Source organism: Phalacrocorax carbo, unplaced genomic scaffold, assembly GCF_963921805.1.
Source record: "Phalacrocorax carbo unplaced genomic scaffold, bPhaCar2.1 SCAFFOLD_36, whole genome shotgun sequence".
Lineage (NCBI taxonomy): Eukaryota > Metazoa > Chordata > Aves > Suliformes > Phalacrocoracidae > Phalacrocorax > Phalacrocorax carbo.
The window spans coordinates 786,256-856,167 of NW_026990495.1; the positions used below are offsets into that span (position 1 = coordinate 786,256).

Below are 69,912 nucleotides of genomic sequence, written 5' to 3' on the forward strand. Positions count from 1 at the left end.
GCCCACCAGTAGCTCACCCCACCACCCCTCTTTGCTTCCCCCAACAGAGAGGTTCCCTCTGCAGCTGCCGACGGCATCGGAGGTGTCCGACATGCGCTTCACCACCACGGCCATGCCGCCACCGGTCAGTGCCTGTGTGCTGCCCTCTGCCCCAGGGCTGCCGGTGTCCGGTGAGCCTGCCCGGCTCCACACCGTCACCTACCAGCGGGGCCAGCCCACCGTCTGGCAGGTGGTGCCAGGGCCCCTGGGGGCGCCGGGGCAGGTGGTGCAGGTCCCCTGCGGGTTGTCGCTTTCCGCAGTGGTGCAGGTCCCCGCTGGGGTGCAACTCCCTACTGGGGTGCTGCTCCCCCCTGCAATGCAGCTCCCCGCCGGGGTGCAGCTCCGCACTGGTCCCCGAGGCCCCGCGCCCGCCGCCCCCACGCACCTTCTTTGGTCTGGGCGTTGGAGATCTGCAGGTCGCTCCTGGTCGCCTTCAGCTTCTCGCGGCCCATGATCTGGCGCTTGAGGTCGCGCAGGGTGATGTGGAGGCCGCTGAAGGTGACCGTATCATAGTTCAGCCTGGAGAAGAACTTGTAGTGGACACAGGACATGGTCGGGGCCAGGCGGTGCCTGCTCTGGGATGGCGCCTACTGCAGCACGCGGTGTCATGGTCCTCTTATATGCTCAGCACATTATGAAGAAAGACCTGCATCATGTGGGTGTGGCAGCCCCGCCCTCGTTGCCCTAATGCCGAGTGGCCCTTAGGGGAGGGGGTTCCAGCAGCCTGCTGTCCTGTCACCCCCCAGGTCTGTCGCTGCCCGGTGTCCTGTCACACCCCGAGGTCTGCGCTGTCCCTCCCGCCACCCCCTGGGCCTTCGCCACCCAGCGTCACCTCCCATCAGCCCCAGGGCCCGCGCTGGCTCTCCCAACAGCCCTGGGCCCATCACCGCCCCATGTCCTCTCACCCCCACGCCTCTCACCGCCCGCTCTCCCTCCTGCCACCCCCCCAGGCTGACACCACCCACTGCTCCCTCCTGTCGGCAGAGAGACAGGGCAAGACAGCCTGGGGGAGAGGCAGCGGTTTGAGTGTATCTTGTTGCATTTATGGAAGGTTCCGCCAAAGAAGGCAAGGACCATTTACGGTTATTGCCATAACCCAACGTAATTCCCCACAGTGGCACATCCGCACTTGCTTGAACTCTGGAGGGGAGGACAAGGAAGTAAGGAATGAACCCTTAGCCTTAGGAGGTGCCCCAGGACACTATTTCTTGCTTTCTCCACCACCACAGCTGCTGCTGCAACAGCCTCAGTCCATGAAATCAGGCCCTGAGTTACGAGGTCCAGTTCTCCTGAGGAACATGCTGCGCCTTGCTGACCTTTTGGGGCCAACCGGCTGTCCCTCCTGTTCAGGGAAATCTGATAGAAACTGATTGTTGTAGCCTGGCAGGGCTAACGCGGGAGCTTCCACGACTTCTTGCTCTAGATCTTTCAGTGCCTTCTGGGTTTCCAGAGCCAGGAAACCCTTCTGAGTTCAGGGCTGCCCTCTATATCCAAGGGATGGTTATTGTTGCTCTCGGTGTCTCTTTGCTTCTCCTGTTAATGGTGCGTGGGAAGCGTAGGTTTTAATACGGTAGCCTTGCTTATAAGCCTGTGGTGGAATAGGGATTATACATATTCAGCCCATAATTTGGCCATCGCCACGGGGCAAACTACAGCAGCAGGGGCAAACAAGCCCCACTGTTGGCTATGCACTCAAAGCCCACCCGCTACCTGAAACCAACTCTCCCGGGTGTCTGTCGTGTTGAATTCTCAGTGGTACAAGGACAGGCATCTACGTGATGAGTTTTCACTGAAGAAAGGAAGGATACCGCCCTTGCACCAAGAAGGGTTTGTCGCTAGTCTGAAGGGAGAGCCCTGCCTGTGCTTGGAGAGCAAAGCTGTTGACAAGCTTACTCACTCTGTAGGGGCCGGGAACTGGAAATGCCAATAGAGCCTTCAAATTAATAGGATGGGTGGACGTGGACCATTCAGCCCTTAGGACCGTACAGACAAAAAGGGGAGCCTTATGCCTGGAACGTTCCATGGCTCTGTGTGGAATAATTGCTGGAGGTGACTTAGAAATTAAACCAATGTTTTTAGAAATGGTGCAGCATTGAAGAAGCTGCCAGGGTGAAGTGCAGCTGCTATGTGAGGAATCCATTCCATGGCAGTTCCCTTGTAACCATAGATGTCGGCAATGCCAGGAGAACTTGGCGTACTGACTGTAAGAGGAGTTGTCCGGAGGGTGGAGCGGTGCGGGGCCATCGTGGCCAGGCTCAGTGATAAATGGGAACTGGAGGTACCCTGGAGCTGGCACGCTGCATATTTGCCACCCTGGGCCAACAGTCCATCAGACTTTTGACAAAATGCTGATGTCCTTTTGGTGAACTTTGGTCATTCGGTATAATACCAAAACACACCTCCATACCTGCTCGGAGTTGAGCCTCGGAGGCTCAACACAATCCTGCTGGAGTCTCTGTAGATCTCAAAGTAGTTGGCTGACGCTGCAGTAATTTGTGATCCTAAACGCATTGCCCATGTGCATCCCACGTTCGCCGTGCCGTTTTGCTGTTGGCTGCGCTTGGTGAAGGAGCGGAGGGATATTTCACCCTTGAGTCTCTGACAAGATGAGAGCAGGAGCTGGTAGGAGCTTACGCGGTTTCCCTGGAGGTATTTAAAAGACATGCAGACGTGGTACTTTGGGACGTGGTTTAATGGTGGACTTGGCAGTATTAGGTTCACAGTTGGGCTCGATGATCTTAAGGGTCTTTTCCAACCTAAATGATTCTATGAGTCTATGATCTGCCTGTCCATTTTGTCCTCTCTGTAGCTACTAGGTTCCTACACCTGCAAGGTCTCAAGGCAATAACTTTATCTTTCCTTGTCCGTATACACAGTTCAAACTCCTACGGTGTCTTTCATGATCTTGCAAGAATTAGATATGCATCTCTGGCTTTACAGATTCGGTTATGCTCTGACCATATCTTTGAGCCTGCGGCAGTGATAATTTTCATAGCCTTTTGTTTGGGTGCGTCATTCACCTTCCCTCTCTTCTTACTGGCCTTAACTTAGGTCTGGTGTTACAAAGAAGACACTTGCGTCACCTTTCTAGGCTCTTTCTGTTTATTAGCTTGACTTAGTCCTGAAGAGGCAACTTCCCCCTCTTTTGTGGTGCCATCCTCTATCAACAGCGTGTCAAAATCTAATAAGAGCACCTTTGGATTTTCTCCACTTGTGTCATGTTTCTGGAGAGCGTGCCTTCTAAAAACTTGTTAAAAACAAACAAACGATACCCTCCCCACCCCCCAAAGAATAACCACCCAAAACCAAATTCCAAAAACAACAGCAAAAAAGCCCCTTTCTGTCTCCTTTTCATGAAGTGCGAGGCATGGAGAAATACCTGTCATTTTTCTGATGGTTTCTAATTAGCCTTTATTCAGAAACTGTTCAAGTGCAAGGCACACGTGAGCTTCTGTTGGATGTGGACTGAGGTTAGCGATGAAGCCGGCTTCAGAATTATGACAAGAATTGATACCCTCAAAGGCAGCTTCAGTGGCTGACACAACCAAAAGGGCACAGACGTTCACAATGAAACATCCTAAAGCGTGGGAGGGTCCCTAAGCAGTAATGAAGAATTCAACAGAGAACAGAGAAACATTTTGCCAAATGAACTGTCTTCTTGTTCCTTCCTCTGTCAGGGTGAATGATGTGCCACGTACTTTGCTTACGTCTGGAGAAGGCATCCTCCTCAGAGAGACAGACCGTCCCCACTTCTTGAGAGAACTCGAGTATAACACTGCCAATGGTTTATGTTAACATCTTTATTCCGATTCCCCTGATGTAGACTCCTACATTCAAATTGGATGACCTGATGTCAGCTTCAGTTTTCTGGCAGCTGTTACAGTTCAGTAGCTGAATTTTGACTCTACCATTCAGAGGCTTGTTAGGCATTTGAGCAGGGTTTTCTTTTGAATGTTAGTAAGACAAATTTGAGAATTAGGGACAAGAAGCTTCATTTGGAGTTTGGTTTGCCGATGCTTTTAGCCTTGCAGTACAGCTTTTGTAGCTGCTGGGTGCTCCCACTCCATCAGCATCCTTCTGCGCTTGTAGTCCCGTGGATTCTAGCATTGCTGTAAGCAGAAAGCTTCGCTCCCGTGCAGGAGTGCCTTCAGTCTACAAAAATACCACCCTGATGGCTGAAGGCTGCTTGTGATTTACTCCCGTGATCCTTCCCTTCAGAAAGAGCACTTTGTTTTCCCTAACCAGCCTCCCCAGCTCCGTGCCACCACAAGCCATGCAGGGATGCCACCTGCAAACAGGTTTCTGTTTGCCTTTGACATCAGCCACTGTGCGCCCCAGGAATAAACACAACAGTGAAAACGCATTCCTTCCCATCTCGCTCGCCGTATCAACATGGAAATGCAAAGCCCTCTTTGAAGCCAAGTCACTCCTATTACAGACAGTTCTTGTTGCTTGGACAGGGGAAAAAATCACAGCATAGACTCATGGGATCAGAATGGTTTGGGTTGGAAGGGTCCTTGAGAGGGCATCTAGTGCACCCCCCCTGCAATGAGCAGGGACATCTTTAACTACTCATATCCTGGCTCTTTGCTTTCACTTTTCATTCTTAACCATAGGCTTACTCTAACAGAATAGGTTTCTTTTTGAAGTTAGTGTCCTCTCTGCCGCTCTCTCCCCCACTCCAGGAGCGGGGCTGGGCAGACCCGGGGAGGCGGCCGTGGGGCCTGCGGGGGGCGGCTGGCTGGGGCTGGGGGTACGTTGCCCGCGCAGGGTCAGGCAGCAGGAAGGCGCGGCCCGGGCCATGCTGGGAGCTGGAGCCCTGGGGCAGGGGCTGCCGGGCGGCCACGTCGGCTCCCAGGGCACGTTGGCGGGAGCTGCCATTCCCCACACTCCGCTTCCTGACAGCCACGCGGCGGTGAGGAGGCGCAGTCTCTGCTCCAGCTGCGGCCCCGCTGAGGTGAGGGCTGGGGCTGCCCGGGGGGGGTGGCCTTCTCTGGGGCCGGTGGAGGGCTCTTGGGCACAGTCCAACCGCGGGACTCCTCCCTTTGCCCTGCAGCTGTGTGAGGATTGCGCTAGCCCATTCAGGACCCCTCCTGAGGCCTTCCTTAAGACCCCAGACACCTCTGAGGACCTCTAGCACCCTAAGAAACCCCATGAGCCTGGGGCCTGGCCCCCGAGACTCTACAGTACCGCTTCAGTCCCCTCAGCACTCCTCCATAGGTGTTTGTTATGGCCAGGGCCTCCTATTGCTCGTCCAGCCTTCTTAGGAGCCCTCTGGTCCCCTGAGGACCCCTTTCTTTCTGAGGCCTTCATGGTGACCAAGGACCGCTCTTTCTCCTCTAGCCCCTCCAGGACCCCTGCAGTTGCCCTCTCGCCCCCTTAGCACCTCTGTGCTCTGCTTGGAAACCCTCCGGAGTCCATTGCGGTGCAGGGAAGTGGCGATGCAGCAACAGCAGATGCTGGGGCCTCGCTGGGATGGCTGGAGACCTGCAGGGAGGCTGGAGCTGACCACCCTTGAAAGGGGGAAGGGGCTTTTAGGATGCAAAACCAAAAGTTAACTGTTCTGTTGTTGAACGCTTATCTGGCTGCTGTGTAAAATGATTAGCAAGGAGGCCCGGAATCCCCCAGTGAAGGACAAGGTCTTGATAAGGACAGAAACTTGTCTCAAGAACCAGCTAAAACCGACTTTGCAGTTTGGACAAGAGACAAGAGTAACTGAGTCTGCATCAAAACAAGGGGTTACTAGCGGTGATGAGGAATCATCAGCCTTCATCCCCAAGACCCCTAGCGACCACCACTAGGAGGCACTGCGCAAGCACCGTTGGGAAAGATTTATGGAAATAACTCTTTCAGGCTAATTTTAATACAAAGCGGGGAAAGGTCATGCATATCTATAGGCGTGTTGGGAAATCTTATGTGTATGTAATGCTTTACTGTATCAATCCAAGACAAACTATCACGCGGGCGCGCACAGCTTTGGTGGGACTATCCCCCGTGCTGCCCAGCACTGAATAAACATACCTACTTGACAATCTTATAGACTGTGGAGTCTGTTTTCCGCACGTCACCCTTCCTGTGCCCTACCCTCGCTGCGTGTCAGTTACGCACGTGAAGGGCACCAGGGGTTTGGGGTTTGTTGCTCCAGCTTTAATGAAACAAAGCCATTTTCCTGAGGAAGGTTGCGTCTCTGCCTGGCTTAGCAGCACCAGCAGCAGAGCGCTAGCAGGGTGCATCCCGCTCTCGGCTGCGCCCTTGGAGCGCTCAGGATGAAGATGGTTTGAGTTGCCAGGGAACAGATGGAGAGTTTGCTGTCTTCCTTCAAGGACTGAAGGGCTGTGACAGAAACAGAGCCGAGATGAAGGGCTGTGTCTGCAGAGACTTTCAGGCATGCCCTCCAGACCATGGCAGCCCCACCCGCCGCTTTCCCTGGCCAGGAGAAAGTTGCCGCTGCTGCACAGGAATGGCCCAAAAGCCCCTGCCACGCTCCCCTGGCCCTGAAGTGTTTCCCTGGAGCGGGTCAAGGCATGGCAGCACCCTGCCCAGGCTCTGTCCCCTGCCCCTCCAGCCCCGGCCAACACAGCACTGCCCCTACTCACCGCTGCACATCTCGGCCAGCTTATTGCTTCGGTCCCTCAGGTGCCGCGCGGCAAGCCCTAGACACAGAGCTTTGTCAGTCCCCCCTGCTCCCCAGTACGATCCCAGCAGCACAGCCCCCCGCCCTGCCGGCTGGGCCGCACGCCCTCCTCCCCCTCATCAGGGCTGAGCCCAGGGAAGAGCAGCAGCTCAGCGGGGTTGGACTGAGCAAGGTGGCCACCAAGGCCACCTGTGTGGGCACGGGAGGGAGAGGGAGGCCAAGGCCCTGCGCGGGGCAGCTGGGGCTCGGGCAGCCGCAGGGCTGTTCCTTGGCACCAGTGCAGCAGCGGGGACTGGGGCCAGGCTGCCCGAAGAGGGACTGTGGGGGCTGTGGCTCACCGATGAATCTCACGGCTGCCTCGCGCAAGGGGGCCTGAGCATTCTTCAGGTATGGCAGGCTCTGATGACAGTATTCTTCGGCCTTGCTCCTGTCCTGCTCCAGCTGGAGAGAGCAGAAGGGTATGGGCATGCCACAGTCCCTCCCCAGTGGGCTGGAGCCGTCCCTCCTGCTAGCACCTCCCTGCTCCCCCTCCCCCCACCCCGGCAATTCCTGTCTCCCAGCCAGGAGCCCTGTGGGACGGAGGCTGAGAGAGAGCCACAGGCAGAGGGGTCCCAGCGGCGCTGAGACCCTTCCCTCCTGCAGGGCACGGGGAGGGGGAAGGGGCGTGGAGAAGAGCCCTTGGGCGCTCTGTTCTTGAGGACAGGGAAGAAGGCTGCGGCTCACAGCTGTGGGCTCTGGGCTGCAGCAGGGCAGGTGAGGCACATGTGCAGAGCCCACAGCCCAGACACGGCGGGCAGCCCTCATCCGGCCTGGGCCCTGGGGCTCAGGGCTTGTCCTCACCAAACACTCTCCAATCCTCCATGTCTGCTCTGTCTGCATCAGGTGTTTGAGCCATTTCCACTTGAGGAGTTCTGCTCCAGCAAGGAGGGCTTCCCTGGAGGCCTGCAGAAAAGCAGAAGCTGGGAGATGGCACTACGGCCTGGGGAAGGAGAGCTGGCATCCCCTTTCCTTGTGGCTTTGTTCCTGGGGTGATCCTGGCCTTGGGAAGCTGGGACATGCTCTGTCCCAAACTCTTGGCACAGTCTCTTGGTCTCTTGGGCACAGTGCTGTGGGAGAGGGACTGAGGCTCAAAGCCCTGGCCTTCCACACCTGCAGGGGCAGCAGGGAAGACCATAGGGACGCATGTATTCATGCCTTGGGCCATGGGCTGCTGCTGAGCCCTGCTGGAGCAAGCAAGGCTCCATGCCTTGGAAATGTTCGCGCCAGCTTCTCTGCCCCTGCTTGCACTGGGTGTGCAGGGACCCTCCCTATGGGCTGTGCTGGAGGAGGGCTGAGCGGTGGGAGCGTGGGTGGGAGGGGATCCCACCTCCCCTTCCAGATCTGCAGCAAGAGGCACTGGGGGACGAGGAAGATAGTGGTGGGACCAGTGCAGGGACAGATGGGAGCTCTGCCCTGCCTGCAGTGCCTCAGGCAGCTGGACCCCTAGGTGACACACGCTCCCCAGAGTCCAACTGCCAGCAACTCTTGCCCCTGCGCCCAAGGGCTCATCACACCCTTCCCTGTGTCATGGGCCAGCTTTGAAATCTCTACCCTGGCCACGGTGTCTGCCTCATCATGCGTGTGAAAGAAGAGCAGGAGCAGGCATCCTTGCACTTCCTTCTTCATCCTCCGCTTGCCATTCCCCACCACAGTCTGCACCACGTCTCTGAAGAGGCTGATGGAGAGCTCTCTCATCTGGCTGGACTCCTGTTAGGGAGTAGGAGAGGGGGACTTGAGAAAGAGCCACTCCCAGCTTCCTGTGAGCATTAGCCCAAGGGCATGAGCATGGCAGGTGTGATGGGAGATGCTCTGGGGTCAGGCTCTGCACACAAGAGCTATAGGAATCTCTGGTCCTGCCTGGCGGCGCAGCTGGGGAGCCCTCGGGGCTCTGAGAGCAGCTCTTGGCCTGCAGGTGCTTTGCACAGGGGCCGGGCTGGGCCCTAGCACAGGGCGCTCGGGCCGCCCGGCGGCACCAAGCTCTCAGGGGAAGCTGTGCTGGGCTGCAATGCCCAGAAGCCATCCCACGAGAGCCCAGGGGAGCGAGGAGGGCAGAAGGCTCTGCCCGCGGGGCTGCCCGCAGGTCTGGGCTGAAGGGCAGCTCTCATTGCCCAGTGCCCCTCTGCGGGGCTCAGTCTCCCACATCAGCCTTACATTGTCAAAGAGGGGTGGGAGCTTCTCCGCCAGCTCCAGAGCGAAGGTGCTGGCCTGCCTCCTCTTCAGGTGAGGCATCATGTTTCTGAAGACCAGCAGGGCCTTCATCTTGATTTCCGTGTTGCCATCACTGAGCATCTTCATGAGGTGTGGCATGAGGGCCTGCATTTTTCTTGCCTGTATGAAAGACAGAGTGCCCTTTTTGTGAAACGGTCAAAGAGCACCCTGGCAAAAACGCTCTGGTCACTGAGCAGCAGCCTCCTGCCCGGCTTGCAGGCAGGTGGTGGCACAGGCATCTCTGCGGCAGCCCCCTGGTACGCTGGCACGCTGACCCCCGGGGACGTGGGAGAGCAGGGGTAGGGCAGGAAAGCAAAGACTCCTTGTTCCCTGCTGAGCCCCCCCTTTTTGCACAGGCCCGCAGGGGCAGATGGCTCAGTAGCCCTGCGTGCCTGGAAAGCTCCCCAGGCAGCCACCAGGCCCCACTGTGGCAGGGAGGGCATTTGGAGCACTCACCCCACCGCCTGACTCCCAGGCAAGGCCAAGCCACCACCCTACCCAGCGCCCCAGCCCCCGGCTGCCAGCACGGCTCCCCTCGATGACGTCCTGCTCACCATGTCAGGTCCTTGTGACAGCATGATGAGGCCTCCGAGAAACAGGGAGACCGTCACCAGGCTTGGGTGCCTCTGATAGGTCTCGTCATGGGACTGGTCACCAAAATCCTCTGACTGAAACTCGCTGGAGGCCTTTGGCTGAAGGAAACACAGCAGTGAGATACTGGCAGAATCTGCAGGGCTCGCTGGAGGGGATCAAGGCCTTCTCTGGTAACTCACAAGCAGGGTGGAGCTGTAGGCATCCTCTGTGGCCGAGGTGGACAGGCTGTGTAATGTCATGCTCCGGAGATTGCTGAGGAGCTCCTTTAAGATGGTCTCCAAAGCCTGGGGGATGGAATGCATCACCTCCCACATGGCCATGCCCGTGCTGCAAGCGAGAGCGCTGGGTGAGCAGGGCTGCCGCAGCCTCAGCAGCGTGGCCTGGGAGGGGCCCGGCCCGCAGGAGGCAGAGCCTGCCCCTTGCTTGGGATGCCCCGGGCAGCAGGAGAGGGCTGAGGGGGTGCTCCCCGCGGGGCTGGGAGGAGCGTGGTGGCAGGGCTCGGGGCTGCCTGGGCCAGCTTTGGCTGCTGCAGGCCTGGCGGAGCCAGCAGGGCTGGAAAGCGTGCTGGGATGGAGGGCCCTGCTCCTCGGGGGTGTCCCTGCAGCATTCCTTGGGTCTGGCAGCCAGAGGGGCTCCGTGTCCCTCCCCGCTCAGGGAACCAGCCCTCATGGCTGTTGGGGCCGGTACCTGTGTCCTGGTGGAGAGAATGTCACCAGGCTGATGGCCACTTGTGCGGGGTAGCGGTTGGTCAGCAGGAGAAGCAGTGACTTCATGCTCTGCTGCTCTGACTCCCGGTTGATGCCTTCCAGGTTTTCCTGGAGGCACTTCATGATCTTTGGCACCTGGAGGGGACACAGGGGAGGATGGTGCTGCCACTGGAGCACAGCCAGTTCCTCAGCTGCCCTTCCCATCCCTCCCTGCTGGCTTAAGGTGGCTTCAGGTGCTGGAGACACCTACACCTGGGTTTGGGAGGGAGGGATGGAGGGAGGAGCAAGGCCTGACAGGGCTGAAGGGCAGGGCAATCTAGCCATGGGCCACCTACATCTGCCAGCCAGAAGTCAGGGTTTCTCATGATGACATTCAGTATGTTTCTTGCCTCCCCCTTGTCAAAGATGCTGGAGTCTCTCATCGCCTCGATGGCCACAAGGACAATATCTGTCCTTTCAGAAGGTAGGAGGTATTTTGCAAAGGTCTGTGGGAGGAAGGAAGGGAGGGAAGCCGTGTCACACCGAGTGCCCTGGGGGTGCTGCTTCGCGGGGCAGTGCGAGCAGCCCTGGCCAGAGATGCCCGGCAGTGGTGGCGGCAGCGCCTGCAGGAGAGCTGGCAGCAGGGGTTGCAGTCACTGCACGGGGGAGGATGAGAAGAGAGGGTCCTCAGGGTGAGGGAGGAGGGCTGGGCTCATGGGCAGAGTGTGCTGTCCCTACAGAGAAGCGGGGCTCGCTGGTGGCCAGGAGGGCTGGAGCTGCTGCTGGGACGCTGGAGAGCAGCCCTCGCATCGTCCCTGCATGGGGACAGCAGGAACCCTCTCACCAGGGAGGGTGAGGCCGCACCAGCCCCACTGATTCTGGATGCCTTTTGCTTACACAAGTCCCCTGCTGATGCCACGGGCAAGGGTCCCAGCAAGGGGGGAGCTCATTACCATGGTAAATTCTTCAGCCGATCGAGGTGAGAAAGGTATCTTAGTTCCCCTGAGGAGCTGTTCTGCTTCATCCTTGAGCATTGCCCTGCCTAAGCAGCGGGGGAAACACGAAAGGGTCAATAAGACACAATAGCTTTGCCAGCAAGCTTAACCAAACGGCCCTGAGATCTGCTTGTGAGATGGCAGGACACAAGCAGTCCGGGAGGTTTGTGGAGGGCATCAGGAATAGCTTCTTGCTGCAAGCACTGGAGGGACCATCCAGGGTGATGCACAGATGGATCTGCTCTTCACTAACTGGGAAGACATGGCAGTGGTAGCTTTGGCTGTGGGCTCCACAAAAGAGCGCGGTTCAAGGTTCTGAAAGGAGGGTGGAAGGAGAGCAGCAGAGAACAGATCCTGGACTTCAGGAGAGCATTCAGCTTCTGCAGCAAAATGACAGCATGGGTGCTATGGGAAGCAGCTGTGAGGGGCAAAGGAGGTCAGGGAGAGAAGTAGACCTATCAGGAGATGTGTGTTTGCGGAGCGATGAAGCCCACCACAACTTCTCTTACCTTCTTGCTTCTTGATGAACTGAAGGAGGCAATAAAGAACACCGAAAGCTGTCTCTTGCTTGGAATATTGGAAAAGCAAGACACGTCCCAGCAGCTGTCCCAGGATTGGGATCTGGATGTCTCCATAGTTGTCAGGGGCGTACATGCCTCTTCCAAAGCGGCTCCAGCCCTGGGCGAGGGAGGCAGACCAGCAGAAGGGTAGAGGGCAGGCAGCAGGCGCCAAAGCCCTGAACCCAAGAGTGCGTCCAGGGCTGGATCCCTGGTGCGTCAGGGCTTTGCAGGGCCGTGCCGGCCGTGGCTCCCAGAGCAGCTGTGTGGGCAGCAGCCCCGCGCGGGGAGAGCTGCAGGCTGCTCTGGTGCACAGGGAGGGGGACATGGCCTGGCTGGAGGGTGCCTGGCTCCTTACCTTCAGTGTGTGATGTTTGGCCAGCACACCGCTCAGCACCTTAATCCTCCCCAGGGCTCTCTCCCGCACAACTGCTCTCTCAGACGTGGTGTAGTTGAGCAGCACCTGGGAAGAGAGAAGCTGCTGGTGTGCCCTGGGAGCAGACACCTGCTCCAGCAGAAGCAGCACTGCTGACCTCCGGGGCAGGACTCTGCCCTCGTGCAGTCCATTGAGGCTTCCTGTGATGTCGAGCAAAGCCTGCAGTGGGGTTCCTGCCCTAGGAGTCTCGCAGGCTTGCAGGCTTGGGACAAACACCGCTGGCCAACCTTGTGGCCAGGCAGGAGGGCAAATGCCACCCTCTGCCGCCACTGTGCTCTGGAAGAGCCTGGTGGGCAGCCCCTGGTTACCTTGGGGAGGTGGGCAGCCTCCCTGCAGCGTGCTGTCTCTGCATGGCACTGGGGTGGGGGCCATGCACTCAAGAGTGGACAGTCCCTTCCCCCCAGCGGGAGGAACAGCCCCTGTGAAGCCCCCTCTTTGCACATGCCAGACCTGAAAGATGTTCTGCAGCTCCTCACTGACTCGGGAGGCAGCAAAGCTGAGCACCACCCTCTCTAGCATCTTGTCCATGGCTCTCAGGGTCTGCAATGAGGACAAAGAGTTGTGGCAGCGTTTCCTGCTGTCCCCCTCACCCCCAGGAGCTTGGTCTGAACTCCTGGAGTCAAGGGAGGACTCCCGTGCTGCCTCGTGGTTCCCAGGAGAGACCCCAGGGGCAGACAATGTGCTGCGGGCAGAGCAGCCTGCGCCACTGGATGTGGCCAGGCCCACGGGAAGGGCGCGAAGGGATAAAGGTGGGAGAGCAAAGCTGAGATGCTTCACTGCCTTGGAACTCTGGACATAGCGCAGCACAGGGTGGCCCGGGAGCAGCCCAGAGGGACTGGGGGCTCCTGTAGCTCACCCAGCACTTACCAGAAGATAGTAGTAAAGGTCGTGGAGGGTGCTCCTTTCCTCTTTTGGAGGAAGCAGGAAGACACTTGAAAAGCAGGCTTCTAGAAGGCTTTTCTCTTTGCCTTCCAGCACAGTCTGTACTGAGCTGCAGAGAGAGAGCGCAGGGCCCATCAGAGACTGGTGCTGGGAGCAGAGCCTTGCGGCCTCAGGCAGGTGGACATGGACCTCTGGGGCAGAGGTCCCCAGGAGGGATGGGCAGGTACCTCAACTCGGCGATGGCACGCATGGCTTGCAGCTGCACTTCTGTTTGCAGTTGGTCCCTGGGCTCCTCTTGCAGCAGGTCCTGCAGAGCAGAAGCAGGATGGGACCTGGCAGCTGCCAGCACCCAGTGCCACCAGACCCTCGCCCTGCCCAAGACCCTCTTCTCACAGGGAGCCCAGGGAGCCATTGCCGGGCAGACTTGCCCCCTTCCCCAGAGCTGCCAGGTGTCCCCTCACCTTGATATTCTCTACCAGCTCGTAGCTGTGGCAGAAGACATCCAGTCCCTCTGGCAAGCCACGGCATCTGGCAGTTCTGCACAGGATGCAGATGCTCTCAAGAAACTTCAGCTTCTGGCCCTTCTCCTGGTAGCCGGGGGAACAGAGAGACAGACAGGGAGCGTGAGAGGGGGACACAAAGCCAGCGGGACTGGACCACTGCGGGTGCAGTGCTGTGCGGGCAACCTGGGAGCAGCACCTCTGCTCAGCCAGCACGCCTCCGGCAGCCCGGCAGCAGAGCCCCTGTCAGCAGACGCCGGCACAGCCGCGTTCAAAATGGTGACAGGTACCTTTTTTGTGCTGCTGACAAACGCCTGGATGAAGTCCACGGTTTCCTTTTTGTCTTGGTACAGAGGTAACCGTGAGGCATCTAATAGAGGAGGAGAGCAGGGAAGGCTGTAGGGGGGGTCCGGTGGCAGGAGAGAGCAGAAGAAGGAGCTCTGTCCTCTGTCCAGCCCTGTGCCTGCTCCCCTGGCGCGTTCGTCCCATGCACGGCAGGGCTGGAGGGTGCCCGGCAGACGGGCTGCCATGCTGGAGCACAGCACAGTGGACAAAGCCCCCAGTGCGTGGGCTGAGGAACTTGCTTGCAGATGGGTGGGAAAGGTCCCCGTCCCACAGCATCGCTGCCTCCTGCCAGCCCAGCTGCCCCTCGCTGCCCGTGCCCCGGAGCAGGAGCTGGGTCCCCTCTGCTCTCTCCCTCCTTGGGGGAGGCTGTGCCGGGGCCAGCTCCCAGCCCTGAGCATGCCCTGCATTCAGGCAGCATCATGGCCACCACCCATGGGCACCCCGCTGCCAGCGTGCCGGGGAACGTGAGCCTGGCGTCGAGCAGGGTGCGCTGGCTGGCCCCAGCCGTACCCAGACCAACAGGACCCCCCACTCACCAATCTGCAGTGGCTGCACCGTGCACACCTCGTAGGGTTCCGGTGGAGAGCTCCTCTCCTGGGGAGCCCTGTCCTCCTGCCAGGCCACCCTGGGGCGGCTGGGGGGTCTCTCTGCCATCCTGCGGGACGGAGGAAAGGGGTAGGAGTGGGGAAGGGGGAGGCTTTGGCAAAATGCCTTGGTGCCACGGGGCTGCCGGGGGTGGCAGGGAAAGATGTGGGCTGCGCTCGGGGGCTCCTTGCCGTCTCCGTGCTCCTGCCCTGTCCCGTCACTGTCCTGCTGGACACTGCGGGCTGGGGGCCGCAGCCGCATTTATCACATGCAGCGCAGTGGGGTGTCACAAAGGGCCCCACTGTGACCCGCCACCTGGGCGGGCGGGGGGGGCAGGGCGTCCCCTGGGGAGGCACGGGACCGGCTCATCCCTGGGCACGGGGGTGCTCTCATGGTGCCTCCAGGCCCCACTTTGCCCTCATGTCTGCGTGGGACCTCGCTGTCACCCTCCGGTGTGTGCCCATGTTCAGACACCCCGGCACGCCCCCAGGACTTCCCTGTCCTTTTGGCACACTGCAGAGCGCTGCCCCTGCCCCTCCATGACATTAAATGTGTAAGATTCACCCAAGCTTTACAGAAAGTCACCTCAACTCTTGTCTACCTCCCAGCAAAGAGGAAGACCTCGTGCAGAAAAGAGGAAAAAGGAAATGAAACGTCTTCCACCCAGATTGCCCTGTTAGGATTTGGAAGCTCCCAGAAATGAAGATTCCGGTCTCCCTGGTTTTCTTCTTCGTCTATTTTGTGACCGTGATGGAGAAGACCTTCTTACACTTACAGCCTTTCCCCCACTCTGAAAATCTCTTCCAGCACTGGCCCACTCGGGACTCCCTGGGAGCCCTTCCTTGCACCACAGACCCCTCCGCGGGACCTTGAGCTGCCCCCAGGGGATGGCTGTGTGGTATCGCCGGGGCACAGGAGCCCTGGGCTGGTGTGGCAGGGCTGGTATAGTGCTCTGTATGGTGCTGTGCTTTGGACTTGGTATGAATATAATGCTGATAACACACCGATGTTTTGGTTGTTGCTGGGTAGTGCTTGTACTAGTCAAGGGCTTGTCTAGCTTCCCATGCTCTGCCGGGTGCACAAGCGGCCGGGAGGGGAGGGGGCACAGCCAAGAGAGCGGATTCAAACTGGCTAAAGGGATATTCCATATCATGTGACGTCATGCCGAGTATATTAACTGGGGGAGCTGGCCGGGGGAGGGAAGGGGCAATCGCGGCTCGGAGACCAATGGCACTGGTTGGCAGGTGGTGAGCGGTTGCATCACCTGTTGTTTGGCTTTTTGTTTTTTCCTCCTCCCGAGGGTTCATCTCTCTCTTTCTCTCTCTTTCTCTCTGTGTCGTTAGTTTCATTTTCATGCTATTACTACTATTATTATTATTGTTATTACTGTTTTATTGTAATTATTAAACTGTTCTTATCTCAACCCACAAGTTTTCTTACTTTGGCCCTTCTGATTCTCTCCCCCATCTCACAGGGGTGGGGGGAGTGAGCGAGTGGCTGTGTGGTATTTAGTGCTGACAGGGCTAAACCACAAGAGCACCTCTCAACAGTCCACTTGCTGCTTTCAGTACCAGGGAGATAAAAGCCTGACTATCTCTCCGTAGTCTGTCTAAATCTGTCTTTAGTCAAATCTTTAACTCTGTTTACTTTATCAGCTCCTTTCTGTTTAAAAGATTTCCTGCATGATTATGCCTTGTAGAAAGTGAACCTCATCGGTGGCAGCTTGTACTTGGCATACAGTGGAGGAGAGTGTTTTATTTTAATGGTGAACCTTATCGGTTTTATTTTGTTTGTTCAAAAAAAAAAAGAAAAATCCCTCTTTGTGTGTGTGCAGCCAGTTCTCAAGGGAAAGCAGGTGGGAGCTGGTACAAAGGAGCTGTAACATCCAGCTGCAGACTGCAGAGGAGAAGTCTCCTCTGATGTAAGGAAGAGGGATGCAAGGGATGAGAGACGTGATGGCTCTGGGGAGGTGCGGTGGGAGGTTGTCCATACTGTGTCAGACCTCAAGGGACACCTTCTCCGACCAGTCCAGATCACCTTAGGAGAGACCCTGGATCAATAGCTATTGGAGAATGCTGCCATCACCTCTTCTTTAAAATGAAAAACAATAAAATGCACCCTTGAAAATAAAACCTCATATTTATTAGGAGCTCTTTCAATCTTTTCTCCATAAGTGTAGTAGGAAACTTCTCTAATTAACTCTACACGACTAGAAGAAAATTAGAGGAAGAGACAGAGCTCATTAGGGCTTGCTTTATTTTCATGAGACCCATGGTGTATTTGGCACCGGTTCCTTGAACCTCACGTACTGAGAGGAGATTGAACAAACCTTTCCATAAATCAAAGTCAGAAGAAGAAAACTGACGTACCTTGAAGCATTAGTGTGTCCCACTGAGGAGGGCCGTTACTGAGAAAGGCTCCCCAGGGACTCGTTAGGGCAGATAATTGGAAGCTGTGATTGCAGGGAGGCCAAGGTAATGTGCCGGCAGCTCAGATGCTAAGAAAAGCCTGCGTTTGATTCATGAAGCAGAAGGGCCAAGCCCTGAGCCCCAGCCCGGGGAAGGCAGATCCTGTCCCTCACACAGCGCTCAGGGCCCTTCCTGGGGCAGGGGGCTGTGGGGTGTGTGATGGTGAGTGACAGTGCCCAGCCTTACTGGGGTGTGCAAGGGGACAGGAGGCCCCAGTGCCTCAGGACAGCACGTCTCCTCATAGGCAGAGACGATTGCCAGAGCCACGGGGATAAAGCTTGGGTTCTCTTGGCGACTTCCAGCCTTGCCAGAGCTCTTTGCCAACTCTGCCGTAGGTTGTCCTATGCTGTCCCACAGCTGCTTCTTTTTCCCTGCAAGCTGGAGACACCCACCTCGCTTCCCCACCTTGCTCTCACCTGCCATTGCCGTACGGTCACTGACGTCTGCCCATCCTCACGCTCCGTCCCTTGAAACAGAAAGAGACGGGCTGATCTCATCCTCCTTCGGGAGGACTTCATGTACCACAGCGCAAGCCTCTGAGGGACATTTCTTCCTCCTCGTGGCAACTCTCCACCTCCCAAGCTGCACTGCGTGGCAGTGCTTCTCTCTCCAGCTGTTTCCTCCCTCCAAGGAAAGCTCCACCACCTGGGGAATAACCCTTCAAGCAGGCGTCCCAGCGCGGCAGCCTTCCTGTGGCCTTTCACCTGAGCACACAGAAGCAACCTCACCGTCATCCCCCCAGGCTGCAGCCTTTCAGCTTCTCGCATAGACACGGCCAAGCTGCGTGCCTGCTGCTGCCCCATCAGGCCCCCGCGCAGCAGAGTCATGTCAACCGCAATAGAAGCCCCCCCCTTCCTGGCGTGAGCCCGGCTCCTTCGGCAGAGGGGATCTCACAGTCGCTGTGCCAGCCAGGTGCCTCCTGCCGGCCTCTCGGAGACGCTGGCAGGTGTCGGCTTAAAAGCCCGTATCCCAGCCATGAGTCAAGGGCTGGCCCATCAGCTCTTTCAGAAAGACGTGACCTCACCGTCCCGTTCCCAGCCACGGTCCTGCTCTTGGCATGTCACCTCCAGAGGCAGAAGTGACCTCGCAGGTGAGTGCAGAGGCAGTGGGATGGGCTCTGTGAGCGCTGACAGGGAAAAGACATGGGACAAACACCTCTGAGGAAGAAAAGGTCCAGGCAGCAAGGGGTGGTCAGGGAATGAGGGGAAATTAAAACCAGAAAAGCTGTGGTAAAGAGGGCAATGCTGATGTCTGGGAGCTGGCGTGCACAGCTGGGGAAGGCTAACACTTTCATGGGTACTCGGTTGTCTCTGCCGTTGCCTCTCTCAGCCAGACCCTCTCTGCATTTGTCCTTGTTTCTCCACTAGCCTGTGATATTGTTCTTGTTCTCTTGTTCTTGCTGTCAGGCTCTCTGGGGATGGGAGTTGCAGCAGCCAAGTCAGGCACTGATCTTGTGATTCCTCCCATGCAAGTGTCTCCATGGGAATGAAGTGTCCGAGCTCTCCCCTAACTGTGGGGCTGTGGGCAAAGCAGTCTGTGTGGCTGGGGAATGAGCTCTGTGTACCTTACCAAGCTGCCCTCCAGCATGCAAAGCTTTCCTATAGCATCCTGGTGTTGTCTGAATCCCCCACGGAGAAGCAGAGAGCTGCTCCAGCTGAAGAAATGCTTTTGGGTTTGTGAAATGCACCATGTGTGTCCTTGGTGAGAAGAGGGGTGCTGAGACCTTGCTCAGATAGGTTAAGAAAGGGTGAGACATTTAGTGATCCCTCTGCTCTCAGCAGTGTCTGGTTTATTTTCAGGCTAACATGGGAGTGTGATTCTCCTCTGATACCCAAAGATGTTAGTGCAGGACACTTGGGAACAAGGTCGTCCAGCGACCCTCACTTTACCCTAAGCCACAGTGAATCCCTTTGCCTCTCGGCAGGTCTCGCAGTCACTAACTCCAAGTGCAGCAGAAATGCAGGGGAGTTCTGACGTCAGAGAAACAGGCAGGGTCTGTGGGAAGGAAAAAAATCTCTAAAACTCCTTCCTGCCACTCTCATTCCTTAGCACTGGGAGTGTAGGTGCAAACAATTCTTCTGCAATAGGAGTGCTGACACCTCACAAATTCTGCATATCTAGCCTACTCCCCCTGCCACATTCCCATGTCCCCTCTGCAGCAGGGCAGGGATGACTCCTTGAGAGGCCACACACACAGCCTGGCAGTGCACAGAACACTCAGCCAGCACACAATGAAGATCAAGTCCAGGATCTGAATGAAGTTTTCCCCCAGAGAGGAAAAAGGGTGGATTTGTCACAGTGGGAAAGCCTACATGAAATGGTGTAGGTTTGGATCAGAGAAGCCTGTCCTAACTTGTCACTGTCTTTTCCGCTCAGACCCATGCCAAGAGACAGCAGATGCCCAACAACAGCTCCATCACCCACTTCCTCCTCCTGGCGTTCACAGAGATGCGGGAGCTGCAGCTCCTGCACTTCTGGCTCTCCCTGGCCACCTACCTGGCTGCCCTCCTGGGCAACGGGCTCATCATCACCGCCGTCGCCTGCAACCACCGCCTCCACACCCCCATGTACTTCTTCCTCCTCAACCTCTCCCTCCTCGACCTGGGCTCCATCTCCACCACTCTCCCCAAATCCATGGCCAGTTCCCTCTGGGACACCAGGGGCATCTCCTACGTGGGATGTGCTGCGCAAGCCTTTCTGCTTGCCTTTCTCATGTTAGCAGATTTTTACCTCCTCACCATCGTGGCCTACGACCGCTACGTGGCCATCTGCAAACCCCTGCACTACGGGACCCTCCTGGGCAGGGTCCTTGCCAGGCAAACCCAACACTCAGGAAGAAGACACAGGACAGGGAAACACATCCCAGGGTGAAAATCTCCAGGCAGTAGGGGCATGAGAGGAAACCAAACCCCGAAATGTGGTGGGAGGGAGAATTCAGAAAACTCCATATTGTCCCCCGCCAAGGCAGAGACTTTCCTCTGAGAAAGCCCACTTGCCTCCTCTGCCACCCAGCAAAGCCTCTGCCCTCAGGGCTGTGGGGTCCAAGGCACGAACGACCTCATCTGCATCCAGAGCTCCAGCAAAGCATTGGTGCAGCTCTCCAGTCACATGCCCATTGCACTCTGGAGAGCACAGGGGCTGACAGCAACTGCTTGGCTATGTGATGCCTGGGCACTGGCGTGCACAGCTGGGTGAGGCTGTCCCGAGCGCTCGGCTGTCTCTCCGCTTGCCTCTTTCACCTACGCCACCACTGCATTTCTCCTTGTTTGTCCACTAGCCTTCGATATTGTTCTTGATATCTTGTTTTTGCTGTCGGGCTCTCTGCAGATGGGAGTTGCAGCTGCAGAGTCAAATGCTGATCTTGTGGGCCCTTTCATGCAGGTGCGTCCATAGGAACAAGGTAACCAGTGTCCCAGCTTCCCTCTAAGCTGTGGAGCTGTGGGCAATGTGGTCTGTGTCATTCCCTGGCAAAGGAGCTGACTCTCCCTTACTGAGAGACCATCATTAGGACACTTGGGGATCTCCTTGCTAAGTCCTTCCAAGCTCTGAGCTGCCCCCCATGTTGCAAATCTGTCCCATGGCATCCTGGTGGTACCTGAATGCCCTGTGGAGAAGCGCAGAGATGCTCCAGCCGAGGAAATGCTGTTGGGTGTGTGACATGAACCATGTGTGTCCTTGGTGAGAAGTGGGGTGCTGAGACCTCGGCAGTGGGTCCCTCTGCTCTCAGCAGTGCCCGGTGTCTTTTCAGGGTAACATGTGAGTGTGATTATTCTCTGTGTCAGAAAGGCACGAGCTCAGGGCAATCGGGAAAAAGGCAGAGGGACAGAAAATGTCCCCTCTCTCTGCGCTAAGCCACAGGCAATCCTCTTGCCTTGCAGGACTCGCTCTGTAAAACACCCCCTCTCTCTCACTTTTGTGAGTGTGGTTTCTTAGCACAGGGAGTGCAGGTACTGACAAGCCCGTTTCCATTAGGAGCGCTTTTATCTGACATATTTGAACACCAGGACTGAACTCGGCCCCCACAGTTCCCATGAACCCACTGCTGCAGTGCAGGGCTGACTCCTTGGGAGCCAGCGGGCTGAGGTCCCGCTCCTCACGGCACACTGAGCCAGCACCAACCAGAGCTCCAGCCGCAGAGCTGGACAGAGGTCGCATAGAAATAGAGAAGGGGTGGGGAGCGTGTAGTATGAGAAATGGCTTGGATTTCACTCGGAGAATTCTGCCCTAACTTGTCCTGTCCTCCTCGTTCAGTGCTCCACACCCAGAGGCAGCAGATGCCCAATGGCAGCTCCATCACTAAATTCCTCCTCCTGGCACCTGCAGACACGTGGGAGCTGCAGCTCCTGCACTTCTGGCTCTTCCTGGCCATCTACCTGGCTGCCCTCCTAGTTGAAGATGCCCGTGCTCGCTGCAGGGGGGTTGGACTAGATGACCATTAAAGGTCCCTTCCAACCCAAACTATTCTATGATTCTACAATACGCACATCTGGCCAGCGGGCATACGCGCGCGCACACGCACAGAGCGGGCACACACACACAAAACGCACACACAGAGGCAGTGCATGCATGCCCTACAGCACGCCTGCCTGCGGAGTGCACCCACCCCCACACACCGCATGCACGCACGGAGTGTGCACCCACCCGTCTGCCCACACGCACACTCACAGCGTACACCCAGTGATGCAGGCGCACACAGAACGCCCCTCAGATCCGTTCCCTTCTTCCAGCCGCCAGGGGCTTCACCTGACTGCCTTGACTTTTCAGCTATCATGGAGAGTAGCTTGGCAGCTACAGCAGCCAGTTCCTCAGGCCTCTGGGATGCATCTGGCCAGGTCCCTCAGACTTATGGGTGTTCAGGTTCTTCAGGTGGTCGCGAACTCGAGCTTCTCTTCCAGTGGGAGGGACTTTGCTTGCCCAGTCCCTGTCTTGCGGTGCATGCACTCTAGAGGTGTGGGAAGAGAGGTTGCCAGTGAAGACTGAGGCAACAAAGTGGTTGAGTACCTCAGCCTTCTCCTCGCCTGTTGTTGCCCGTTGCCAGCCTTGTTGATCAAGGGGGGTACGCTTTCTTTGACATCCACTGGCTGCAGCGTGTGGTCATCCACAGTGCATGGGGGGCTGCTCTGGGAAAGAAGGGGTCTGATGGTGATTTGGTTAACAAATCATTCAAGGCACACCTTCCCTGAAAGGCCATACGCTGCTGCCTTCCCCGTTGCTCTTCGCCCACCATTTCTGTGCTTCAGCCCGAGTAACTGCCAAACAGAGGAGGTGGGAAATTTGCTATCTGTGCAGAGCGGCGATGGATGGTGGGAAGAGGGCTGGGTTTAATGGGGAGAGCATAGCTTTAGAGGAATCCAGCAGGTTTTGTGGGGGCCTCTTGATTTTTGCACGAAGCATGCATCACACCGCAAAGTTGCTGACTTAAAGCAAAGTGCTTGATTTCCTCCCTAATAAACTGTGACTCCCGGTTAGGAGAAAGAAGTGTGGCATCCGTCTCTCAGGTCTAACACTTGCTTCCTGATCGTGTTTGGTAGAATGATGGGAAATGTAGGGGCTTAATTCTGCGGGGACGGCTGAACCCTGTTTGGGGCGTATGGCTGAACGCGGTGGTTCAAGTGCCGGCTTATGCCCGCCAGTCTGGGTGATTGTATCGGCCTTGGCTGGCAGCTGTCACCTGCGTTTGGGCACACAGTGCTGTGTCCTGCTCTGCTGAGGACGGCTCCTCGTTCGCTTCCTGCATCAACTCGTTTTCCTGCATCCATTTGCCTGGGGTTTGCTCTTTTAAGACAGTGAAATGAACTTAATCAGGCTTCCCCTGACTTTGTGTCTTCTACCTAGTGAGCTGTCGGACAGAGTTTTGGAGAAAGAAAGGTGACAAGCTTTTGCTGGTGTGGTATTGTTATACTTGTGTGGTGGAGAGAATACTTAAATTGGTAGGAGAGAGTCAGCAAAAGCCCGGGCCTGCTGCATGTGCTGCCAACGTTTCTGCAGTTCCCCTTGTCAGGCGGCTCTTTAAAAAGTGTGTTTGAGCGCTAGATGTTCAGCAGCCGCCGGGCCCTGGCCCCAGGGCCAGTCAGCCTGCTCTGGGTGACAGTGCCTGAGCAGGGGGTTGGCCCAGATGCCTCCAGTGATTCCAGACGGCCTTTCTCTCCCTTGTGGCTCTGGAACTGGTGCTGCGAGGGGCCAGCGCTGTGGGTGCGCCGGGAACGTTGTCTTAACTGGGGTCTGCCTCTGTCAGGAAGGCTGCGTGTGTGCTCTGCACTGAGACACTCAGCGCCTGCGCCCCTCTGTCCAGGTACGCCAAGCAAGTGTAAAAAAGAGCGTAATTTCAGACAGAACGGACTTGAGGAACTTTTGCTAGCTTAGCCACGTTAGACAGGGACTGCAACTCCTGAATGCAAGAATAGTCGTGTTGGAGAATAACCCTAGGAGGTAGCTGGGTAAAGCGGCTCTAGTGTCAAATGCTGATGCGTGTTGGTCTTGTCTGTTTTTCATGTAAAGGGTAATGAAATCTATGGTGTGCATCAGATACTACATTTAATATCTTCCTTCTGAGACTCCGTGAAGAAAGCAGTGCTATTTGAACAAGGTAATTAAATCTGCCCTGATGAGTGCTCTTGAGTACAAGCATGCTTGGTCTGTTGCTTTCATGTTGCTTCCTATCATTTTGCTGTTCTGAGATGAGTTAGAGCAGCACAGACAGGGCACAGGTATTGCTCGTTGGGCTGTTAACTTCCAAGTGGTGAGTGGGAGTAAGGGTAAGCAAACTCAGGTAGATAAATCTGGCACTTGGCCACTGCCCATATGTTTTGAATTTATTCTGTAACTCCTCCTTCCACATTTATACATTACCTAATATAGGTTTTTAATCTGCCTGAGCGTTTCTCTGATTTTCACACTGATTCTTTTTAAAAGTAAAATGCAGATCGAATCTTAACTCCACTCTGCAGTTTTTGTCACTCCTGTTTTAAGGCTTTAATGAGCACCTTAATTTCTGGACTATTTTCCATGTGGGTCTGTTGTCTGTGGGCAACTAAGTTGTATAGGTGTCGTGGTTTAGCCGGCAGCTCAACCCCACACAGTCGCTCGCTCCCTCCCCCACCGGTAGATGGGGGAGAGAATCAGAGGGGTAACGCTCGTGGGGCGGGATAAGAACAGTTTAATAACTAAAATTCAAAGAAACAACAACAGAAATGCAATGTAAAGGAGAACAACGAGAGGCGCAAAGCCCCGGGGGAGGGGGGAAGGGAGGGGAGAGGGGGAACGAACCGCCGAAATGAACCGCACGCGCTGCAGCCGCCCGCCGACCCGACGCCGCGCTGCTCCCGCGCTGCCGCTGCCCCCCCTCAATATACTGGTCATGGTGTCACGTGGTATGGAATGAACCTGCCATTGGCCAGTCGGGGTCAGCCGCCCCCACCACGGCCCCGACCCTCCCAGCCCCCCCCCACACACACGTGGCAGAGCGCGGGAAGCTGGAAAGGTAGGCGACCCCCACAGTGAGGAGAATTAACCCCTTCTCAGCCAAAACCAGCACAACAGGTTAGGACTGACTTAGAGGAACTCTGGTGCAAGGTGTCAAGCCATTGGTGGATTAATACAGGGTATTTATCATGGCTGTCTGACTGCCTTTTAGTGTACAAGTAGATGCGTAGTCATTCAGAGAGTAAAGGAATGAGATTAAAAATGCCAAATTCAGGCTTAGAAAGAATTGGGGGGCGGGGATTGTGTTGTTCTTCTTGGTTTGTGGTTTTTTTTTTTGGTGGAAGCATCTCTGATTGCCCTCTGGATATGCATGTGACACGCAGCAGGAAACTGAAACTGTTAATGGAGTATCATTTGTAATGGATTCTTGTAAAAGCAAATCTGAATTGAAAACATTAATGGTATTAAATTGGTTTATAATGGATGGTTGCATGTTTCAGAACTCTGGAACGGTATTTTCACGGACCTTCCTGGTTTGTATGAGGCAGAAGGGTAGCATTCCGATTCAGTGAGCTGAGACAGGTTTCCTGTGTTCATTCCCAGAATGAGTGGGCAGTGGTCTAGGAGAATATGCAAAGCCAGTGCCGAGCGTCGTGGGAAAATAGGCGGTTTCAGGAGCTTCTACAGGGAAAACTGAAGCATGAAAACCAGGAAACCTTTTTGGAAGATGGTATGCAAAATGGAAAAGGTTGATTTGGAGCCAGTTGTACAACAAAAAGTAAATCTTAAAAGCAAGTTTGAGCAACACTTGAACTGTGGCTAATTCTGCAGCACGGTATGGGCAGTATTTCTGCTTTCCTCGTAAGGGTCATCCAGACTTGGAGCAGCAAGAATTTGAATAATCAAAACACTTTTGGTAGCACTTTGAGTAGCAGAGAAGGTTGGAAATTTAATTTGATTTCCAGGCAGTCGGAAACAATATAAAGTTGTCTAGGTTACTGTGGGCACTTCTAAGATGAGAGCTCTTGTAGCCAAGAGGAAAGGTAAATTCTGTAGTAGACTGCCAGGCAGCGCAGTCACAGCAAGTGCTTGATATGGGAGAGGAGAAAACTTTGGGGCTTAGGGGTTTGGGTATTTTCCCCACCTCTGGGGGGAAAAAAACAACATAGGAAAAAAGGGATAACTTGTGATGCTCCCTTCTCTGTTTTATTGTTGTGTAAAACTTTGTTGTTGCTGTAAAGCTCCCTGTTGTCCCTGTGTTGCATTTTGCACGGAGGCTGAAGGACAGCCTGTGTTCTTTTGTTGTAGAGCTTTAGTACAGGCGTCCCCATGTGCCTGTACCTCTGCCCTCGCAGTCGGGGTTGTCCTGGGAGGGGTTGCAGGTGCTGAAAGGTCTGTCTTGCTAAAGACCTTGTAATAAAGCTGCACGCAGACGGCTTTGCGTGTTCCAGAGCAGCGTGCGCTTCTCCTCAGCAGGAGTTAGTTTTTTGTCAAACAGGCTGCTGTTGTTTTCGGGTGGCTTTTAAAATTTGTGTTCGCATTCACGGAAGTGCTGGTGTGCATTTAAAACTTTTTTGCTCTCCCTGGTTGCTATTTTGATTCTAAATGAGGACTGGTGACTTTTACTTTTACTTTTACTAAGCTAGTATCTCCCTTCAACACTTTCTAAAAGCCTGTCCCACTGCTGATGGGCTGTGAGCAGTGGGAGGACAAGACTGAGTTTTGTCTTTTGTACGTAAGTCCAGGAAGTTTCTTGCATATAACTGATTTTCTATGTTTTCTTTGAGTTAATGGCTTCTACATAGGAAATGGCAATTGGTACGCTGGAATATTAGAATGCACCATTGCAGTTGAAGTGAACTCAGGTCAATAACTGTAGGAAATACAATAAACGCAGTGGCTACAGATGTTGGTCATCTACTTCTGGTGGACCTTTGTTTGGATGACCTACCTTGCAACCAGAGGGAAAATGAAGCATGGGGTAAGCTTGCAGGTTTTAAACTTGAATTGAAAAGTAAAAAAACTTGTGTCTTTTAAACAAACAATATGCATCCCACTTTGAAGATACTAGTGTGCAGAGATTTATGACTAGTGATTACAGATGGTGGTTTGACATCGTATAGTCCTGAAGAGATTAAAAATGGGAGTGGTTTAATACTCCTTCTAATGTCACAAATACCCCCCTCCCACCAGGATCCCTCTGTCACTGTGATTCTTGCTGGGGAGGTGTGGGAATTTTACCCTCTGGGTCAGTGCAGCAGCCTGAAAGGGAGATGTGATCGATGTGCCCTATTTCTTGGGAATGATCTCCTGCTTCCGTCAATTCTCTTGGGGCAAAGTTTAGGTTTGCCTTTTAAAGGAAATCTGACTTATCAATCCCCACATTTTTCCTAATCATTTTTGAGACATCTCTGTTAGCTCATGGTGAGACGCTAGTTAGAAATGTAACACAGACATGCCAGGGAACACGCGAGGCTAAAAGAGTGTTAACTTTATTGATGAACATGCGATTTGTGTTTATACAGGTGCGAGTAAACAAAGAGAACAATAGCCATGCAATTGCCCGTATTCCAGAAATGGCTCTAACTTGGCTGATAAGGCACTCCCCTTCTATCCTCCCAACTAGCAACTACTCGCTGCAGGACAGCATCAAAACACCCTCATCCTTTCAAGAGGAAGGTGTTTTAACACTGCCTGACTTTGGCTAGTCCTCCTTTGCCTTTTTCGCAGGAGGTTCCAGTCGAGGACATTTGTCACGACCCGTGTCCACCTTCTCGTTGGAACCTTCAGCTGGTTTTACTGTATTGTCCGTCTTAGGAGGAAGAGCCACTTCTACTTTCCGCTTGGCCTTGTCAGTCTTTGCTTTTGGCTTATCCTTCTCTTCTTCCTCCTTTTCAGACCCCAGTCTGAAAGCACTAGACTCTGTTTCCATAGGCTCATTTCTCACAGGGGTGGCATCGTCTCTGCTTGGGAGCCTGAAGACAGACTCCGCTGTAACACCTTCTGCTGCAGCTGCCTCTCTTGGTTTTCTCGCACCTTCCAACAACTCAGCATTTGGAAATCCTTCATTCCGGTGCTTTTTATCTTTATTGCCTTTCTTGTCTCCCAGTGGTTTTTCCACCTCTTTCTTTTTTGATGTTTCAGGATCTTTGATGCCACGGCTCTCCCTTCCACATGGTTTTTCAGGGCAATTTCCAGCTGTATGATGGTTTCTGTGCCTCTGCCCACCAGGATAATCCTGCCTACGTCCCTGAGCACATGGCAAATTCTCTCGTCTGGTGCCAGGTGGACCAAACCTACCTGGAGAAAAGTCCTCTCTGTTTTGTGGAGGTGGAGGTTGACCGCCAACAGCATAGCCCTTGTAAAACTTCTCACTCCGGTGCCTAGAGTTCCCTCGCCGTTCTCTGTATCTTTCCTTTTCAAATGGATCCCTCCAGTCACGGGATCTGCCCTCGTAAGCTTTCCTATCATATGGTGGAACCTCTCTGGACCTGTTAAAACACTCCCTTTCTCCTTCCCCTTGAGGTAGAGTCCGTTTAGTTGGAGACTGGCCCCTAAACACCGGAGACCTTGACCGTGAATGGTATCTTCTGTGCGGGGGTGACCTTAGCCTTGAATGGTGAGAGCCGCGTGACCTTGACCTGGAGCGATAGTTACGACTCTTCCCTTTGCCTCTTCTTGGATACGGCGGCGATCGCGGGGAGGAACGAGACTGGGAACGACTGAATGATCGAGAGTAGGAGTGAGTGGGGGAAGAACTGGATCTTGACTTGGTGTAGGTATACGAACTTCTACAGTAAGATGAAGCACTGCAGGGAGACTTGGACCTGAAAAAAAACCACACAGAAAAAGAAAGAAAAAAGGGTCACACTCCCCAACTTTTTTCCTCTCAAATTTGGTTTGCTTTGTTTGGTTTGGTTTGGTTTTTTTTTATCCTCTCTCCATGTGTTTATGTAATGATGCTGCTGCAAATTGAAGAACTTGTTAGCATGTAAAGTTTCTGCTTCCAAGTTTCTAGCCTGGCTTTCCACTTGATCCTATAATTATATTCAATTTTCGTATGTGATTACGGTTTCCCGAGAAAGTGTTGGTTTTTGGCAGTCCCCTTGTCAGTCCTGTGCTGATGTTTTATTTTAAATAATCTTAGTGCAAGCACAGATCCCTTTGTTAAAGGCCATTCAAAGTAAGCCATTTCAAAATTAATTACCGCGTGTGTTCCCCACAACTACCTGTGCGTACTTATTCATTGCAAATCAGCTATTGCAGGAGTTTTGTGTTATGGCCTCCTTTAACCAGGAGTAGTAGTACAGTTACCGGTAGTAATGCATTGAATTTCTGTGGGACACTTACAGTTCCCAGCCTGATCCGCCACCTGCTGAGCGAATTGTAGTGGCTCTCACTGGATGACCTGTTGCAGTGGGGAGGGAAAAGAAAAAAATCCCATTCAGTTTATCTGAAGGTAAGACTTTTAAAGGAATTCTAAAGTTAGCGTTACTTACCCGTTGTGGGTATTGATTGTCCTCGGGGGCCCAGACGACTCGGCAGTGCTGCTTGTCTTAGTAGCGGAACCTGACGGCCCTTGGCAAAAAACGGTTGGAAAGAGTTGGAAACGAAGCTCTGCTAAAAGACAAGGATCAGTGCCTATGCTGAAATCAAACTAACCTTCTCCTCCAACAACCCGCCGATTGGCTGAGAGGAAGGTTTAGAAAGGTTAGCGGCCGTCACCAGCGCGGCGGGAGGCCCGACAGTCAGGAGTGGTGGTGGAGGTGGTGGCGGTGGCGGCTGCTGCGGCTGCTGCTGCCGAGGGTAGCCAGTTCCATTTTCAAAGTTGTTCACAGCCTAGAGGCAGAAAAACACGGACAAAAAGGGGATAGGAAACTTCAGGAGGCACACAAACAAAAGGCTCCACAGAGGAACATCACTCGCCTGTTCCTGTAAATGCTATCAATCCTAAAATAAATCAGCAGGCAGGGGTAGGAACACATCGCATTAAGCGCCGGCATTAATGACTGGTAACTCAGGGTGTCTGTATTTAAAGCACTTCAGTGTCAACACCGAATTTGAAAGGGAGGCAATCATGTTAAAACTGTGACCTGAATTTGCCAGACTGTCTCTAAGGAGTTGTAAGCTTCTGTAACAAGGGATCATGCACTGGAGGAGTAAATAAATGTAGCCTTGTTCAATTTAGCCCTGCTTCAGGAGCTGCCGATTCATGTTTTCTTCCCTTTCAGCTTTTCAGGAATAGACTTCTCTTACAAGCAGTTCACGGAAAAGCCATCACGTTACCTGGCGTAGGATCTTGTTGGCAGCTAAAGCATCAGGAGAAACATCGCTCTGATGACACGTTGGGCAGGTATGATCCTCAGAATCCAGTAACGCTGTTCTAATACCTGTGTGCAATTAGAGGCATCAAAATAGATTTTAGCCAAACTAAGGACATTTTTGGGGTTCTCATCAGTTAGAAAACCATGTATATGATTAATGGGTGAAGATGATCTTGAATTGGGAACATGAAGCTCAAGTTCAGTAGCCTAATAATTTTCTAGTATGCAGCCAATAACGGTACAGCCCTGATGTTTCACTCCTGTAACATCTGGAGGTGTGGAGTAGGCGGTGTCTTGATGTCTTGACTCACCTTTTTTCCACTCTCTAGTACAGTGAGAAGTCACCAACCTCAGGGCTAGTGAACAAAAGAGACCTCAAAAACCCGTTAGCAGGTGTGAGTTCTGAAGGTTTCAGCCAACTCTCCCGTGGAGGAGAATGTGCATTAAATGCCCAAGTACCCGATTGCTGCAGACCACAGGAAGTCACCAGCGTTGGCTCTGTAATTTTGTAGGAGGGAAAGGGCTGTGGACAAACGAAATGCATTCGCTATCTAATAGTGTCATCACCGGCGCAGTTACGCCCTCTTCTCATACTCGTCCTTCCACGTGCGAAGGGGATTTAACGAGATACATAAAAAGGAGGAAAAAGCTTTCGGCCTTTCTTTTGCCCTTTATAGGAGAAGAGTCCTTTCCTATTCAGGCTGGGCTTAAGTACTACATAGAACCGGTGACACAGTAATTTCCTGATCTCCTGTTTCTGCTTTCAGAGGATCAGAGGTGATGTTTTGAATTAACAGCCATGGGGTCACACTTACATTCGTCACAATAACTGTTTCCACAGCAGGGAATAACAGCTGCGTCGGTCATTATATCTTTACAAAGGGGACACAGGAGCGCATCTGGAATAGGCTCATCGGAGGGGGAGGAGGAGGCCGGCTCTTCCGGTAGAAAGGGAGGCTTTTCCTTCTTTCCTCTGGCATAAGCTTCCCTGGAGGGGGGTGGGGAAGGAGAGAGCAAAAAGTTAAAGGTGGGTCAAGGAGAACTTTTCCAAGCTTTGGCTTTTCTCAGGGGAAGAGAACAGGTGGAATTCTTCTCACTCCACATTAGCCTTCTAAAACGTAGGCCGCTAGTTGAAAGTCCTTTTCTACAGCCACAGGATGAGAAGAGGGTGGGGGAACAATTTTCCTGCTGCAGACCTCTCCCATTCATTGGGTCAATGGAGAAATCAGCTCAGACTAGGCAAATAATTTTTTGACAGCTAGAAATCGTGTGAAATGAATCCCACCTCTCCTCTGTTGCCAGAGGGTAAAAGTAAATGGCAGGCTGAGGATCAAGTCAGTCTCCGAGTAATTAAGTTTTGGAAATGGAAGAAGTCTATGTTAGAGCTTCTACCAAAGGAGGTCCATGGCAGAACACCAGAAGTGCCACCGAGTGCATTTTAGAGCAGCCGCTCTTGTCAGCACACAGTAGTATTTTCTTAGTTTATAGCAACAGGAGCAGCCTCTCCTGCAGCCTCTTTCACACAGGGGAGGTGATAAAAGTCAGAGGGGGAGGAAACCTCACTCCCACAGCAACTTGTTAACTTTTGCAAGGAGCCTTTGCAGCATCGGACAGAAGCAAAACGCGCTTTCAAAGAGAACGACTCCACTGCAAACACCTCGGAAACCTTTTGCAGAAATACTGATTCTTAGCACGCCACAAGTTTAAGCAGCTTCCAGGGGCATGAACAGGAGGAGCGTCCTATTTTAGGGCCTTGGGATTAGAAAGTATCACGGGTGTTAAGGTTAAGATGCAATGCCAGTGCTTCCTCCCCCGTAACTAGAGGTGCTGGCCCACTCGGCTGCATTGCCGCCCAGGCATTGACGCACGGTTCCTCTCCTTCGCTCCTGGGTCAGTCCCGTTAGTCCCATACTTACGCATTAATAATTGGTATGGCATATTTTCCCGTGCTGGTCAGCATAGCACCCTTTGTGTTGGGATCTTTCACCTCCACCATGAAACTCCTTGGAATGCCCGTGCTCCTCCTAATTCTGGGAACAGGCTCAAAAGTCTTGTCCTGGTAGGAAAAGAAATGCAGGCGTATCTCAAGACCCACACTTAAAACGACATCTCCGTGATTGTTGTTAAATGGCAGGGACGCTCAGCCAGAGGCTTGTGTCATTACACCAGGCAGATATCCAATAGATGGGGCCAGCAGAAACATCCTGGTTTTGTACGAAATACTAAAAGCTGTGAAGTGTCTTTAGAAAGGGTTCAAACCCAAAATAAATTTCCAGTCATATTGAAATACAGAAAAATATGCATGAAAGTTGACAGAGAAAGTTCTCTGGCTATGTTTGTTGTGGTGGCCTGGAAAAAAGAAAATTTTGCCTTGATAATTGCAGGTGTCCCTTGAATTTTGAAGGGCTTTGCAACTTTGCCATGTAACCTCTCTATTTCACCCCAAGAGAAACACGTCTTAATATGCGTGTTCATGTATCTGTTACCTCACTGCCAAGGTAAAAAACAAAAACGAAGTAACACCAGAAGTCCCCCCCCAACCTTACCCCGTTTGTTGGGCAGTTCTTTATATAGTGGCCAGGTTTTCCACAACGAAAGCAAGTATATGATGGCGGAGGTAGACCCAGGCTGTTCTTCATGTAACTAGAAGGTTTTTGGGAGAAAAAGAAAAAGGGGTGCATGTGTCTCTCTTGTTAAAGCAACCATCTCTAGCATTCCTCCGTAATCGTTGGGGAACAGATCTGGCGTTATCAACACTTACTTGATTGGATCATATGCACGGCAAGACTGTATCATCATCGCTTTTATTTTGTCTTCTTCGGAAGCGCTGGCTTCAGCCAGACTGGCAGTCTGTGTAACAGGCCGTTAGTCGACACACACGTTAGAAACACTTTAGAGCCCCTGCTAACTTCTTCGTGTTAAGTGAGCTAACTACGGTAAGCAAAACCTGCAGGTTTCTCCAGCTGGCCGTGTCCTTTTACCATGCAAAGTGTAATATAAGCCTTACGCAGAACTAGATCTTCATATGAAGGAAACCAGCTGATTTCTTGGTTTTTGAAGTACTATTTGTTCAAACATTTTAATTACACACTAGTGCAGATACCAGCAGTGTCTAAGGGAGGGACTGTACATTCTTTGGACCGTCCAGCACCAAGCCTTCAGATCAGCCACTCCTGTCTTTGCTTTTAGGTGCATTCCTTCGCAAGAGCAACCAACTACTTTCAGCATTTTATTAAATGGTTGTTTCCTATACACAGTTTTTCCTCAACTGTAACATAATGGCAGATCGACACCTATGAAATCATTTCCATTAACCGTGACAGAAAACTTCACAGACACTTGACTGATTTGCTTGAACCCAAGAGATGTACAAGACACATCCAAAACCCACAAAACATTTCTAGGGATAGGCGAAAGTTCAAATATGGCATTTCGTACATAGCAGTAATAAACCAGAGGACTTTTTACAACACATTGACTCCCTGCTGAGCCAGTCTGCGCTAAAGAGGGTAGAGTAAGTCACAGTTTTGAGCTGCTCTGAGGTGTTGTTCCTGTATTGTTCTGAAATACTTCAATGTTCTCAAAAGCTTCAATGTGTGCACCTCTTGGACGGCTTCTCACATTTTAGAGTAAAACTTCACCTAAGTTTACAGAACCAAGGACACGTTTAGGGACAGCACTAATGCAGACCAGTTTCTTCTGGTGGCTACCTTCCAAATGAATTATTTTTTCCAATATTTTTGCCACGTGTCCACAATTTCATGTCTGTGGTGAGAGAGGGAAGAAGTGGCTAGTGGGGAGAGCTTTCTCTGTCTTGGGAATGAACTCCAGCCTTTCTTTTCAGAAGAAAGAACGAGCTCCTTTGCCTTAGGCCCTGCCTTCTCTGAGCTTTGTAACTTTAAAGCCCAGGCACTGAATTGGCTAGCACTACGCCTTCTCACAAGGCGCAATGACTAGTGCTTTCCCAGCCAAAGTTACACATTCCCGGGCAAAAACCGCCAGCAGCTCCACAGCAAAACGCGGCGTGGCAGGAGTTCCAGAAGGTCACCTCCGCCAGCATGCCACACACAGGCATGGGTGTGTTCCTAGACACGGTTAGGGACATAATCACAGCGTACGCAGTCTGCGTTCAAGGAAATCAGATTGTGTTGCCCACTGTATCTATGCGACAGCTGATGAAATTGTGCAGCGGTCAAAGAATGGATCTGCAGCTCTGAGGACTAGAAATTCAGAAATAGCCCTGCAATTGTCCGTGTTCCAGGCACGCCTCTAATTTGGCTGCTCCACACCCCCTGGAATGTCCGTCCCTTACAGCCAGTGACATGCTTCTGTAAAAATAGCGCTCCTCCCCAAAGCAGAACTAACGGAATGTATGAAAAAGGGCAAACAGCCTCTGAAGTGCTTCTCCTTTGTGTCTTGAAGATGAGCACTAGTGCAACGTGACGTTGGTGCTGGTAAGGTTCTCCCCTTCTATCTCCCCAAAGTGGCAACTGCTCTTTACAGGAGAGGATCAAAGCATACACACATTTTAAAGTTAACATAAATACTTGACATTATTAAGAATTAAAGTAAAGCATTGTTCGCATTACAACAGTTATACAGCTCTGGATCACAGTGCAAGATTTAAAAATATGAAGCAAACACTTTTTTTTTTTTTTTTGAAGTATTTGGTAAGAATATAGATATACCTGAATAAGCTGGGACAGAGAAGCAGATGCAGAGGAGTCATCCATCTGTTCACAAAAAATTAAACACATATTCAAGTTGTACAGTCCAAACATAGCAATAGTTAACCTCTACCGTAGTCTGAAAGTCTGCACGATGCGCTCCGAGTGTGACTGCAAGAGGCATTTCCGACCTCGTGTCATTTGCATTAGCTCAAGGCAAAGTCCAAAGCTACGCCAGCTTAAGAGTGCCCGTGTGGTTAATGAGAAGAAACTAGACTAACCAGACCCGCTTGAGATCAGCTTGTTGCTCCAGAGTATCTCAGAGAGGGAACCTTGTCAAATGGGTCGGGAAGGGTAACTGATGTACTGTTCAGCACGTTTGCCCAACGGCCACCTTCCACGGCCCTCCAGCCCTGGGTCTTTTTTTGTTTCCTTTATATTTCTACTGAAGTATTTCCTGCCAGTCCCTCCAACCAGTCAGTTAGAACCAACATCTCCATGAAACTTGTTTGCCACCCTAAGGCAATACTGCAGAAGAACTGGGGAGGGGCGGGGACACGACTCGACAACCCCCAAACCCCAAATAATCCAAAATCCAGAATCGACAGTCAATGTATGAACTGCCATTTCAAACGGAAGACTAATCAGAAACTAAAGAGAACTAAAGAAACTGAACAGAAGACTAAATCAAAATCCAGGCTATTACCAGTCAAGCATTTCCTTCTGTTACTTATTTATATTTCAGCAGCAGAAGGACAGTGTTTTCCAACCTGATGAAAAATGCCCCACAAAGGCCCCAGGCTCTAACCTTGCGCCAAAATTTGCACACTGGGTTTCAGGTATTTTCATTTGCAGACAAGCTATTAGATGAAGCTGCTGCATCAGAGAAAGCGGGAAGAGCAAATGCAGAACTTTAGAATACCACTTTGTGTAGCAACGATATTTACATTCAGGGCAATCTGTTAAAGACATTCAAGTACTTGGAGGAGCCCAAACAATATCACTGCAAATAAACAGTTCCAGGAACAAATACCCAGGTATTCAAAGGCACGGAAAGGACTCGTTTAGCTGCCCAGAACTGTCCTCAGAACGTAGGGCGTATGTCAGTTTTAGTTTTTGTTTGAACGCCCACGTCAAAGCCAGAAACAGTACCAAGTTTAACAACAATGGTTTCTCGGTGTTTTTTATGAACGTTTTCAAAAACCGTTGGGCAAAGCAAGTAAAAAACAGAAGCTAAGTGATACAAGGTGAAAATGGCAAAAATACACTCCGGAGCATTTTCATTGCAAGAAACACAAAGCGCACAAGCAGCTACGCCAACAGACACGTTACTAGCTGTAGACAGACAGATGGAGAGCACGGCACCACGTCCAGTTGTGCAAACCTTGAACCTACATCGCCTATAACCAATCGTACCTTATCTGTACAACACAAAGCCATTCAGGAAATAGCCTCGCATATTCAGGATGAAATACAATGCGTGACTGGGCACAAATACCAATAGTCCCACTAGAACTGTGCAAATGATGGCATTACGCAGTTCTTACTATGCTGAATCAAATCCATTGTCTTTGCAGCATAGGCTATGTTTTACTGGAAGAAATTATATGAAACTACTGTTTGGAACATTTCATACAAGGCTACGTTGTTCAGAATTCAGTGCAGTGTGCAGAAAAAGGTGTGACCCTGTGCTTTTACATACTGCTTTTGGTGTTCCGCTCACTGGCTCCGTTCGACTTCTGGAAGGAGAAAGAAAGGAAGGTGATCAGAGCTTAAAATAGAGCACTTGTGCCCCACATCAAGCAGTGAAACAGGTTATAAAACCTGCCCATCAGGACATTGTTCGGATAATCTAGTGAATGTGGCCATCTATTCATACACATAAACTGTTCTCATTCTCAAATTCTCACATTCAGTGCAACTAAAAAAAAACCCCAAATCCCAAAATGACCACAACAATCCTGTAGGCAGGATCACGTTTGAGTAGCTGTAATCTCAACCAATACACCCCAGATCTGGGGCCTCAGAGTACCTGCCATATCCTGCCTCCTCCCGCAAATGCAGGAAATAGCCAAACACTGACAATCGGGCTCCTCTGGGATGGGAACTAATTCTAAGCGTACACTACGGTGCGTATCTGTCTTTACTCTGAAAGCAATACAAGCAAGCCCATAGCATAAGGCATCTCTCCACCTGGAGGAAACAGCATCTACATCTCAGAACAATCAAGCCCAAGAACAAACCCAACAGAATCATCTTAGAAGTTACCGTTGTTGGAGCCTGAAGCCCATGTCCCAGCAGGCCTAAAAAGGTCAGTCTGCTTTGGGACAGGTCCATTGAAACCTACCCCAGGACAACAAAAACTAACAGCCGCTTTAACAAGGGAGATGCAGCTGGAACGCCACTGGTAAACTAATATCCATTAAACCAGTGACCTCACTGAACCCCCTAGCAAAGACTACACCGCTTTACGGATACTCACGTAACAGAGGTTCTGCTGGTAGCTTTAACTCCTCCAGCAGGGATCCTTCTGACAATTACCGAGGAGTTCCTCGGAATCAGGGCGTCATCATCTGTGTATTCTGAAAACAACATCAGTACAGAAAAAAGCAGTAGTCAGTTTGTAAGAACGTATATCAGTATGTCATTACACAGCACTTCAGAGAATCCCTTTACAGAGAGAAAAGCAACCTTTTATAGGTAACACCGACTTTTATCGTCTCAACACACTCAACAAATGCAGATCAAATTAAAAGGAGGCACAGGCTTTTTGAAGGGACTTCTGCCTTTGCAGAACATGACTCCATGGGCAGATATTCCACTGATATTTAAAATCCTGTTTTCTTTTCGCTTAGGTTAGCATTGCTTCTGTTACTAGATCTCCATTATGGAAAGTTACAGTCCCGGAACTGTAAAAGGTTAGAGTGCTCAGAAAAATCTGAGCAAGTCGGCCATCTTCACTCAAGCTCCACTTTGTTCTTTCCAAGATCAGGTCAACATTTAGTCAGGGCTCCTGCACGGGCAAGGTTATAAAAGATCAGTACTCTGTGTGCACGTGTAAGGATTCCAGAGATGGGAAGCACAAAAACACCCCCAAAAAGTGCCCCATCCCCCCCCACTGGGGCAGGATGGGGCAGCTCACACGCTGGCATTGCAGGGCCACCCGTACTGGCTGCATCCCTTCCCCTTGGGCAGGAAATTCAGCTCCCTGCAAAAACAATGCTTGGGAAGGGAAATTGTGGGCATGGGAAACCGTTGGGATAGGAAACCATCACGGGTCTGAGAAATCACCGTGGGGATGGGAAACCCTCACCGGGATGAGAAATGAGCATTGAGGACAGGAAACCATCAGCAGGATGGGACGTCATTGAGACGGGCAGTTGCTGTGGCATGAGAAATGAAACCCTGGCAGGGCTGGCTGAAGCAGGTGCTGGTGGAATGATCGCCATGGGGACAGAACCCCAGAACACTCTTTGCCCCAGACAAACCCCACACTGACCCGCCGCCATGGCAGGTACAGCAGCAGGCTCCTGCTCCTCGTGGTGCTCCTGCCCTCCGGGTAACCCCCCAAGGGGCTCTGCCCACCAGTAGTTCACCCCACCACCCCTCTTTGCTTCCCCCAACAGAGAGGTTCCCTCTGCAGCTGCCGACGGCATCGGAGGTGTCCGACATGCGCTTCACCACCACGGCCATGCCGCCACCGGTCAGTGCCTGTGTGCTGCCCTCTGCCCCAGGGCTGCCGGTGTCCGGTGAGCCTGCCCGGCTCCACACCGTCACCTACCAGCGGGGCCAGCCCACCGTCTGGCAGGTGGTGCCAGGGCCCCTGGGGGCGCCGGGGCAGGTGGTGCAGGGCCCCTGCGGGTTGTCGCTTTCCACAGTGGTGCAGGTCCCCGCTGGGGTGCAACTCCCTACTGGGGTGCTGCTCCCCCCTGCAATGCAGCTCCCCGCCGGGGTGCAGCTCCGCACTGGTCCCCGAGGCCCCGCGCCCGCCGCCCCCACGCACCTTCTTTGGTCTGGGCGTTGGAGATCTGCAGGTCGCTCCTGGTCGCCTTCAGCTTCTCGCGGCCCATGATCTGGCGCTTGAGGTCGCGCAGGGTGATGTGGAGGCCGCTGAAGGTGACCGTATCATAGTTCAGCCTGGAGAAGAACTTGTAGTGGACACAGGACATGGTTGGGGCCAGGCGGTGCCTGCTCTGGGATGGCGCCTACTGCAGCACGCGGTGTCATGGTCCTCTTATATGCTCAGCACATTATGAAGAAAGACCTGCATCATGTGGGTGTGGCAGCCCCGCCCTCGTTGCCCTAATGCCGAGTGGCCCTTAGGGGAGGGGGTTCCAGCAGCCTGCTGTCCTGTCACCCCCCAGGTCTGTCGCTGCCCGGTGTCCTGTCACACCCCGAGGTCTGCGCTGTCCCTCCCGCCACCCCCTGGGCCTTCGCCACCCAGCGTCACCTCCCATCAGCCCCGGGGCCCGCGCTGGCTCTCCCAACAGCCCTGGGCCCATCACCGCCCCATGTCCTCTCACCCCCACGCCTCTCACCGCCCGCTCTCCCTCCTGCCACCCCCCCAGGCTGACACCACCCACTGCTCCCTCCTGTCGGCAGAGAGACAGGGCAAGACAGCCTGGGGGAGAGGCAGCAGTTTGAGTGTATCTTGTTGCATTTATGGAAGGTTCCGCCAAAGAAGGCAAGGACCATGTACGGTTATTGCCATAACCCAACGTAATTCCCCACAGTGGCACATCCGCACTTGCTTGAACTCTGGAGGGGAGGACAAGGAAGTAAGGAATGAACCCTTAGCCTTAGGAGGTGCCCCAGGACACTATTTCTTGCTTTCTCCACTACCACAGCTGCTGCTGCAACAGCCTCAGTCCATGAAATCAGGCCCTGAGTTACGAGGTCTAGTTCTCCTGAGGAACATGCTGCGCCTTGCTGACGTTTTGGGGCCAACCGGCTGTCCCTCCTGTTCAGGGAAATCTGATAGAAACTGATTGTTGTAGCCTGGCAGGGCTAACGCGGGAGCTTCCACGACTTCTTGCTCTAGATCTTTCAGTGCCTTCTGGGTTTCCAGAGCCAGGAAACCCTTCTGAGTTCAGGGCTGCCCTCTATATCCAAGGGATGGTTATTGTTGCTCTCGGTGTCTCTTTGCTTCTCCTGTTAATGGTGCGTGGGAAGCGTAGGTTTTAATACGGTAGCCTTGCTTATAAGCCTGTGGTGGAATAGGGATTATACATATTCAGCCCATAATCTGGCCATTGCCACGGGGCAAACTACAGCAGCAGGGGCAAACAAGCCCCACTGTTGGCTATGCACTCAAAGCCCACCCGCTACCTGAAACCAACTCTCCCGGGTGTCTGTCGTGTTGAATTCTCAGTGGTACAAGGACAGGCATCTACGTGATGAGTTTTCACTGAAGAAAGGAAGGGTACCGCCCTTGCACCAAGAAGGGTTTGTCGCTAGTCTGAAGGGAGAGCCCTGCCTGTGCTTGGGGAGCAAAGCTGTTGACAAGCTTACTCACTCTGTAGGGGCTGGGAACTGGAAATGCCAATAGAGCCTTCAAATTAATAGGATGGGTGGACGTGGACCATTCAGCCCTTAGGACCATACAGACAAAAAGGGGAGCCTTATGCCTGGAACGTTCCATGGCTCTGTGTGGAATAATTGCTGGAGGTGACTTAGAAATTAAACCAATGTTTTTAGAGATGGTGCAGCATTGAAGAAGCTGCCAGGGTGAAGTGCAGCTGCTATGTGAGGAATCCATTCCACGGCAGTTCCCTTGTAACCATAGATGTCGGCAATGCCAGGAGAACTTGGCGTACTGACTGTAAGAGGAGTTGTCCGGAGGGTGGAGCGGTGCGGGGCCATCGTGGCCAGGCTCAGTGATAAATGGGAACTGGAGGTACCCTGGAGCTGGCACGCTGCATATTTGCCACCCTGGGCCAACAGTCCATCAGACTTTTGACAAAATGCTGTCCTTTTGGTGAACTTTGGTCATTCGGTATAATACCAAAACACACCTCCATCCCCAAAGTTACTCGCCTCTAAGGTGCAACCACCCCTCACTGGGCATGCACTTTGAATTTCTTCTAGTCTATCCTTTTAAAAGTAAAGCGAGGAAATTCTACACCAATCATGATAACGGTATGCATGACTAGAGTCACTCAGCTCCACCTGAAAGGTAAAAAATAGTATAAAATGTGTGAAGAGGAAGAGGGTGTTGGGGAAGATACCATCGCGTACCACTCTGACTTCTGGGACCAGTCAACGGGCTGAGCCTCCTTCCCCCCCTACTGGATCGCCTTTGGGTAAGACCAAAACATCTGGGTATCCCATCTGTTTCCCCGGGAAAACTTAGAAACCTCTCTATAGCTTCACTTTAAATCTCCAATGCTTCATACCTGCTTAAGCCGTTTGTAGCCTAGCAGCGTTACTCATCTTCTTAGTATTTGTGTGTGTCTTGTAACCAGCAATCCTATCACCGGTAACCCAAAGAACCTGTGTATCTGTTGCTTTAATAAATTGTACTGCTCATTAATCTAGCCATGATCGTTCTCATTGAACGCCACCGGCTGGGGCATCTGGCAAACTGGTTACTAACAACAAATACTCTGATGAGCGGTCACTTCCAGAACCCTTAGAAAATAAACCGTTGACCAAGTCTGAGACTAAGACTGGACTTAGCCGCACCTAGACTCCTCTCTGAGCAGGAGTTCAGAAAGCAAGGGGGTCCTGTCTGAACCTCGTGACTCAGCGGTAGGGTCTCCCCCTAGGCACTCCTCAGACTCTTACCATTCACGCACCAGTGAGTTAAATGGAACATATCAGGTCGTAGGAGAATGTATTGTCTCATGCCAGTTCATTTTAGAGCTCTGAAAGTTTAGGAAAGTTGGGGAGAAAGAGGTGTTATCAATTTCTGCATTGTAGGGGAGACGATTTGACTGGCTGCTGTATTTGGAAAGACAGTATTTCAGTAAATGTGTACTTAGAAAATGGTGGTCTCGGAGGCTCAACACAATCCTGCTGGAGTCTCTGTAGGTCTCAAAGTAGTTGGCTGACGCTGTAGTAATTTGTGATCCTAAACGCATTGCCCATGTGCATCCCACGTTCGCCGTGCTGTTTTGCTGTTGGCTGCGCTTGGTGAAGGAGCGGAGGGATATTTCACCCCTGAGTCTCTGACAAGATGAGAGCAGGAGCTGGTAGGAGCTTACGCGGTTTCCCTGGAGGTATTTAAAAGACATGCAGACGTGGTACTTTGGGACGTGGTTTAATGGTGGACTTGGCAGTATTAGGTTCACAGTTGGGCTCGATGATCTTAAGGGTCTTTTCCAACCTAAATGATTCTATGAGTCTTTGATCTGCCTGTCCATTTTGTCCTCTCTGTAGCTACTAGGTTCCTACACCTGCAAGGTCTCAAGGCAATAACTTTATCTTTCCTTGTCCGTATACACAGTTCAAACTCCTACGGTGTCTTTCATGATCTTGCAAGAATTAGATATGCATCTCTGGCTTTACAGATTCGGTTATGCTCTGACCATATCTTTGAGCCTGCGGCAGTGATAATTTTCATAGCCTTTTGTTTGGGTGCGTGATTCACCTTCCCTCTCTTCTTACTGGCCTTAACTTAGGTCTGGTGTTACAAAGAAGACACTTGCGTCACCTTTCTAGGCTCTTTCTGTTTATTAGCTTGACTTAGTCCTGAAGAGGCAACTTCCCCCTCTTTCGTGGTGCCATCCTCTATCAACAGCGTGTCAAAATCTAATAAGAGCACCTTTGGATTTTCTCCACTTGTGTCATGTTTCTGGAGAGCGTGCCTTCTAAAAACTTGTTAAAAACAAACAAACGATACCCTCCCCACCCCCCCAAAAAATAACCACCCAAAACCAAATTCCAAAAACAACAGCAAAAAAGCCCCTTTCTGTCTCCTTTTCATGAAGTGCGAGGCATGGAGAAATACCTGTCATTTTTCTGATGGTTTCTAATTAGCCTTTATTCAGAAACTATTCAAGTGCAAGGCACACGTGAGCTTCTGTTGGATGTGGATTGAGGTTAGCGATGAAGCCGGCTTCAGAATTATGACAAGAATTGATACCCTCAAAGGCAGCTTCAGTGGCTGACACAACCAAAAGGGCACAGACGTTCACAATGAAACATACTAAAGCGTGGGAGGGTCCCTAAGCAGTAATGAAGAATTCAACAGAGAACAGAGAAACATTTTGCCAAATGAACTGCCTTCTTGTTCCTTCCTCTGTCAGGGTGAATGATGTGCCACGTACTTTGCTTACATCTGGAGAAGGCATCCTCCTCAGAGAGACAGACCATCCCCACTTCTTGAGAGAACTCGAGTATAACACTGCCAATGGTTTATGTTAACATCTTTATTCCGATTGCCCTGATGTAGACTCCTACATTCAAATTGGATGACCTGATGTCAGCTTCAGTTTTCTGGCAGCTGTTACAGTTCAGTAGCTGAATTTTGACTCTACCATTCAGAGGCTTGTTAGGCATTTGAGCAGGGTTTTCTTTTGAATGTTAGTAAGACAAATTTGAGAATTAGGGACAAGAAGCTTCATTTGGAGTTTGGTTTGCCGATGCTTTTAGCCTTGCAGTACAGCTTTTGTAGCTGCTGGGTGCTCCCACTCCATCAGCATCCTTCTGCGCTTGTAGTCCCGTGGATTCTAGCATTGCTGTAAGCAGAAAGCTTCGCTCCCGTGCAGGAGTGCCTTCAGTCTACAAAAATACCACCCTGATGGCTGAAGGCTGCTTGTGATTTACTCCCGTGATCCTTCCCTTCAGAAAGATCACTTTGTTTTCCCTAACCAGCCTCCCCAGCTCCGTGCCACCACAAGCCATGCAGGGATGCCACCTGCAAACAGGTTTCTGTTTGCAGGTGGCATCAGCCACTGTGCGCCCCTGGAATAAACACAACAGTGAAAACGCATTCCTTCCCATCTCGCTCGCCGTATCAACATGGAAATGCAAAGCCCTCTTTGAAGCCAAGTCACTCCTGTTACAGACAGTTCTTGTTGCTTGGACAGGGGAAAAAATCACAGCATAGACTCATGGGATCAGAATGGTTTGGGTTGGAAGGGTCCTTGAGAGGGCATCTAGTGCACCCCCCCTGCAATGAGCAGGGACATCTTTAACTACTCATATCCTGGCTCTTTGCTTTCACTTTTCATTCTTAACCATAGGCTTACTCTAACAGAATAGGTTTCTTTTTGAAGTTAGTGTCCTCTCTGCCGCTCTCTCCCCCACTCCAGGAGCGGGGCTGGGCAGACCCGGGGAGGCGGCCGTGGGGCCTGCGGGGGGCGGCTGGCTGGGGCTGGGGGTACGTTGCCCGCGCAGGGTCAGGCAGCAGGAAGGCGCGGCCCGGGCCATGCTGGGAGCTGGAGCCCTGGGGCAGGGGCTGCCGGGCGGCCACGTCGGCTCCCAGGGCACGTTGGCGGGAGCTGCCATTCCCCACACTCCGCTTCCTGACAGCCACGCGGCGGCGAGGAGGCGCAGTCTCTGCTCCAGCTGCGGCCCCGCTGAGGTGAGGGCTGGGGCTGCCCGGGGGAGGTGGCCTTCTCTGGGGCCGGTGGAGGGCTCTTGGGCCCAGTCCAACCGCGGGACTCCTCCCTTTGCCCTGCAGCTGTGTGAGGATTGCGCTAGCCCATTCAGGACCCCTCCTGAGGCCTTCCTTAAGACCCCAGACACCTCTGAGGACCTCTAGCACCCTAAGAAACCCCATGAGCCTGGGGCCTGGCCCCCGAGACTCTACAGTACCGCTTCAGTCCCCTCAGCACTCCTCCATAGGTGTTTGTTATGGCCAGGGCCTCCTATTGCTCGTCCAGCCTTCTTAGGAGCCCTCTGGTCCCCTGAGGACCCCTTTCTTTCTGAGGCCTTCATGGTGACCAAGGACCGCTCTTTCTCCTCTAGCCCCTCCAGGACCCCTGCAGTTGCCCTCTCGCCCCCTTAGCACCTCTGTGCTCTGCTTGGAAACCCTCCGGAGTCCATTGCGGTGCAGGGAAGTGGCGATGCAGCAACAGCAGATGCTGGGGCCTCGCTGGGATGGCTGGAGACCTGCAGGGAGGCTGGAGCTGACCACCCTTGAAAGGGGGGAGGGGCTTTTAGGATGCAAAACCAAAAGTTAACTGTTCTGTTGTTGAACGCTTATCTGGCTGCTGTGTAAAATGATTAGCAAGGAGGCCCGGAATCCCCCAGTGAAGGACAAGGTCTTGATAAGGACAGAAACTTGTCTCAAGAACCAGCTAAAACCGACTTTGCAGTTTGGACAAGAGACAAGAGTAACTGAGTCTGCATCAAAACAAGGGGTTACTAGCGGTGACGAGGAATCGTCAGCCTTCATCCCCAAGACCCCTAGCGACCACCAGTAGGAGGCACTGCGCAAGTGCCGTTGGGAAAGATTTATGGAAATAACTCTTTCAGGCTAATTTTAATGCAAAGCGGGGAAAGGTCATGCATATCTATAGGCGTGTTGGGAAATCTTATGTATATGTAATGCTTTACTGTATCAATCCAAGACAAACTATCACGCGGGCACGCACAGCTTTGGTGGGACTATCCCCCGTGCTGCCCAGCACTGAATAAACATACCTACTTGACAATCTTATAGACTGTGGAGTCTGTTTTCCGCACGTCACCCTTCCTGTGCCCTACCCTCGCTGTGTGTCAGTTACGCACGTGAAAGGCACCAGGGGTTTGGGGTTTGTTGCTCCAGCTTTAATGAAACAAAGCCATTTTCCTGAGGAAGGTTGCGTCTCTGCCTGGCTTAGCAGCACCAGCAGCAGAGCGCTAGCAGGGTGCATCCTGCTCTCGGCTGCGCCCTTGGAGCGCTCAGGATGAAGATGGTTTGAGTTGCCAGGGAACAGATGGAGAGTTTGCTGTCTTCCTTCAAGGACTGAAGGGCTGTGACAGAAACAGAGCCGAGATGAAGGGCTGTGTCTGCAGAGACTTTCAGGCATGCCCTCCAGACCATGGCAGCCCCACCCGCCGCTTTCCCTGGCCAGGAGAAAGTTGCCGCTGCTGCACAGGAATGGCCCAAAAGCCCCTGCCACGCTCCCCTGGCCCTGAAGTGTTTCCCTGGAGCGGGTCAAGGCATGGCAGCACCCTGCCCAGGCTCTGTCCCCTGCCCCTCCAGCCCCGGCCAACACAGCACTGCCCCTACTCACCGCTGCACATCTCGGCCAGCTTATTGCTTCGGTCCCTCAGGTGCCGCGCGGCAAGCCCTAGACACAGAGCTTTGTCAGTCCCCCCTGCTCCCCAGTACGCTCCCAGCAGCACAGCCCCCCGCCCTGCCGGCTGGGCCGCACGCCCTCCTCCCCCTCATCAGGGCTGAGCCCAGGGAAGAGCAGCAGCTCAGCGGGGTTGGACTGAGCAAGGTGGCCACCAAGGCCACCTGCATGGGCAGGGGAGGGAGAGGGAGGCCAAGGCCCTGCATGGGGGCAGCTGGGGCTCGGGCAGCCGCAGGGCTGTTCCTTGGCACCAGTGCAGTGGCGGGGACTGGGGCCAGGCTGCCCAAAGAGGGACTGTGGGGGCTGTGGCTCACCGATGAATCTCACGGCTGCCTCGCGCAAGGGGGCCTGAGCATTCTTCAGGTATGGCAGGCTCTGATGACAGTATTCTTCGGCCTTGCTCCTGTCCTGCTCCAGCTGGAGAGAGCAGAAGAGTATGGGCATGCCACAGTCCCTCCCCAGTGGGCTGGAGCCGTCCCTCCTGCTAGCACCTCCCCCCACCCCAGCAATTCCTGTCTCCCAGCCAGGAGCCCTGTGGGACGGAGGCTGAGAGAGAGCCACAGGCAGAGGGGTCCCAGCGGCGCTGAGACCCTTCCCTCCTGCAGGGCACGGGGAGGGGGAAGGGGCGTGGAGAAGAGCCCTTGGGCGCTCTGTTCTTGAGGACAGGGAAGAAGGCTGCGGCTCACAGCTGTGGGCTCTGGGCTGCAGCAGGGCAGGTGAGGCACATGTGCAGAGCCCACAGCCCAGACACGGCGGGCAGCCCTCATCCGGCCTGGGCCCTGGGGCTCAGGGCTTGTCCTCACCAAACACTCTCCAATCCTCCATGTCTGCTCTGTCTGCATCAGGTGTTTGAGCCATTTCCACTTGAGGAGTTCTGCTCCAGCAAGGAGGGCTTCCCTGGAGGCCTGCAGAAAAGCAGAAGCTGGGAGATGGCACTACGGCCTGGGGAAGGAGAGCTGGCATCCCCTTTCCTTGTGGCTTTGTTCCTGGGGTGATCCTGGCCTTGGGAAGCTGGGACATGCTCTGTCCCAAACTCTTGGCACAGTCTCTTGGTCTCTTGGGCACAGTGCTGTGGGAGAGGGACTGAGGCTCAAAGCCCTGGCCTTCCACACCTGCAGGGGCAGCAGGGAAGACCATAGGGACGCACGTATTCATGCCTTGGGCCATGGGCTGCTGCTGAGCCCTGCTGGAGCAAGCAAGGCTCCATGCCTTGGAAATGTCCGTGCCAGCTTCTCTGCCCCTGCTTGCACTGGGTGTGCAGGGACCCTCCCTATGGGCTGTGCTGGAGGAGGGCTGAGCAGTGGGAGCGTGGGTGGGAGGGGATCCCACCTCCCCTTCCAGCTCTGCAGCAAGAGGCACTGGGGGACGAGGAAGATAGTGGTGGGACCAGTGCAGGGACAGATGGGAGCTCTGCCCTGCCTGCAGTGCCTCAGGCAGCTGGACCCCAAGGTGACACACGCTCCCCAGAGTCCAACTGCCAGCAACTCTTGCCCCTGCGCCCAAGGGCTCATCACACCCTTCCCTGTGTCATGGGCCAGCTTTGAAATCTCTACCCTGGCCACGGTGTCTGCCTCATCATGCGTGTGAAAGAAGAGCAGGAGCAGGCATCCTTGCACTTCCTTCTTCATCCTCCGCTTGCCATTCCCCACCACAGTCTGCACCACGTCTCTGAAGAGGCTGATGGAGAGCTCTCTCATCTGGCTGGACTCCTGTTAGGGAGTAGGAGAGGGGGACTTGAGAAAGAGCCACTCCCAGCTTCCTGTGAGCATTAGCCCAAGGGCATGAGCATGGCAGGTGTGATGGGAGATGCTCTGGGGTCAGGCTCTGCACACAAGAGCTATAGGAATCTCTGGTCCTGCCTGGCGGCGCAGCTGGGGAGCCCTCGGGGCTCTGAGAGCAGCTCTTGGCCTGCAGGTGCTTTGCACAGGGGCCGGGCTGGGCCCTAGCACAGAGCGCTCGGGCCGCCCGGCGGCACCAAGCTCTCAGGGGAAGCTGTGCTGGGCTGCAATGCCCAGAAGCCATCCCACGAGAGCCCAGGGGAGCGAGGAGGGCAGAAGGCTCTGCCCGCGGGGCTGCCCGCAGGTCTGGGCTGAAGGGCAGCTCTCATTGCCCAGTGCCCCTCTGCGGGGCTCAGTCTCCCACATCAGCCTTACATTGTCAAAGAGGGGTGGGAGCTTCTCCGCCAGCTCCAGAGCGAAGGTGCTGGCCTGCCTCCTCTTCAGGTGAGGCATCATGTTTCTGAAGACCAGCAGGGCCTTCATCTTGATTTCCGTGTTGCCATCACTGAGCATCTTCATGAGGTGTGGCATGAGGGCCTGCATTTTTCTTGCCTGTATGAAAGACAGAGTGCCCTTTTTGTGAAACGGTCAAAGAGCACCCTGGCAAAAACGCTCTGGTCACTGAGCAGCAGCCTCCTGCCCGGCTTGCAGGCAGGTGGTGGCACAGGCATCTCTGCGGCAGCCCCCTGGTACGCTGGCACGCTGACCCCCGGGGACGTGGGAGAGCAGGGGTAGGGCAGGAAAGCAAAGACTCCTTGTTCCCTGCTGAGCCCCCCCTTTTTGCACAGGCCCGCAGGGGCAGATGGCTCAGTAGCCCTGCGTGCCTGGAAAGCTCCCCAGGCAGCCACCAGGCCCCACTGTGGCAGGGAGGGCATTTGGAGCACTCACCCCACCGCCTGACTCCCAGGCAAGGCCAAGCCACCACCCTACCCAGCGCCCCAGCCCCCGGCTGCCAGCACGGCTCCCCTCGATGACGTCCTGCTCACCATGTCAGGTCCTTGTGACAGCATGATGAGGCCTCCGAGAAACAGGGAGACCGTCACCAGGCTTGGGTGCCTCTGATAGGTCTCGTCATGGGACTGGTCACCAAAATCCTCTGACTGAAACTCGCTGGAGGCCTTTGGCTGAAGGAAACACAGCAGTGAGATACTGGCAGAATCTGCAGGGCTCGCTGGAGGGGATCAAGGCCTTCTCTGGTAACTCACAAGCAGGGTGGAGCTGTAGGCATCCTCTGTGGCCGAGGTGGACAGGCTGTGTAATGTCATGCTCCGGAGATTGCTGAGGAGCTCCTTTAAGATGGTCTCCAAAGCCTGGGGGATGGAATGCATCACCTCCCACATGGCCATGCCCGTGCTGCAAGCGAGAGCGCTGGGTGAGCAGGGCTGCCGCAGCCTCAGCAGCGTGGCCTGGGAGGGGCCCGGCCCGCAGGAGGCAGAGCCTGCCCCTTGCTTGGGATGCCCCGGGCAGCAGGAGAGGGCTGAGGGGGTGCTCCCCGCGGGGCTGGGAGGAGCGTGGTGGCAGGGCTCGGGGCTGCCTGGGCCAGCTTTGGCTGCTGCAGGCCTGGCGGAGCCAGCAGGGCTGGAAAGCGTGCTGGGGTGGAGGGCCCTGCTCCTCGGGGGTGTCCCTGCAGCATTCCTTGGGTCTGGCAGCCAGAGGGGCTCTGCGTCCCTCTCCCCTCAGGGAACAAGCCCTCATGGCTGTTGGGGCCGGTACCTGTGTCCTGGTGGAGAGAATGTCACCAGGCTGATGGCCACTTGTGCGGGGTAGCGGTTGGTCAGCAGGAGAAGCAGTGACTTCATGCTCTGCTGCTCTGACTCCCGGTTGATGCCTTCCAGGTTTTCCTGGAGGCACTTCATGATCTTTGGCACCTGGAGGGGACACAGGGGAGGATGGTGCTGCCACTGGAGCACAGCCAGTTCCTCAGCTGCCCTTCCCATCCCTCCCTGCTGGCTTAAGGTGGCTTCAGGTGCTGGAGACACCTACACCTGGGTTTGGGAGGGAGGGATGGAGGGAGGAGCAAGGCCTGACAGGGCTGAAGGGCAGGGCAATCTAGCCATGGGCCACCTACATCTGCCAGCCAGAAGTCAGGGTTTCTCATGATGACATTCAGTATGTTTCTTGCCTCCCCCTTGTCAAAGATGCTGGAGTCTCTCATCGCCTCGATGGCCACAAGGACAATATCTGTCCTTTCAGAAGGTAGGAGGTATTTTGCAAAGGTCTGTGGGAGGAAGGAAGGGAGGGAAGCCGTGTCACACCGAGTGCCCTGGGGGTGCTGCTTCGCGGGGCAGTGCGAGCAGCCCTGGCCAGAGATGCCCGGCAGTGGTGGCGGCAGCGCCTGCAGGAGAGCTGGCAGCAGGGGTTGCAGTCACTGCACGGGGGAGGATGAGAAGAGAGGGTCCTCAGGGTGAGGGAGGAGGGCTGGGCTCATGGGCAGAGTGTGCTGTCCCTACAGAGAAGTGGGGCTCGCTGGCGGCCAGGAGGGCTGGAGCTGCTGCTGGGACGCTGGAGAGCAGCCCTCGCATCGTCCCTGCATGGGGACAGCAGGAACCCTCTCACCAGGGAGGGTGAGGCCGCACCAGCCCCACTGATTCTGGATGCCTTTTGCTTACACAAGTCCCCTGCTGATGCCACGGGCAAGGGTCCCAGCAAGGGGGGAGCTCATTACCATGGTAAATTCTTCAGCCGATCGAGGTGAGAAAGGTATCTTAGTTCCCCTGAGGAGCTGTTCTGCTTCATCCTTGAGCATTGCCCTGCCTAAGCAGCGGGGGAAACACGAAAGGGTCAATAAGACACAATAGCTTTGCCAGCAAGCTTAACCAAACGGCCCTGAGATCTGCTTGTGAGATGGCAGGACACAAGCAGTCCGGGAGGTTTGTGGAGGGCATCAGGAATAGCTTCTTGCTGCAAGCACTGGAGGGACCATCCAGGGTGATGCACAGATGGATCTGCTCTTCACTAACTGGGAAGACATGGCAGTGGTAGCTTTGGCTGTGGGCTCCACAAAAGAGCGCGGTTCAAGGTTCTGAAAGGAGGGTGGAAGGAGAGCAGCAGAGAACAGATCCTGGACTTCAGGAGAGCATTCAGCTTCTGCAGCAAAATGACAGCACGGGTGCTATGGGAAGCAGCTGTGAGGGGCAAAGGAGGTCAGGGAGAGAAGTAGACCTATCAGGAGATGTGTGTTTGCGGAGCGATGAAGCCCACCACAACTTCTCTTACCTTCTTGCTTCTTGATGAACTGAAGGAGGCAATAAAGAACACCGAAAGCTGTCTCTTGCTTGGAATATTGGAAAAGCAAGACACGTCCCAGCAGCTGTCCCAGGATTGGGATCTGGATGTCTCCATAGTTGTCAGGGGCGTACATGCCTCTTCCAAAGCGGCTCCAGCCCTGGGCGAGGGAGGCAGACCAGCAGAAGGGTAGAGGGCAGGCAGCAGGCGCCAAAGCCCTGAACCCAAGAGTGCGTCCAGGGCTGGATCGCTGGTGCGTCAGGGCTTTGCAGGGCCATGCCGGCCGTGGCTCCCAGAGCAGCTGTGTGGGCAGCAGCCCCGCGCGGGGAGAGCTGCAGGCTGCTCTGGTGCACAGGGAGGGGGACATGGCCTGGCTGGAGGGTGCCTGGCTCCTTACCTTCAGTGTGTGATGTTTGGCCAGCACACCGCTCAGCACCTTAATCCTCCCCAGGGCTCTCTCCCGCACAACTGCTCTCTCAGACGTGGTGTAGCTGAGCAGCACCTGGGAAGAGAGAAGCTGCTGGTGTGCCCTGGGAGCAGACACCTGCTCCAGCAGAAGCAGCACTGCTGACCTCCGGGGCAGGACTCTGCCCTCGTGCAGTCCATTGAGGCTTCCTGTGATGTCGAGCAAAGCCTGCAGTGGGGTTCCTGCCCTAGGAGTCTCGCAGGCTTGCAGGCTTGGGACAAACACCGCTGGCCAACCTTGTGGCCAGGCAGGAGGGCAAATGCCACCCTCTGCCGCCACTGTGCTCTGGAAGAGCCTGGTGGACAGCCCCTGGTTACCCTGGGGAGGTGGGCAGCCTCCCTGCAGCGTGCTGTCTCTGCATGGCACTGGGGTGGGGGCCATGCACTCAAGAGTGGACAGTCCCTTCCCCCCAGCGGGAGGAACAGCCCCTGTGAAGCCCCCTCTTTGCACATGCCAGACCTGAAAGATGTTCTGCAGCTCCTCACTGACTCGGGAGGCAGCAAAGCTGAGCACCACCCTCTCTAGCATCTTGTCCATGGCTCTCAGGGTCTGCAATGAGGACAAAGAGTTGTGGCAGCGTTTCCTGCTGTCCCCCTCACCCCCAGGAGCTTGGTCTGAACTCCTGGAGTCAAGGGAGGACTCCCGTGCTGCCTCGTGGTTCCCAGGAGAGACCCCAGGGGCAGACAATGTGCTGCGGGCAGAGCAGCCTGCGCCACTGGATGTGGCCAGGCCCACGGGAAGGGCGCGAAGGGATAAAGGTGGGAGAGCAAAGCTGAGATGCTTCACTGCCTTGGAACTCTGGACATAGCGCAGCACAGGGTGGCCCGGGAGCAGCCCAGAGGGACTGGGGGCTCCTGTAGCTCACCCAGCACTTACCAGAAGATAGTAGTAAAGGTCGTGGAGGGTGCTCCTTTCCTCTTTTGGAGGAAGCAGGAAGACACTTGAAAAGCAGGCTTCTAGAAGGCTTTTCTCTTTGCCTTCCAGCACAGTCTGTACTGAGCTGCAGAGAGAGAGCGCAGGGCCCATCAGAGACTGGTGCTGGGAGCAGAGCCTTGCGGCCTCATGCAGGTGGACATGGACCTCTGGGGCAGAGGTCCCCAGGAGGGATGGGCAGGTACCTCAACTCGGCGATGGCACGCATGGCTTGCAGCTGCACTTCTGTTTGCAGTTGGTCCCTGGGCTCCTCTTGCAGCAGGTCCTGCAGAGCAGAAGCAGGATGGGACCTGGCAGCTGCCAGCACCCAGTGCCACCAGACCCTCGCCCTGCCCAAGACCCTCTTCTCACAGGGAGCCCAGGGAGCCATTGCCGGGCAGACTTGCCCCCTTCCCCAGAGCTGCCAGGTGTCCCCTCACCTTGATATTCTCTACCAGCTCGTAGCTGTGGCAGAAGACATCCAGTCCCTCTGGCAAGCCACGGCATCTGGCAGTTCTGCACAGGATGCAGATGCTCTCAAGAAACTTCAGCTTCTGGCCCTTCTCCTGGTAGCCGGGGGAACAGAGAGACAGACAGGGAGCGTGAGAGGGGGACACAAAGCCAGCGGGACTGGACCACTGCGGGTGCAGTGCCGTGCGGGCAACCTGGGAGCAGCACCTCTGCTCAGCCAGCACGCCTCCGGCAGCCCGGCAGCAGAGCCCCTGTCAGCAGACGCCGGCACAGCCGCGTTCAAAATGGTGACAGGTACCTTTTTTGTGCTGCTGACAAACGCCTGGATGAAGTCCACGGTTTCCTTTTTGTCTTGGTACAGAGGTAACCGTGAGGCATCTAATAGAGGAGGAGAGCAGGGAAGGCTGTAGGGGGGGTCCGGTGGCAGGAGAGAGCAGAAGAAGGAGCTCTGTCCTCTGTCCAGCCCTGTGCCTGCTCCCCTGGCGCGTTCGTCCCATGCACGGCAGGGCTGGAGGGTGCCCGGCAGACGGGCTGCCATGCTGGAGCACAGCACAGTGGACAAAGCCCCCAGTGCGTGGGCTGAGGAACTTGCTTGCAGATGGGTGGGAAAGGTCCCCGTCCCACAGCATCGCTGCCTCCTGCCAGCCCAGCTGCCCCTCGCTGCCCGTGCCCTGGAGCAGGAGCTGGGTCCCCTCTGCTCTCTCCCTCCTTGGGGGAGGCTGTGCCGGGGCCAGCTCCCAGCCCTGAGCATGCCCTGCATTCAGGCAGCATCATGGCCACCGCCCATGGGCACCCCGCTGCCAGCGTGCCAGGGAAACATGAGCCTGGTGTCGAGCAGGGTGCGCTGGCTGGCCCCAGCCGTGCCCAGACCAACAGGACCCCCCACTCACCAATCTGCAGTGGCTGCACCGTGCACACCTCGTAGGGTTCCGGTGGAGAGCTCCTCTCCTGGGGAGCCCTGTCCTGCCAGGCCACCCTGGGGCGGCTGGGGGGTCTCTCTGCCATCCTGCGGGACGGAGGAAAGGGGTAGGAGTGGGGAAGGGGGAGGCTTTGGCAAAATGCCTTGGTGCCACGGGGCTGCCGGGGGTGGCAGGGAAAGATGTGGGCTGCGCTCGGGGGCTCCTCGCCGTCTCCGTGCTCCTGCCCTGTCCCGTCACTGTCCTGCTGGACACTGCGGGCTGGGGGCCGCAGCCGCATTTATCACATGCAGCGCAGTGGGGTGTCACAAAGGGCCCCACTGTGACCCGCCACCTGGGCGGGGAGGGGGGGGCAGGGCGTCCCCTGGGGAGGCACGGGGCCGGCTCATCCCTGGGCACGGGGGTGCTCTCATGGTGCCTCCAGGCCCCACTTTGCCCTCATGTCTGCGTGGGACCTCGCTGTCACCCTCCGGTGTGTGCCCATGTTCAGACACCCCGGCACGCCCCCAGGACTTCCCTGTCCTTTTGGCACACTGCAGAGCGCTGCCCCTGCCCCTCCATGACATTAAATGTGCAAGATTCACCCAAGCTTTACAGAAAGTCACCTCAACTCTTGTCTACCTCCCAGCAAAGAGGAAGACCTCGTGCAGAAAAGAGGAAAAAGGAAATGAAACGTCTTCCACCCAGATTGCCCTGTTAGGATTTGGAAGCTCCCAGAAATGAAGATTCCGGTCTCCCTGGTTTTCTTCTTCGTCTATTTTGTGACCGTGATGGAGAAGACCTTCTTACACTTACAGCCTTTCCCCCACTCTGAAAATCTCTTCCAGCACTGGCCCACTCGGGACTCCCTGGGAGGCCTTCCTTGCACCACAGACCCCTCCGCGGGACCTTGAGCTGCCCCCAGGGGATGGCTGTGTGGTATCGCCGGGGCACAGGAGCCCTGGGCTGGTGCGGCAGGGCTGGTATAGTGCTCTGTATGGTGCTGTGCTTTGGACTTGGTATGAATATAATGCTGATAACACACCGATGTTTTGGTTGTTGCTGGGTAGTGCTTGTACTAGTCAAGGGCTTGTCTAGCTTCCCATGCTCTGCCGGGTGCACAAGCGGCTGGGAGGGGAGGGGGCACAGCCAAGAGAGCGGATTCAAACTGGCTAAAGGGATATTCCATATCATGTGACGTCATGCCGAGTATATTAACTGGGGGAGCTGGCCGGGGGAGGGAAGGGGCAATCGCGGCTCGGAGACCAATGGCACTGGCTGGCAGGTGGTGAGCGGTTGCATCACCTGTTGTTTGGCTTTTTGTTTTTTCCTCCTCCCGAGGGTTCATCTCTCTCTTTCTCTCTCTTTCTCTCTGTGTCGTTAGTTTCATTTTCATGCTATTACTACTATTATTATTATTGTTATTACTGTTTTATTGTAATTATTAAACTGTTCTTATCTCAACCCACAAGTTTTCTTACTTTGGCCCTTCTGATTCTCTCCCCCATCTCACAGGGGTGGGGGGAGTGAGCGAGTGGCTGTGTGGTATTTAGTGCTGACAGGGCTAAACCACAAGAGCACCTCTCAAGAGTCCACTTGCTGCTTTCAGTACCAGGGAGATAAAAGCCTGACTATCTCTCCGTAGTCTGTCTAAATCTGTCTTTAGTCAAATCTTTAATTCTGTTTACTTTATCAGCTCCTTTCTGTTTAAAAGATTTCCTGCATGATTATGCCTTGTAGAAGGTGAACCTCATCGGTGGCAGCTTGTACTTGGCATACAGTGGAGGAGAGTGTTTTATTTTAATGGTGAACCTTATCGGTTTTATTTTGTTTGTTCAAAAAAAAAAGAAAAATCCCTCTTTGTGTGTGTGCAGCCAGTTCTCAAGGGAAAGCAGGTGGGAGCTGGTACAAAGGAGCTGTAACATCCAGCTGCAGACTGCAGAGGAGAAGTCTCCTCTGATGTAAGGAAGAGGGATGCAAGGGATGAGAGACGTGATGGCTCTGGGGAGGTGCGGTGGGAGGTTGTCCATACTGTGTCAGACCTCAAGGGACACCTTCTCCGACCAGTCCAGATCACCTTAGGAGAGACCCTGGATCAATACCTATTGGAGAATGCTGCCATCACCTCTTCTTTAAAATGAAAAACAATAAAATGCACCCTTGAAAATAAAACCTCATATTTATTAGGAGCTCTTTCAATCTTTTCTCCATAAGTGTAGTAGGAAACTTCTCTAATTAACTCTACACGACTAGAAGAAAATTAGAGGAAGAGACAGAGCTCATTAGGGCTTGCTTTATTTTCATGAGACCCATGGTGTATTTGGCACCGGTTCCTTGAACCTCACGTACTGAGAGGAGATTGAACAAACCTTTCCATAAATCAAAGTCAGAAGAAGAAAACTGACGTACCTTGAAGCATTAGTGTGTCCCACTGAGGAGGGCCGTTACTGAGAAAGGCTCCCCAGGGACTCGTTAGGGCAGATAATTGGAAGCTGTGATTGCAGGGAGGCCAAGGTAATGTGCCGGCAGCTCAGATGCTAAGAAAAGCCTGCGTTTGATTCATGAAGCAGAAGGGCCAAGCCCTGAGCCCCAGCCCGGGGAAGGCAGATCCTGTCCCTCACACAGCGCTCAGGGCCCTTCCTGGGGCAGGGGGCTGTGGGGTGTGTGATGGTGAGTGACAGTGCCCAGCCTTACTGGGGTGTGCAAGGGGACAGGAGGCCCCAGTGCCTCAGGACAGCACGTCTCCTCATAGGCAGAGACGATTGCCAGAGCCACGGGGATAAAGCTTGGGTTCTCTTGGCGACTTCCAGCCTTGCCAGAGCTCTTTGCCAACTCTGCCGTAGGTTGTCCTATGCTGTCGCACAGCTGCTTCTTTTTCCCTGCAAGCTGGAGACACCCACCTCGCTTCCCCACCTTGCTCTCACCTGCCATTGCCGTACGGTCACTGACGTCTGCCCATCCTCACGCTCCGTCCCTTGAAACAGAAAGAGACGGGCTGATCTCATCCTCCTTCGGGAGGACTTCATGTACCACAGCGCAAGCCTCTGAGGGACATTTCTTCCTCCTCGTGGCAACTCTCCACCTCCCAAGCTGCACTGCGTGGCAGTGCTTCTCTCTCCAGCTGTTTCCTCCCTCCAAGGAAAGCTCCGCCACCTGGGGAATAACCCTTCAAGCAGGTGTCCCAGCGCGTCAGCCTTCCTGTGGCCTTTCACCTGAGCACACAGAAGCAACCTCACCGTCATCCCCCCAGGCTGCAGCCTTTCAGCTTCTCGCATAGACACGGCCAAGCTGCGTGCCTGCTGCTGCCCCATCAGGCCCCCACGCAGCAGAGTCGTGTCAACCGCAATAGAAGCCCCCCCTTCCTGGCGTGAGCCCGGCTCCTTCGGCAGAGGGGATCTCACAGTCACTGTGCCAGCCAGGTGCCTCCTGCCGGCCTCTCGGAGACGCTGGCAGGTGTCGGCTTAAAAGCCCGTATCCCAGCCATGAGTCAAGGGCTGGCCCATCAGCTCTTTCAGAAAGACGTGACCTCACCGTCCCGTTCCCAGCCACGGTCCTGCTCTTGGCATGTCACCTCCAGAGGCAGAAGTGACCTCGCAGGTGAGTGCAGAGGCAGTGGGATGGGCTCTGTGAGCGCTGACAGGGAAAAGACATGGGACAAACACCTCTGAGGAAGAAAAGGTCCAGGCAGCAAGGGGTGGTCAGGGAATGAGGGGAAATTAAAACCAGAAAAGCTGTGGTAAAGAGGGCAATGCTGATGTCTGGGAGCTGGCGTGCACAGCTGGGGAAGGCTAACACTTTCATGGGTACTCGGTTGTCTCTGCCGTTGCCTCTCTCAGCCAGACCCTCTCTGCATTTGTCCTTGTTTCTCCACTAGCCTGTGATATTGTTCTTGTTCTCTTGTTCTTGCTGTCAGGCTCTCTGGGGATGGGAGTTGCAGCAGCCAAGTCAGGCACTGATCTTGTGATTCCTCCCATGCAAGTGTCTCCATGGGAATGAAGTGTCCGAGCTCTCCCCTAACTGTGGGGCTGTGGGCAAAGCAGTCTGTGTGGCTGGGGAATGAGCTCTGTGTACCTTACCAAGCTGCCCTCCAGCATGCAAAGCTTTCCTATAGCATCCTGGTGTTGTCTGAATCCCCCACGGAGAAGCAGAGAGCTGCTCCAGCTGAAGAAATGCTTTTGGGTTTGTGAAATGCACCATGTGTGTCCTTGGTGAGAAGAGGGGTGCTGAGACCTTGCTCAGATAGGTTAAGAAAGGGTGAGACATTTAGTGATCCCTCTGCTCTCAGCAGTGTCTGGTTTATTTTCAGGCTAACATGGGAGTGTGATTCTCCTCTGATACCCAAAGATGTTAGTGCAGGACACTTGGGAACAAGGTCGTCCAGCGACCCTCACTTTACCCTAAGCCACAGTGAATCCCTTTGCCTCTCGGCAGGTCTCGCAGTCACTAACTCCAAGTGCAGCAGAAATGCAGGGGAGTTCTGACGTCAGAGAAACAGGCAGGGTCTGTGGGAAGGAAAAAAATCTCTAAAACTCCTTCCTGCCACTCTCATTCCTTAGCACTGGGAGTGTAGGTGCAAACAATTCTTCTGCAATAGGAGTGCTGACACCTCACAAATTCTGCATATCTAGCCTACTCCCCCTGCCACATTCCCACGTCCCCTCTGCAGCAGGGCAGGGATGACTCCTTGAGAGGCCACACACACAGCCTGGCAGTGCACAGAACACTCAGCCAGCACACAATGAAGGTCAAGTCCAGGATCTGAATGAAGTTTTCCCCCAGAGAGGAAAAAGGGTGGATTTGTCACAGTGGGAAAGCCTACATGAAATGGTGTAGGTTTGGATCAGAGAAGCCTGTCCTAACTTGTCACTGTCTTTTCCGCTCAGACCCATGCCAAGAGACAGCAGATGTCCAACAACAGCTCCATCACCCACTTCCTCCTCCTGGCGTTCACAGAGATGCGGGAGCTGCAGCTCCTGCACTTCTGGCTCTCCCTGGGCATCTACCTGGCTGCCCTCCTGGGCAACGGGCTCATCATCACCGCCGTCGCCTGCAACCACCGCCTCCACACCCCCATGTACTTCTTCCTCCTCAACCTCTCCCTCCTCGACCTGGGCTCCATCTCCACCACTCTCCCCAAATCCATGGCCAGTTCCCTCTGGGACACCAGGGGCATCTCCTACGTGGGATGTGCTGCGCAAGCCTTTCTGCTTGCCTTTCTCATGTTAGCAGATTTTTACCTCCTCACCATCGTGGCCTACGACCGCTACGTGGCCATCTGCAAACCCCTGCACTACGGGACCCTCCTGGGCAGGGTCCTTGCCAGGCAAACCCAACACTCAGGAAGAAGACACAGGACAGGGAAACACATCCCAGGGTGAAAATCTCCAGGCAGTAGGGGCATGAGAGGAAACCAAACCCCGAAATGTGGTGGGAGGGAGAATTCAGAAAACTCCATATTGTCCCCCGCCAAGGCAGAGACTTTCCTCTGAGAAAGCCCACTTGCCTCCTCTGCCACCCAGCAAAGCCTCTGCCCTCAGGGCTGTGGGGTCCAAGGCACGAACGACCTCATCTGCATCCAGAGCTCCAGCAAAGCATTGGTGCAGCTCTCCAGTCACATGCCCATTGCACTCTGGAGAGCACAGGGGCTGACAGCAACTGCTTGGCTATGTGATGCCTGGGCACTGGCGTGCACAGCTGGGTGAGGCTGTCCCGAGCGCTCGGCTGTCTCTCCGCTTGCCTCTTTCACCTACGCCACCACTGCATTTCTCCTTGTTTGTCCACTAGCCTTCGATATTGTTCTTGATATCTTGTTTTTGCTGTCGGGCTCTCTGCAGATGGGAGTTGCAGCTGCAGAGTCAAATGCTGATCTTGTGGGCCCTTTCATGCAGGTGCGTCCATAGGAACAAGGTAACCAGTGTCCCAGCTTCCCTCTAAGCTGTGGAGCTGTGGGCAATGTGGTCTGTGTCATTCCCTGGCAAAGGAGCTGACTCTCCCTTACTGAGAGACCATCATTAGGACACTTGGGGATCTCCTTGCTAAGTCCTTCCAAGCTCTGAGCTGCCCCCCATGTTGCAAATCTGTCCCATGGCATCCTGGTGGTACCTGAATGCCCTGTGGAGAAGCGCAGAGATGCTCCAGCCGAGGAAATGCTGTTGGGTGTGTGACATGAACCATGTGTGTCCTTGGTGAGAAGTGGGGTGCTGAGACCTCGGCAGTGGGTCCCTCTGCTCTCAGCAGTGCCCGGTGTCTTTTCAGGGTAACATGTGAGTGTGATTATTCTCTGTGTCAGAAAGGCACGAGCTCAGGGCAATCGGGAAAAAGGCAGAGGGACAGAAAACGTCCCCTCTCTCTGCGCTAAGCCACAGGCAATCCTCTTGCCTTGCAGGACTCGCTCTGTAAAACACCCCCTCTCTCTCACTTTTGTGAGTGTGGTTTCTTAGCACAGGGAGTGCAGGTACTGACAAGCCCGTTTCCATTAGGAGCGCTTTTATCTGACATATTTGAACACCAGGACTGAACTCTGCCCCCACAGTTCTCATGAACCCACTGCTGCAGTGCAGGGCTGACTCCTTGGGAGCCAGCGGGCTGAGGTCCCGCTCCTCACGTCACACTGAGCCAGCACCAACCAGAGCTCCAGCCGCAGAGCTGGACAGAGGTCGCATAGAAATAGAGAAGGGGTGGGGAGCGTGTAGTATGAGAAATGGCTTGGATTTCACTCGGAGAATTCTGCCCTAACTTGTCCTGTCCTCCTCGTTCAGTGCTCCACACCCAGAGGCAGCAGATGCCCAATGGCAGCTCCATCACTAAATTCCTCCTCCTGGCACTTGCAGACACGTGGGAGCTGCAGCTCCTGCACTTCTGGCTCTTCCTGGCCATCTACCTGGCTGCCCTCCTAGTTGAAGATGCCCGTGCTCGCTGCAGGGGGGTTGGACTAGATGACCATTAAAGGTCCCTTCCAACCCAAACTATTCTATGATTCTACAATACGCACATCTGGCCAGCGGGCATACGCGCGCGCACACGCACAGAGCGGGCACACACACACAAAACGCACACACAGAGGCAGTGCATGCATGCCCTACAGCACGCCTGCCTGCGGAGTGCACCCACCCCCACACACCGCATGCACGCACGGAGTGTGCACCCACCCGTCTGCCCACACGCACACTCACAGCGTACACCCAGTGATGCAGGCGCACATAGAACGCCCCTCAGATCCGTTCCCTTCTTCCAGCCGCCAGGGGCTTCACCTGACTGCCTTGACTTTTCAGCTATCATGGAGAGTAGCTTGGCAGCTACAGCAGCCAGTTCCTCAGGCCTCTGGGATGCATCTGGCCAGGTCCCTCAGACTTATGGGTGTTCAGGTTCTTCAGGTGGTCGCGAACTCGAGCTTCTCTTCCAGTGGGAGGGACTTTGCTTGCCCAGTCCCTGTCTTGCGGTGCATGCACTCTAGAGGTGTGGGAAGAGAGGTTGCCAGTGAAGACTGAGGCAACAAAGTGGTTGAGTACCTCAGCCTTCTCCTCGCCTGTTGTTGCGCGTTGCCAGCCTTGTTGATCAAGGGGGGTACGCTTTCTTTGACATCCACTGGCTGCAGCGTGTGGTCATCCACAGTGCATGGGGGGCTGCTCTGGGAAAGAAGGGGTCTGATGGTGATTTGGTTAACAAATCATTCAAGGCACACCTTCCCTGAAAGGCCATACGCTGCTGCCGTATGCTGCTGTGGGTGCGCCGGGAACGTTGTCTTAACTAGGGTCTGCCTCTGTCAGGAAGGCTGCGTGTGTGCTCTGCACTGAGACACTCAGCGCCTGCGCCCCTCTGTCCAGGTACGCCAAGCAAGTGTAAAAAAGAGCGTAATTTCAGACAGAATGGACTTGAGGAACTTTTGCTAGCTTAGCCACGTTAGGCAGGGACTGCAACTCCTGAATGCAAGAATAGTCGTGTTGGAGAATAACCCTAGGAGGTAGCTGGGTAAAGCGGCTCTAGTGTCAAATGCTGATGCGTGTTGGTCTTGTCTGTTTTTCATGTAAAGGGTAATGAAATCTATGGTGTGCATCAGATACTACATTTAATATCTTCCTTCTGAGACTCCGTGAAGAAAGCAGTGCTATTTGAACAAGGTAATTAAATCTGCCCTGATGAGTGCTCTTGAGTACAAGCATGCTTGGTCTGTTGCTTTCATGTTGCTTCCTATCATTTTGCTGTTCTGAGATGAGTTAGAGCAGCACAGACAGGGCACAGGTATTGCTCGTTGGGCTGTTAACTTCCAAGTGGTGAGTGGGAGTAAGGGTAAGCAAACTCAGGTAGATAAATCTGGCACTTGGCCACTGCCCATATGTTTTGAATTTATTCTGTAACTCCTCCTTCCACATTTATACATTACCTAATATAGGTTTTTAATCTGCCTGAGCGTTTCTCTGATTTTCACACTGATTCTTTTTAAAAGTAAAATGCAGATCGAATCTTAACCCCACTCTGCAGTTTTTGTCACTCCTGTTTTAAGGCTTTAATGAGCACCTTAATTTCTGGACTGTTTTCCATGTGGGTCTGTTGTCTGTGGGCAACTAAGTTGTACAGGTGTCGTGGTTTAGCCGGCAGCTCAGCCCCACACAGTCGCTCGCTCCCTCCCCCACCGGTAGATGGGGGAGAGAATCAGAGGGGTAACGCTCGTGGGGCGGGATAAGAACAGTTTAATAACTAAAATTCAAAGAAACAACAACAGAAATGCAATGTAAAGGAGAACAACGAGAGGCGCAAAGCCCCGGGGGAGGGGGGAAGGGAGGGGAGAGGGGGAACGAACCGCCGAAATGAACCGCACGTGCTGCAGCCGCCCGCCGACCCGACGCCGCGCTGCTCCCGCGCTGCCGCTGCCCCCCCTCAATATACTGGTCATGGTGTCACGTGGTATGGAATGAACCTGCCATTGGCCAGTCGGGGTCAGCCGCCCCCACCACGGCCCCGCCCCTCCCAGCCCCCCCCCCCACACACGTGGCCGAGCGCGGGAAGCTGGAAAGGTAGGCGACCCCCACAGTGAGGAGAATTAACCCCTTCTCAGCCAAAACCAGCACAACAGGTTAGGACTGACTTAGAGGAACTCTGGTGCAAGGTGTCAAGCCGTTGGTGGATTAATACAGGGTATTTATCATGGCTGTCTGACTGCCTTTTAGTGTACAAGTAGATGCGTAGTCATTCAGAGAGTAAAGGAATGAGATTAAAAATGCCAAATTCAGGCTTAGAAAGAATTGGGGGGCCGGGATTTTGTTGTTCTTCTTGGTTTGTGTTTTTTTTTTTTGGTGGAAGCATCTCTGATTGCCCTCTGGATATGCATGTGACACGCAGCAGGAAACTGAAACTGTTAATGGAGTATCATTTGTAATGGATTCTTGTAAAAGCAAATCTGAATTGAAAACATTAATGGTATTAAATTGGTTTATAATGGATGGTTGCATGTTTCAGAACTCTGGAACGGTATTTTCACGGACCTTCCTGGTTTGTATGAGGCAGAAGGGTAGCATCCCGATTCAGTGAGCTGAGACAGGTTTCCTGTGTTCATTCCCAGAATGAGTGGGCAGTGGCCTAGGAGAATATGCAAAGCCAGTGCCGAGCGTCGTGGGAAAATAGGCGGTTTCAGGAGCTTCTACAGGGAAAACTGAAGCGTGAAAACCAGGAAACCTTTTTGGAAGATGGTATGCAAAAATGGAAAAGGTTGATTTGGAGCCAGTTGTACAACAAAAAGTAAATCTTAAAAGGAAGTTTGAGCAACACTTGAACTGTGGCTAATTCTGCAGCACGGTATGGGCAGTATTTCCGCTTTCCTCGTAAGGGTCATCCAGACTTGGAGCAGCAAGAATTTGAATAATCAAAACGCTTTTGGTAGCACTTTGAGTAGCAGAGAAGGTTGGAAATTTAATTTGATTTCCAGGCAGTCGGAAACAATATAAAGTTGTCTAGGTTACTGTGGACACTTCTAAGATGAGAGCTCTTGTAGCCAAGAGGAAAGGTAAATTCTGTAGTAGACTGCCAGGCAGCGCAGTCACAGCAAGTGCTTGATATGGGAGAGGAGAAAACTTTGGGGCTTAGGGGTTTGGGTATTTTCCCCACCTCTGGGGGGAAAAAAACAATGTAGGAAAAAAGGGATACCTTGTGATGCTCCCTTCTCTGTTTTATTGTTGTGTAAAACTTTGTTGTTGCTGTAAAGCTCCCTGTTGTCACTGTGTTGCATTTTGCACGGAGGCTGAAGGACAGCCTGTGTTCTTTTGTTGTAGAGCTTTAGTACAGGCGTCCCCATGTGCCTGTACCTCTGCCCTCGCAGTCGGGGTTGTCCTGGGAGGGGTTGCAGGTGCTGAAAGGTCTGTCTTGCTAAAGACCTTGTAATAAAGCTGCACGCAGACGGCTTCGCGTGTTCCAGAGCAGCGTGCGCTTCTCCTCAGCAGGAGTTAGTTTTTTGTCAAACAGGCTGCTGTTGTTTTCGGGTGGCTTTTAAAATTTGTGTTCGCATTCACGGAAGTGCTGGTGTGCATTTAAAACTTTTTTGCTCTCCCTGGTTGCTATTTTGATTCTAAATGAGGACTGGTGACTTTTACTTTTACTTTTACTAAGCTACTATCTCCCTTCAACACTTTCTAAAAGCCTGTCCCACTGCTGATGGGCTGTGAGCAGTGGGAGGACAAGACTGAGTTTTGTCTTTTGTACGTAAGTCCAGGAAGTTTCTTGCATATAACTGATTTTCTATGTTTTCTTTGAGTTAATGGCTTCTACATAGGAAATGGCAATTGGTACGCTGGAATATTAGAATGCACCATTGCAGTTGAAGTGAACTCAGGTCAATAACTGTAGGAAATACAATAAAGGCAGTGGCTACAGGTGTTGGTCATCTACTTCTGGTGGGCCTTTGTTTGGATGACCTACCTTGCAACCAGAGGGAAAATGAAGCATGGGGTAAGCTTGCAGGTTTTAAACTTGAATTGAAAAGTAAAAAAACTTGTGTCTTTTAAACACACAATATGCATCCCACTTTGAAGATACTAGTGTGCAGAGATTTATGACTAGTGATTACAGATGGTGGTTTGACATCGTATAGTCCTGAACAGATTAAAAATGGGAGTGGTTTAATACTCCTTCTAATGTCACAAATACCCCCCTCCCACCAGGATCCCTCTGTCACTGTGATTCTTGCTGGGGAGGTGTAGGAATTTTACCCTCCGGGTCAGTGCAGCAGCCTGAAAGGGAGATGTGATCAATGTGCCCTATTTCTTGGGAATGATCTCCTGCTTCCGTCAATTCTCTTGGGGCAAAGTTTAGGCTTGCCTTTTAAATGAAATCTGACTTATCAATCCCCACATTTTTCCTAATCATTTTTGAGACATCTCTGTGAGCTCATGGTGAGACGCTAGTTAGAAATGTAACACAGACATGCCAGGGAACACACGAGGCTAAAAGAGTGTTAACTTTATTGATGAACATGCGATTTGTGTTTATACAGGTGCGAGTAAACAAAGAGAACAATAGCCATGCAATTGCCCGTATTCCAGAAATGGCTCTAACTTGGCTGAGAAGGCACTCCCCTTCTATCCTCCCAACTAGCAACTACTCGCTGCAGGACAGCATCAAAACACCCTCATCCTTTCAAGAGGAAGGTGTTTTAACACTGCCTGACTTTGGCTAGTCCTCCTTTGCCTTTTTCGCAGGAGGTTCCAGTCGAGGAGATTTGTCACGACCCGTGTCCACCTTCTCGTTGGAACCTTCAGCTGGTTTTACTGTATTGTCCGTCTTAGGAGGAAGAGCCACTTCTACTTTCCGCTTGGCCTTGTCAGTCTTTGCTTTTGGCTTATCCTTCTCTTCTTCCTCCTTTTCAGACCCCAGTCTGAAAGCACTAGACTCTGTTTCCATAGGCTCATTTCTCACAGGGGTGGCATCGTCTCTGCTTGGGAGCCTGAAGACAGACTCCGCTGTAACACCTTCTGCTGCAGCTGCCTCTCTTGGTTTTCTCGCACCTTCCAACAACTCAGCATTTGGAAATCCTTCATTCCGGTGCTTTTTATCTTTATTGCCTTTCTTGTCTCCCAGTGGTTTTTCCACCTCTTTCTTTTTTGATGTTTCAGGATCTTTGATGCCACGGCTCTCCCTTCCACATGGTTTTTCAGGGTAATTTCCAGCTGTATGATGGTTTCTGTGCCTCTGCCCAGCAGGATAATCCTGCCTACGTCCCTGAGCACATGGCAAATTCTCTCGTGTGGTGCCAGGTGGACCAAACCTACCTGGAGAAAAGTCCTCTCTGTTTTGTGGAGGTGGAGGTTGACCGCCAACAGCATAGCCCTTGTAAAACTTCTCACTCCGGTGCCTAGAGTTCCCTCGCCGTTCTCTGTATCTTTCCTTTTCAAATGGATCCCTCCAGTCACGGGATCTGCCCTCGTAAGCTTTCCTATCATATGGTGGAACCTCTCTGGACCTGTTAAAACACTCCCTTTCTCCTTCCCCTTGAGGTAGAGTCCGTTTAGTTGGAGACTGGCCCCTAAACACCGGAGACCTTGACCGTGAATGGTATCTTCTGTGCGGGGGTGACCTTAGCCTTGAATGGTGAGAGCCGCGTGACCTTGACCTGGAGCGATAGTTACGACTCTTCCCTTTGCCTCTTCTTGGATACGGCGGCGATCGCGGGGAGGAACGAGACTGGGAACGATTGAATGATCGAGAGTAGGAGTGAGTGGGGGAAGAACTGGATCTTGACTTGGTGTAGGTATACGAACTTCTACAGTAAGATGAAGCACTGCAGGGAGACTTGGACCTGAAAAAAAACCACACAGAAAAAGAAAGAAAAAAGGGTCACACTCCCCAACTTTTTTCCTCTCAAATTTGGTTTGCTTTGTTTGGTTTGGTTTGGTTTTTTTTATCCTCTCTCCATGTGTTTATGTAATGATGCTACTGCAAATTGAAGAACTTGTTAGCATGTAAAGTTTCTGCTTCCAAGTTTCTAGCCTGGCTTTCCACTTGATCCTATAATTATATTCAATTTTCGTATGTGATTACGGTTTCCCGAGAAAGTGTTGGTTTTTGGCAGTCCCCTTGTCAGTCCTGTGCTGATGTTTTATTTTAAATAATCTTAGTGCAAGCACAGATCCCTTTGTTAAAGGCCATTCAAAGTAAGCCATTTCAAAATTAATTACCGCTAGTGTTCCCCACAACTACCTGTGCGTACTTATTCATTGCAAATCAGCTGTTGCAGGAGTTACGTGTTACGGCCTCCTTTAACCAGGAGTAGTAGTACAGTTACCGGTAGTAATGCATTGAATTTCTGTGGGACACTTACAGTTCGCAGCCTGATCCGCCACCTGCTGAGCGAATTGTAGTGGCTCTCACTGGATGACCTGTTGCAGTGGGGAGGGAAAAGAAAAAAATCCCATTCAGTTTATCTGAAGATAAGACTTTTAAAGGAATTCTAAAGTTAGCGTTACTTACCCGTTGTGGGTATTGATTGTCCTTGGGGGCCCAGACGACTCGGCAGTGCTGCTTGTCTTAGTAGCGGAACCTGACGGCCCTTGGCAAAAAACGGTTGGAAAGAGTTGGAAACGAAGCTCTGCTAAAAGACAAGGATCAGTGCCTATGCTGAAATCAAACTAACCTTCTCCTCCAACAACCCGCCGATTGGCTGAGAGGAAGGTTTAGAAAGGTTAGCGGCCGTCACCAGCGCGGCGGGAGGCCCGACAGTCAGGAGTGGTGGTGGAGGTGGTGGCGGTGGCGGCTGCTGCGGCTGCTGCTGCCGAGGGTAGCCAGTTCCATTTTGGAAGTTGTTCACAGCCTAGAGGCAGAAAAACACGGACAAAAAGGGGATAGGAAACTTCAGGAGGCACACAAACAAAAGGCTCCACAGAGGAACATCACTCGCCTGTTCCTGTAAATGCTATCAATCCTAAAATAAATCAGCAGGCAGGGGTAGGAACACATCGCATTAAGCGCCGGCATTAATGACTGGTAACTCAGGGTGTCTGTATTTAAAGCACTTCAGTGTCAACACCGAATTTGAAAGGGAGGCAATCATGTTAAAACTGTGACCTGAATTTGCCAGACTGTCTCTAAGGAGTTGTAAGCTTCTGTAACAAGGGATCATGCACTGGAGGAGTAAATAAATGTAGCCTTGTTCAATTTAGCCCTGCTTCAGGAGCTGCCGATTCATGTTTTCTTCCCTTTCAGCTTTTCAGGAATAGACTTCTCTTACAAGCAGTTCACGGAAAAGCCATCACGTTACCTGGCGTAGGATCTTGTTGGCAGCTAAAGCATCAGGAGAAACATCGCTCTGATGACACGTTGGGCAGGTATGATCCTCAGAATCCAGTAACGCTGTTCTAATACCTGTGTGCAATTAGAGGCATCAAAATAGATTTTAGCCAAACTAAGGACATTTTTGGCGTTCTCATCAGTTATAAAACCATGTATATGATTAATGGGTGAAGATGATCTTGAATTGGGAACATGAAGCTCAAGTTCAGTAGCCTAATAATTTTCTAGTATGCAGCCAATAACGGTACAGCCCTGATGTTTCACTCCTGTAACATCTGGAGGTGTGGAGTAGGCGGTGTCTTGATGTCTTGACTCAGCTTTTTTCCACTCTCTAGTACAGTGAGAAGTCACCAACCTCAGGGCTAGTGAATAAAAGAGACCTCAAAAACCCGTTAGCAGGTTTGAGTTCTGAAGGTTTCAGCCAACTCTCCCGTGGAGGAGAATGTGCATTAAATGCCCAAGTACCCGATTGCTGCAGACCACAGGAAGTCACCAGCGTTGGCTCTGTAATTTTGTAGGAGGGAAAGGGCTGTGGACAAACGAAATGCATTCGCTATCTAATAGCGTCATCGCCTGCGCAGTTACGCCCTCTTCTCATACTCGTCCTTCCACGTGCGAAGGGGATTTAACGAGATACATAAAAAGGAGGAAAAAGCTTTCGGCCTTTCTTTTGCCCTTTATAGGAGAAGAGTCCTTTCCTATTCAGGCTGGGCTTAAGTACTACATAGAACCGGTGAGACAGTAATTTCCTGATCTCCTGTTTCTGCTTTCAGAGGATCAGAGGTGATGTTTTGAATTAACAGCCATGGGGTCACACTTACATTCGTCACAATAACTGTTTCCACAGCAGGGAATAACAGCTGCGTCGGTCATTATATCTTTACAAAGGGGACACAGGAGCTCATCTGGAATAGGCTCATCGGAGGGGGAGGAGGAGGCCGGCTCTTCCGGTAGAAAGGGAGGCTTTTCCTTCTTTCCTCTGGCATAAGCTTCCCTGGAGGGGGGTGGGGAAGGAGAGAGCAAAAAGTTAAAGGTGGGTCAAGGAGAACTTTTCCAAGCTTTGGCTTTTCTCAGGGGAAGAGAACAGGTGGAATTCTTCTCACTCCACATTAGCCTTCTAAAACGTAGGCCGCTAGTTGAAAGTCCTTTTCTACAGCCACAGGATGAGAAGAGGGTGGGGGAACAATTTTCCTGCTGCAGACCTCTCCCATTCATTGGGTCAATGGAGAAATCAGCTCAGACTAGGCAAATAATTTTTTGACAGCTAGAAATCGTGTGAAATGAATCCCACCTCTCCTCTGTTGCCAGAGGGTAAAAGTAAATGGCAGGCTGAGGATCAAGTCAGTCTCCGAGTAATTAAGTTTTGGAAATGGAAGAAGTCTATGTTAGAGCTTCTACCAAAGGAGGTCCATGGCAGAACACCAGAAGTGCCACCGAGTGCATTTTAGAGCAGCCGCTCTTGTCAGCACACAGTAGTATTTTCTTAGTTTATAGCAACAGGAAAACTGCAGCCTCTTTCACACAGGGGAGGTGATAAAAGTCAGAGGGGGAGGAAACCTCACTCCCACAGCAACTTGTTAACTTTTGCAAGGAGCCTTTGCAGCATCGGACAGAAGCAAAACGCGCTTTCAAAGAGAACGACTCCACTGCAAACACCTCGGAAACCTTTTGCAGAAATACTGATTCTTAGCCCGCCACAAGTTTAAGCAGCTTCCAGGGGCATGAACAGGAGGAGCGTCCTATTTTAGGGCCTTGGGATTAGAAAGTATCACGGGTGTTAAGGTTAAGATGCAATGCCAGTGCTTCCTCCCCCGTAACTAGAGGTGCTGGCCCACTCGGCTGCATTGCCGCCCAGGCATTGACGCACGGTTCCTCTCCTTCGCTCCTGGGTCAGTCCCGTTAGTCCCATACTTACGCATTAATAATTGGTATGGCATATTTTCCCGTGCTGGTCAGCATAGCACCCTTTGTGTTGGGATCTTTCACCTCCACCATGAAACTCCTTGGAATGCCCGTGCTCCTCCTAATTCTGGGAACAGGCTCAAAAGTCTTGTCCTGGCAGGAAAAGAAATGCAGGCGTATCTCAAGACCCACACTTAAAACGACATCTCCGTGACTGTTGTTAAATGGCAGGGACGCTCAGCCAGAGGCTTGTGTCATTACACCAGGCAGCTATCCAATAGATGGGGCCAGCAGAAACATCCTGGTTTTGTACAAAATACTAAAAACTGTGAAGTGTCTTTAGAAAGGGTTAAAACCCAAAATAAATTTCCAGTCATAG

The 69,912-nt window shown here is 53.2% G+C and overlaps 2 protein-coding genes across 2 annotated transcripts in view; both read right to left on the reverse strand.

Annotated features, from left to right (window-relative positions):
• Nucleotides 1-27,039: 27,039 nt before the first annotated feature.
• On the reverse strand, nucleotides 27,040-38,550 carry LOC135311297 (E3 ubiquitin-protein ligase RBBP6-like). The gene is given in 13 exon segments (XM_064440422.1): nucleotides 27,040-27,147; nucleotides 27,149-28,217; nucleotides 28,791-28,798; nucleotides 29,053-29,229; nucleotides 29,677-29,780; nucleotides 30,530-30,702; nucleotides 31,631-31,770; nucleotides 32,261-32,357; nucleotides 32,476-32,564; nucleotides 34,403-34,447; nucleotides 36,084-36,120; nucleotides 36,864-36,963; nucleotides 38,385-38,550. Coding segments are annotated over 13 exon segments (2,313 nt in total).
• A 26,468-nt stretch (nucleotides 38,551-65,018) lies between these two features.
• The window catches only part of LOC135311299 (E3 ubiquitin-protein ligase RBBP6-like), an 11,474-nt gene continuing 6,580 nt past the window's right edge, over nucleotides 65,019-69,912 (reverse strand). Inside the window, exons 7-12 of the mRNA XM_064440423.1 lie at nucleotides 69,547-69,686; nucleotides 68,453-68,625; nucleotides 67,600-67,703; nucleotides 66,976-67,152; nucleotides 66,714-66,721; nucleotides 65,019-66,141 (exon numbers count right to left, since the gene is read on the reverse strand). Coding sequence (XP_064296493.1) covers nucleotides 65,019-66,141; nucleotides 66,714-66,721; nucleotides 66,976-67,152; nucleotides 67,600-67,703; nucleotides 68,453-68,625; nucleotides 69,547-69,686 — 1,725 coding nt within the window. The remainder of the gene's footprint in view (nucleotides 66,142-66,713; nucleotides 66,722-66,975; nucleotides 67,153-67,599; nucleotides 67,704-68,452; nucleotides 68,626-69,546; nucleotides 69,687-69,912) is intronic.